We start from the raw sequence: 72,089 nt of genomic DNA on the forward strand, positions 1-72,089 counted from the left end.
AATATCTATAAAATACTTAAATTAGATCCACCTCGACCACCTGCAACAGACCATTATAATCTATAATCTTTACATGAGTACTTTTACTTTTAATACTTGTACTTCAGAACATGTTTCTCAAGAGTGAGAGCAAATATTATCTTAAAGGAGTATATATGTGTTCAAAAAAATAAGGGTGAGGATGATTTAAGTCTTTAATACAAATCAGAAATTCAAAGTAATGTTCTAAATTAAGGCAGTAAACAGTATTTTTATACTGTGGTACTGCTACATTTACTTACTGTAAGTGAAAGTGAGTGAGTACTTCCTACATAAGTGGTTTAAAGAGACACAAAAAATTAACACGTTACAATATAATGCAGTCAAAGACCTCAAAGATGAGCAAAGATTTCATTCAACCCGACAGTCTCATCAAAAACAGCATTCGCAGGGGTTTGTATTGGACTGTATTTAACTCTACATGTGTCTGTATTGTTATGGTTCTGTGTTGTTAGGGTTATCCCATTTAAGGATGCAGAAATAATATCATGTTAATATACAGTTGTACGCAAAAGTTTGGCCACACCTCGACAAATAACATATTTTGGGTATTTTTTAATTGAAAAAATGTAAACACAGTATCTCTAGGATATGGGAAAAAACAATATCTTCAGCAAACGATAATGCATGGTTACTTTTTATGTCATTAATTGAACAAAAAAGAGAAATATAAAACATCATTGTGTCATGTGCAAAGGTTTGGGGACCCTACATAGTCAGTACTTGGTAACACCCCCTCTGGCAGATATCACAGCTTGCAAATGCTTTTTGTAGCCAGATAAAAGCCTTTCACTTCTTGCATTTGGGATTTTCTCTGAATCTTCCTTGCAAAAGGCTTCTAGTTCTGCAATATTCTTGGGCCGTCTTGCATGCAAATCTCCTTTTAAGATCTACCCACAGATTTTCAGTTGTGTTTAAGTCGGAGGACTTTGATTGTGCTTCCAAAACCTTCAGCTTGCATCTCTCGCGGTAGTCCATGCTGGATTTTGAGGTATGTTAAGGATCATTTTCCTGTTGTAGAAGCCATCCTCTTCTCAGCTTCAGCTTTTTTTTTTTTTTTTTACAAATGGAGTAATGTTTGCTTCCAGAATTTGCTGGTATTTAGTTAAATCCATTCATCCCTCCACCCGTGCAATGTTTCCTGTGCCTCTGGCTGCAACACAACCCTAAAGCATGATAAATCTACCCCCATGCTTAACAGTTGGTAAGGTGTTCTTTTCATGAAATGCTGCTCCTTGTTTTCTCCAAACATACTTTTGCTGATTATGGCCAAAGAGTTCTATTTTAACTTCAACAGTCCACAGCACTTGTTTCCAAAATACCTCTGATGTTGGATTTTATGATGAGGACACAGGTAAGGTTTTCTTCTACTGACTCTTCCATGAAGGTCTTGTTTGTGTGAACATCGCTGCACAGTTGAACGGAGCACCACCTCTCCTGAGTCTGCTAAATCTTCCTGCAGGTTTTTTTGATTTGCCTTTCTGACCAGCATACAAGCAGTTCTCTATCTGAGAGTTTTCTTGGTTTTTCAGATCTCATCTTGACCTCCACGCTAACCCCTAAACCGCCATCTCTCGATAACATTTCACACTGTGGAAACTACAAGCTGACAACGCTTTGCCATCTTCTTGAAGTCTTCCTCTGCATTGTGGGCATCAATAACTTTCATTTTCAGAGTCTCACACAGCTGCTTTGAGGAACCCACGGTTGCTGAGTGTTTGGTTTGAAGAGTCAGAGTATTAGTAAAACTTTGAAACTGGCACCTACTGACATTTCCTAATGACATGCCTCAGGCCTCATGAGCTGATTAAAGTCTCAGACCTTGTTAAAAAGAATCTGAGACTTCAGAACTCTTAAGGTGCCCAAACTTGTGCACATGCCACAATGATGTTTTTATTTTTTTAAATTTATGTCATAAAAAGTAACTATGCATTAATATTTGCAGAAAATATTGTGTTTTTTTTCATATCCTAGAGGTCAAACCTTTGCATACAACTATAACTGCCCAACTACCAACAAAATGAAATGATCCTGGATTTGACCAGTTGATAATGGTGGGAAATATTAGATGGTGGCAATAGCTTTTTTTTTTTAAAAAAAACCTTATCAGTGCACCTCTGGTGTGGAGTTTCATTATCTTGGGCTGCAGACATTGGCTCTCAATGTGTTTATTTTTCCTTCAAAACCAACTCAAGCTGACTTCATATTGACGCCTTGGAGACCTATGTCCTACCTTTTCCCCAATCATAGTAATAGTTTTCCAGATGTTTTTTCACCTTTAACCCCTTAGCAGTCCTTTGGCTTTTCCATTCTACGTATTGAAATAACTGTATTGTGAGTTTAGCTGATCAGCGTGTATGATCTCACTGATAGATTACACCTGTGCAACAAGCCTCTCATCTGTAAACAAAACAGTTCTCCTTTCACACCCAGTTGTTACACTGAATTTTAAGGAGTAAACTGAAAGCGAAATTGTTATTATTTCAAGCCTCCTGGAAGTCCCCAAACTCCCCCAGTTGATGTGAAAAACTGGGTTAAATTCAGTTGTTTTTCCAACCTCTAAACTGTTTCAACGGTACTTAAAAGTCACAGTTTAACGGCTGTAAGAGTGTCTTTAGCGTCCAGAAAGTGATAAATTTTGAGTGGAACGGAATATGTGGGTGAGGTATAGTTACGAGGGGGGAAAGGATTTGATCAGACGCTCGAGTTTGATCGGATTGATGGAACACTTAAGTGGCAATGGGAGAGAAATTAATAGACTAGACGTCAAACACATTCTTTATAGATGTAAACACAGTTTTTGCCAACTGACATCCAAACACACACCTCCTGCTATGATATCACTCTGCTAGCTACTAACAACAACAAACCCAAACATTCGGTGCAGTTTTATACAACACACAGATAAGCTTGTCGCCCCAAATCGTATTTGACTGGATAAATTGATGTAAACACTCCTGAGTTCAGGATTAGTCACCAAAAATGTTAAATCATTTTACAGGAAGAGAAAAGAGGTGTTTTTTTTTCTTGGCATTTCTGACATATACCAAGAGGTGATGTAGTTTGTATAATGACACAGGATTAAAACTGTTTCTTTAAATGACTATATTTCAATGTGTAACAGATCCTAACTGCACTGAAATATAGTCACTGAAAAAAAAAAGTTCACTTTTTTTGACCACAGTTAGCCGTGTTTTAATCGAAATATCTAATGACCCGCCAATTAGCACAGTCATGCTTCCTGACTCCGTGGAAACCAACAGTGTAATATCAGAATACTATCAAAACAAAGACTAACTGCAGGTATTGTACTCTAATCTATTTTAATATCACTGGCAGATAACACTGCAGCTGGTTGGAACACAATGTTCTTGACATTCACTCTCTGAAATTGAATTACTCGTAATAAAGTGTTTACTGAGCTTACTGTATCATAAATCACTCCGCTCTGTTTGCTGTTGTACATCTCACATGTTCGGCTGCGTGCTGTACTTACAATGTAAATGATTAACATTTACACCTGCTGACCAGAGGAATGTGTTTAATCAACTTTAGGTTTTGTTTTTGCACGTGTTTGAAGCCAGCTGTGTTTTTAAAATGAGTTCAACCATTAACCTTGGCTGCTTTCTGTCTTCTAAAAAAGTATATATTGTGTTCTTGGGAAGCAGTCTTTCATTAACAGATCATTAAAAGAACTGAGAGAGCCAAGAATCCCTTTGTCTCAGTTTAAAAAGCATGTGTTCGACTAACGCACGGATTGAGACTTTTTTTATTTCCCGGATTCAGCTGTGTGGACAGAGTTCAGGACTCGGGGGGATGATTCACTGCTTGCAGGAAATAAGATCATCATTAGACCTTTCAGCCATCAGAAGTAATGTTAGAGTCCAACACAAACACAGTTTTTGAGACATCATAGTCTAACTCAGTGCGTAAATATACCCTAAACATCCCAGATGCTAAATATTACATACAGTCTTACCAGTTTTGGTAAAAGTTTAACAGATTTTAGCTAATTTACTGCTTTACCAACATTAGCTGACTGTATATCCCCAGCTGCTCTTCAGCCTTTCAGTGTTTTTCTTACTTTTATCAATTCATCATTTACTCCCCTTAAATAAATAAAAAAAGCTAGTGTGCACATCTCTATAAATAGTATCTGCTTGGTCATTCCTGTGTCTGCTGCTGCACTTTCCCCATGGGATATACACTAAGCAATGAGTGAGTGTCTCTATTCTTATGACATCTGTGATTCATGTGGATTTTTCTGTGCTGAGTTCGCACAAATGTACGTTATGGGTCACTGTGCTATGATAAGAATTACATTTCTTGACGGTATTCTGGGAGGTACAAATTTAATTGCATCAAGTCAACATAATTATTTTGATTTGATCATTTTTTTACCACTTCCTGACACTGAGCATCGACAGTAATGGCCTTTTCTCAACACGCAGGTTTCCCGGTGCAGATAATGTGATAGACAGTGTTTCCTGTGTTGAACTTGGTTTGACTTCTGAGTGGATTTGTTATTCAGTGAGTGAGTATTTACCACCTGATGATCTATATACTTTATATCACTTAACCCCACATTAGAGATGTTTTCCCCAACAGATTAAGAGGATGCAGCTTTTCACTGGATGACGTCACTTAAAGGAAAATGTGACTAATATTTAATTGTCTTCAGGCGTTATGTCTCCACAGCAAATCCAGCGATTTCAGTAATACCGAGTGAAAGGGGTTACAAAGGATGATTCATGGCATCTTTAGTTAGATCTGAAACTTGGACTGAAGTTTAGAGTTGTTGCTGGTTGCTACCTGGTTACTTGTGCAGTTGTTTAGCTAAATTAGTGATCCTGTTTTGTGTGATCGGCCCGTCAGAGTGGAAAATTTTATTGACTAAACGTTAACGTTGATAAGGGAAAATGTAGCTAAACTAGGGCTGGGCAATAACTCAATAAAACAATTTATTGGTTTTCAGTGGAACTGCATTGAGATGCTCATTTAGTTTTTAGTACAATTCTGTTAATCAAATTAATGACAAACTGTTATTTAAAAGATCAGGAACAGACATCTGTCTTAAATGACTCAGTTTTGTGACTATGAGTACGTGTGCAAGCTGCTTTCTAGTAGCCTCGCATCTACGTGATGTGTCTGTAAATATTCTCCTTCAAACTATAATTAAAAACCAATAAAATAATACGATATGGAGGCTTTTAACGTGCGGTTTTGTCTGACAAACTGTAAAACAGAGCTAAATGCATTGAACACTGATTTGTGTTTGCACTAGGCTGATTGATACGAAGGATGCAACTACCTACTATATTCATTACCGATTAATCTGTCGTTTTTCTCAATTAATACTCACAATTAATGTCAATCACAGCCTAAAAAGCAACCTAAGACGTCTTGTTTTTGTCCCAACCAACAGTCCACAACTCAAAGATCTTCAGTTTACTGTCATAGAGGACAAAAGAAACAGAAAATATTTACATTTAAGAAGCTAGAACCAGAGTTTTAGCATTTTTTCTTAAAAAAAGTGACTCAAAACGATCATCAAAACAGTTGGTGATTAATTTCCTGTTAATAAGACTATTAGATTAATCAACTAATCGCTGTAGTTCTAATTGATACCTGGAAAATATTCTTAATCATATCTTGAGGTTTGATATCAGATTTCAATCAGACATCCGAGCCCAGGTGACTGACTGACTGTCTGTTGCAACTTCTTCCAGCAAATGACAAAGTATTACTAAAGTCTTACTGGTACTACTGGTGATGTTTTCACATGATCTATTTATAATTTTTCACTTCTTTCTCAGATTAAGTTTTGTGAATATAAAAAATATAGAACATAGAAAAGGCAGCAGGGTTTTTCCAGAGAATTGTTTATATTTAAGAAGATATTTTGACAGCGAACCGCTACGACTGTAACGTTTATGTGAAGAAGACTTCTCGAACCAGTCAAGCGTCAGAAAAATGTCACAGATAATCGCAGCCAGAATGTGAAAAAACAATGAAAATGTTGTTAAATGTGCTGAAAATGACCCTAAATGACATCAGAATATTAAGACCACCATTACCTTCATATGTGTCATAATGGTTGTAGTAGTGACGCAGGAATGTGGCTCCCCAGTGTGCTCAGCTTAGTGATTACTGGTAATTTGTCCTGCAGGCTCCCATTCAGAATCCATCATTAAGTTAACAATGTAATGAAAAAAAGGAGGCGGACAAGACTTCCTTTCCATTGTGTTCCTTTATTACCATATTTGCGGAGATAACTTAATCAGGAAACAAAAAAATATACCAGACAATAAAGTACTAAAAATCTGAGATAGAAATAACCCCCCCGACACAAACCACCCAGAGCCCCCGACCCCTCCTCCTCCTCCCTCTCCTTCTCCTCCTCCTCCTCCTCCTCTTCCTCCCTCTGACGTCCTCTGTGGGTTTATGTGGCGTATCGCTTTGTCCACTGTTTGGCCGTTCGGTCATGTTCCGCTCTGTTAGTCGTGTACTGGGTGGCGATGCTTCCCACCAGGGGATCGGCTGCACGGGAGAGACAGATTGCAGGTTAAATTTAATCTGTATGTAGAAATAATAAAACATCGACTCTAAAAGGCTTATGAATGTATCTCCATTTCTCTTTATTAAACAAGAAGTCATATTAGTTGAATAGCAAAAAACAAGTGAGGATTATTCTTCTTCAGCCAGAATGTTGTTAAAACAGTTCAATACTGATTCCGCTATTAGAAAGGGGGGGTTTTTTAGTTATAAATTAGGGGGGGAATAATTGTACGTGTGCAGAATCAGACAGTTCAATTCCTGTCAATCTTTTAATAAAAGCACCAGACACAGCTGTAAAAACAAATGAAGTGTGTCTGCGGCCTCGAGCAGCCGGTAAAATGCAAAAATCCCTTTCTGCTTTAGGTTTCCTGTCAAAGCACCGGCAAAATTTACCAGCATCTGTGCGGCTTGAGTTTCCAAATGCTGTTGTTTAGTAAAAAAAACAAAAAAACAAAAAAAACAAAAAAACAAGGACATGCTCTTCAGGAGCTTGAAAGGTGGATTCAGATCATATATCTGAAAATGAACTTCAGCCACTTTAGAGTGTTTTTATCCTTTTCTCCTGTCGCGCAATATCTCATAGACTTGATGTTTCACGCTGAGAAAAGTAGCGTAGAAGAGATCCAGCAGGACGGAAAACTTAAAGAAGGCTGCCGCTGCTTTACACGGTCTCTGCCTTTAAATGAGCCAGAACAACTAGAGGGAAACATTGAACTGAACAGCATTGCTGGGTCACTCTAAACAGCGACTAACAGCCGCCGTGGACCCCGGCTCTCCGTCTTACCTGGGTTACAGTCTGTGAGCAGGGAGCAGATGGACAGCAGCACCTTGGAGATGGTGAGGGCGGGACTCCAGTTGTCCTTCAGGATGTCCAGACAGATCACGCCCTGACTGTTGATGTTGCAGTGATAGATCCTCGTACGAAACGTTACCTGCAGACACACAAACAGTCGGGATGCAACATTAACTACCGCTGTTCACTATGAATGCTGTTAAATTGATTTAAATAGTCATTTTTATGCACAATTCACAGTCAAGTAGTCACACTTTTCAACTGAGAGAGGTGTATTAATGTAGAAATGAGTCATTATTAGTGTTATATTAAGAGAATGTCTGCAGGTCAATCATGCAGAAAGCCTCCACTTGGACCTGGAGTGTTAAATGTTTTGCTCTGCAGGAGACGAAAGCCCTCTAGTGGTTAAAAAGAAGAACTTCTAAATGCCGGGAAACACTGTCACTATTAAGATCTCTGGAAAAAAAAAAAAAAATCTCTGTTATGACTTCTACTTTTACAGATATTACTAAGAAGGTGAAACTTCTCATTAAGTTATCAGTATATTGACCAACAATGAAAGCAAGTGATTTATTTACAGTAAATGATGCAAAACTGAAAATGATTTTGGAACAAGTGAGTTGTGGGAAATCTAAACTGGAATTTTGATGCGTTTCACATGTCGTGTCGGTTTATATGAAACATTTAAATGCGTAGATAGGTTTGATAAAAGAAGGTGTTCGGTTTCACATGCAGCTTTGATTCTGACATTAAAGTAGCTCGTTCGGGTGTTTTTAAAATCTTATTTTCACTTTTGCCTCCTAACGTCACGAGGCTGTTTCCTGCTCTTGTTTACACAGTGAAGCAAACATGAGCAGGTGTTAACTGAGCAGATCTATATTCATCCATCACCGTTAGTGATTTACATTCTTGCACACATTTACAGAAGAAGAAAAAATTCAGGGTTTCCCAAAGGAAACTGTTAAACAGAGGTGTTAAAACGACCAGATCCTGATGCATCTTGTCTTCAGTTAGTGGATGAAACAATATTCACACTTAAAAAGGACCAGTGTGTAAGATTTAGTGGCAGAAATGGAATATAATGTTCATAAGTATGTTTTAATTAGTGTATAATGCCATGAAAATAAGGATTGTTGTGTTTTGGTGCTACATAGGGAGCACGTCCTCTTCCACGGAGCCCGCCATGTGGACTGCCATGTTTCTACGGTAACCCAGAACTGGAGCTTTCTGTGGGTCCAGACGAATCTATCCTTATAAGCCACAGTGTGCCTAGACATGCGCCATTTTGAATTTTTTGAAAAACACATTTTTGACATCTCCTAAGTTTTTCTGTAGATCATTATTGGACCAAGTTTATCAAAAGTCGCATAAAGCTTGTTGATATTATTATTATTTAGTTGAAGATATTGACCAATGAACTTCAAAAGGACGTGGCTCAACATGTAAACAGACCTCAGTCAACAACCCATCATTACTAAACTGAGGATGTGTCCACATAACAAACCCTGAAAGCTTCATTCACATCCACCACTAGGGGGCGCCACAAATGCAAATAAAGGGTGATTTATAACACAAATCAGACTGTAAATCAGAAATTGTTTGTCCAATAATTGACAAAACTCACAGTTTGTGTTTCATTATAATGTTGAACGACGTGTGTAAAACTATTTGGAAATCTCTCGATAGGGGGCGCCACCAGTTCCAAACACCTACATGGGCCTGACGCAAAATTTAGCCATAAATCAATGACAGTTTGTCCAAACATCGTCAAACTTGGTGGATATTTTTAACGAGGCCGTTGATGCTTTCAACTTCTAACGGTCTGTTGTTGGCTTGAACCCCAGACTCACAGCTTGCGGCTGTTGTTTTTTTGTTGTTTTGTTTTGTTTTTATTCTCACTATTTTTATTACCTAATTTCTTTTATCCGACTTCAAATAAGCCTGACAAACAAAGCAATCAGGATTGGCATTTTAAGGGACACCATAATGACAGTAGTTGTTTCACAATGTAACTTAATTGGTTCAAATAATCCTGTGGGGACAAAAAAAAAAAAAGTCTAATGTGGATCCATCACATCCAGGAAACTGAACGAGAAATCTCGTTTTGTGAAAGAGAAAGTCACCGACGTCGGAAAAAGAGCACACTGATGTCTGATAAGCAGCTTCATTTGAACTTCTTCATACCCGCAGGAGAAACTAGTGTTCAAAAGAGAAGAAATGCTGAAGCAGAACAGAAATCTGGACCGACAACACTCTACGTGTTTTACTACCGTCCACATATTTATGTTTCCCACTTAAGAATGTAAATCAGGGGAAAGACTTCAAACACGGAGCAGATTTTCCAGAAAAACCACATAATGTTGTTGTGACCATCATGAGCTCTGCCTGTAAAACAGCAGGAGAAGCCGTGCCTCGCTGAAAAGATCTGACAGTGAGCACTTTGTTTCTGCTCCGACGCTTCACACAGAAGTGCTTTCTATAGTTATTAGTTATGTGCAAGCGATGTGAAGAAATCTTTAATTAGAACTTGGTGTGTTATTATATTCTGTCTGGTGATATTCGCGTATTCGTAGGATTATAACTGTCAGCAAATCCCATGAAAAAAAATCAAAACCAGTAATTCCTCTGTGCCGTAGAGCTCCACTGTTTTCCCAAAACTGTTAAAACATCAACGAGTGGAGGACATGAACACGGGTAGTGTAGTTTATTTTCAGTGAATCCCACATACGCCGTCCTGCTGCTGGAAATACTCACTAGAACGCCAAATCCGAGGCTAAAAATAGTCCCAACAAATACTCAAATACATTAAACTACACTCTTGTTTGTTTGTGTAACGCTCACTGAAAACTACAGTTCCCCGCTGGAAAATGTAATGAAATACGTCTTTAAAAAAAAAAAAAAAAATATATATATATTTGTTAAACTCTTATCAAGAAAAGACTTACGTCCTCTAGGAATGAACAGGCTTTGGGCAGGAAGTCAGACACTATTAAAGGATACAGAGACAGACCTGCACACTGTGAGTTTGGGCCTTTTCATGGAGTTTGTTGACAACAAGAACAAAACAAACAAAACACCAGACTTCACCTTTGAGTAAGATTTTTCAGAGGAAAACTTAATAATAGCAAAAAATATCAGTGACACCAGAGCAAAAACTCATCCATATCAGATCTAAACTTTCATAAACAGCCTCTACAGTAAGTGACAGGAAATGAATGAATGAATGAATGAATAGTTTCAGCTTCCCATACGTGATTATTTAATCCTTTTCTTTGTCACACATGATAGTAAACTGATTATTTTTAGGTTTTAAAAGAAATAAAGATATGAAGATATCACCTTTGACTCTGGGAAATTATAACAGGCATTATAGATTTTTTATAGACATAATAATTAATTGATATAATCAAGAAAATTAATAGATAATGAAAATAATTTTAGCCTCCTATTGGTTTTTAAGACACCACATGGTTCAGCTCCCCAGTATGTTTCTGACCTGCTCACTGACTAAACTCCTCCTAAACTTTTATTATTATTATTATTATTGTTATTATACCACTGTGTTGTATATGCTTGATGTTTTTAAATGTAAAGCAGTTAATGAAATGTTCTCTATAAATAAAGCTGCATTGCCTCAGTCAGGTTACAGGATCTGTGTGTACTATAGTTTAAATTTCTTCTGAACAGCAACCTCTGGTGTCTCTATGAAGAACAGCTTCTCTTTAGGATTTTCTATCATTTTGTTTCATTATAGTTTTTGAACCATATCAGGTTGTAAAACCCTGCAGCGGTGCTGACAGACATGCGGCGCTGATGTCGGTACCTTGGGGGGTTTGAAGGGGTAGTCGGGCGTGAAGGCGATGTCCAGGAAGAAGACGCCTCCCTCGTAGACGGAGCCTGGTGGTCCCAGGATGGTCGACCTCCACTCATAGATGTTGTCTCCTTTCGGGCCAGCACTGCAGGCACAAAAAAAAAAAAAAGACCTTCAGCTGCGCGATCATGTGAGAGAAACGCTGAAACTGAAGCAACCATCAAATCCTGTTAGATGTCGATGTAAATTTAGTACATTTCCATTTCTTTTTATCTGTTCAGGTGCTTAAAGGGACTATAGATGTATAGATTGATCTGCCACTGTACTCCCTGATGCAGATTTCAAGGAATTGATGTTTGCTCTTTTCAACCCTCATGTTTACCCTTATAGATCAAACCGTCTCATCAATAATGCTGAAGGGGGAAAAAAACAACACCAGGAAAAACAAACACACTAACGCCGTTAGTGAGTTAATCTCCTCTACAAACATACAAGACAACAAATAAAGTCAGAGGAAAAGAAACCTGCACGCTGAGGAAGATTTATCAATATATCAGACTCTGCTGTTCAAATGGACGCATCAATGGAATAATCAATGAAGTTTATACTCTAATATGAAAGTCACTTATTCATTCGTGCACTGTTTGTATGACTTAATGAATCCCTGCTTACTGGCAGCGTACTGGTGTTTGTGGGTGTTGTTTTGAATGCTTCGAACGCACCATTCAAGATCTGCCTGACTCGTGTCATTAAAGGAAACTTTCCACCAAAATAACTCTTCCTTCTGTAGAAATAGTTGCCGTGTGAAACATTTTTTACTGTTTATTAAGCTCTAAACATCAAGAGAAAAGTGTCTCTGATGGCTGAAAACAAATGTAACGATTACAATTTGGATATTTAAAAGCAGTAACATAGCAAAATTTCAACCTTTGCAGAGTACCGCTCATAAAAATGATTTTTATTTCTTCTGGAGAAAGTTCCCCCTGTGCATCATTCAGAAGATGCCTCTGTTCAAAGCGAACCCCCCCGTGACGCATCTATGCATCATGATCTGTAATCTTCATTGATTTTGCCTCAAAGCAGCCCAGCCTTTATCCGTCTAACATGCAGAACATGTGGTCTTGAACCCCTCGGGGGTCATAAATACAAGACATAATAGCATTGATCCAAAGCTCCTGGGGGGGATGGGAGGGGAGGTGGGGGGGCAGATGTTGCGTTCTGCTCTGCTTTTTTTTTTTGATCAAAGTCGACACGGATGTTTGGCCGTGTTTCAGTGACACGCTACAACGTAGGGAAAAAAAAAAAAAAATCGATCCAGAGAGCACAGTTTGGGCCAATTAACTGGGTGTTAAAAGATATGACTGTAAATGTGACAGATAAAAACATTCACCACATGTAAAGCTTTGACTTCTAAGTGGCTGATTTTCATTATATGAGCGCATTCCTCCCGACTCAGACAGCCATTCGGCCTCAAAAACATCCTTTTACTCTTATGTGCATTTATGAGTCGTTTGATCTACCTTGGATACAGTTACGAAAACTGGCATAAACAAGCTTTTTCCATAAGTTAAAGCAGTCGTGTCTGCGCTCTGAAATGCCGTCAAGATGGGAGACTTAAAAAACAGTGAAAGAGCTCGTAACGTCTGGATAATCAACTTTGGGTAAAAGCTCAGTCGACGTACGACGAGCTCTCGGAGATATCAACTCTGAAGTATTTTCAGACCGAATAAATTAACCGATTAATAAAAAAAACGATGTAAAACAGAAAATCCCTGATCTGTCTACACTTCCACGACACAAACTGTTCATGTTGATTTAAAAGAAAGAAACACGCAGAAATGCTATCAAACTCTTCAAGAACAAGTGAAGCCTCTTGAGTATTTTCAAATTCTGAATATCTTAAAGTTATTACATTAGATACGTTATTGTAATACGAGGTACTCAATTAAACATGGCTTTTAATCCATAACTCACTGAGACAGGTTGTATTTTAAGCTGTCATGCTCCACTGTTGTAATTATGTAGTCCATTATGAATTTGCCTAAATGGCGCGATCCGTCCGCTGAAACCTGCTGCTGCGTTTGTCCGTCAGTGTCAGAACTTCCTCATCCGTCCTTAATCCACGATTTCAAATTGTTAATTCGACCGGAGACGTCATCGTGCTGCAGTCATGATACAGTCACAGACACAAAGTAGGCTGCGTTCACTTTTAATCACTTTTCTGCCTTTGAAAGCTTCATTGAAGGACATTTACTACATTTCTAACAGGGCTTTAATGAGCTTTATCATACTAGTGTTTCTATTGTTTCTGTGCTTCATGCTTGTAAAATATACCAAACAATGCACACACTTTCTCCCAATGATTATATTGATGATTATAGCACCAGTGACCTTCCTCCCACTCACCACTGTCTTGGAAACATGCCTGCAGGAACATTTTCCAGGTTCAAATATCTTTTTTTTGGAGTTTATTTCATACCTGCAGTGATTCCCCTGCAGCAGAAACCATAAATGCGTCTCCCCATTGAGAGTGACGGCAGCGTAACTTCATTGATTAGTTAAATCTCCAGACATGCTGACAGGATCGGTCAGGATCTAATGTTAATTAATGTTCTCTGCCCTTCTACGCATCCAAAAAGGTCACACACACACACACACACACACACACACACACACACACACACACACACACACACACACACACACACACACACACACACACACACACACACACACACACTCAGTCCAGCTTCATACAGTGAGATTGTTTGGAGTAAATCAGTCGTCCTGCTGATAAAATCTGAGCTCCATCAGAGCTGTCTAAAGAATGTTATTTTAGAAGCTAGAAGTTTAATTCTGTTTCCCCCGGAGAGTTTCCTCTGTCCTGTCAAGTTTATAACTACAGTTGTTAGTTTTGCTGCTTAAATATCCCACGATATTTGCTGCAATGACATTACCAAACGCATGGAAACGTTTACAATCACTGAAAACTGCCTCTCTAATCTTTAAAGTAAACGGTTAAAGAAAACACTCAAACATCGATACAATACACAATAAAAAGAAATCACCTGGAAAGCTCGCACCGGTCGACATGATTTAAAAAGCAGTAGAGCCTACAGGGACCGTTAGAGGCGGAGTGTCACGTCCACAGTAAGAGATGATTCAAACCGGCACGTGTCAACCGGGTTCTTTTCTCTGCTCCACTATCATTACGTGCCGGGTCTATTTTTACTGGACCGGCTCGCATAGAACAGGAAAAAATTAATTGTTGCAACAACACAAAGGGGCCTATAGGCTGCCAGCCACCTGTAGGCAGGGGTGCAGCACCACTACTTCCTGAGAAAACATCTTCACGCACTTCAGCCTATAGATGTCCTCAAATCCTCTCCGTTTCTTTCTGACAGCTCGTTACGTGACAGCTTTGTGCTGTGACTGAATAAATACCACAGTCTTTACTTTGATTAGCAGCAAATATCCAGACGGTGTTGGTTTTTGGGATGGTCTGTGGCCTGAGGTTGCTTGTTTGATCTACTGAGCCAAGATACAAGAGATTCCTGATCTCCCTTCCTCCTCCACGGGGAGGTCAGAGGTCAGGCTCAGCTGCAGAGCAGCAGCCCGGAGCACGGAGAGCTTCAGTGATTTGCCTTAAGGCACGGCAGGAGGGAAGACGCCTGCCGAGACGGGAGCTTGAACCCAGACCATCCTGTTTTAAAGGATAATCTTTCTACTCGCAGCGCTGCAGTAAAAACCGACTGCAGAAGGGGTCTGTCCTCCTGCTAAATACCAAACGTTTCCTTTGAAAATTAAACTTCTGGCTCTAGATCCGGCTCTCTTCTTACAGCAGCCGTGGGGTTCATGTTGCCCTGATGAAAGGTTACGTTTAGATTTCAACTGAAAAAAAAAGCATGTTTGTATTTAAGAGTTCAACAGCCAAACATATTTGCCATTTTAATGTTGTATTTTTCTGACGCAGTGATTCAGCCCATCTTGCATCATAATAATTCACCAGTTCTGAAAGGAAATACTGTAATTTTACTACACTTGACAGCAGACACATGAGTACGACTCATACCGCCCTGTATGACTGATCCACATTAAACGCTGTGTCTTAGTTTCTGTTATTACAAAACACTACTTTATATGAGTTCATATTTATATGAGTAAGAAAGTTCATTCTCAACCTTTGGAACAGTAGTTTGACAAAATAATCTTCTGTTAAGATTATAAGCTCCATTCACTGAGATACGATTTGAAAGAAGATGAAAATCTGTAAGGTGGACCCTGAGTTGAAACTGTTTTGTTGAATTTCATATCTAAAATTTGCACAAGCCTGGAAATCTGGTATACAAACAGCTCTAATTATAATATGTAATGCAAGTCTTTAATGATGAAATTTAACTGATCCTTATCAAAGATGGGCTTGATCCTTCAAATGCTGTTTCATAGTCAATGTCATGATGCAATTAAATGAACCTTTAATCAACAATAATTAACAACATACCATAATTTGCACAAGTATAAAAATAATTCTGGTGTACAAACGTCTTATAGTTAAGATTTAAATGTGTAGTTACAGCCTGACAGGATGAAGAATGATCCCAATCAGTAAGAACAGTGAGATCAGTGCTTAGATGTTACAACACTTAGTATCAGGACAGACATAAGAGGATCAATGTGTTTCTAATGACAGAACAGTCACACAGTTGAAACAAAGAGTGAAACCCACCTGCAGTTTGGCGGAGGGTCCAGAGTTATGTCGGCCAGCTCTTTCTGAATCCTGCACACACAAAAGAAATATCTGAATCAGTCACTGGCAAATCATATCACTCTGTCATTAAAAAAAAAAAACCCACGATCACCACAAAGATTTCTCAAGATGTTTTGCTTCACCCACGAGCAAGAAGAGATGATGAAACTCCAAAAACTAACAACTCTGTAACTAATCAATTGGTTTGTTTGTGAGTCATGTAATTTATGCCATTGCTTTTTGTGTGTAAACAGAGCAACAGTGTTTGTGTAAGTCCGCTAGAATAAGACTGTGAGAGAAGGGGGGAAAAAGGAAGCTTTGTGTCGTTTACTGAAAAACGCAGCAGATCTTGTGACTGTGTACATTATGTTCATCTGGAGCTACTGTCAGGAGATAAATTAGCATCTCTTCCTTTATCTTTGATGGATTTATTCCTGAATGACTGTTGAACGATGATGCAAGGTGGGAGGAATATAACACGCTGCTTGATGCTACAGATATCAGAATTGCTTTTTCTGATATCAAAATCTATTTTAGCTGCACTGACAATATCTCAAAGTAGTGTCACATCGTGTGCTTTTGTCAATTTATCCAGTGTTTCCCCTATAATCGTATGGGCCAGGCCGACAAGAACCCCTGAATCAGTAGCGTTTGGGAGCCTCTGCACTGTTCCTCTATGTCATTGCCTGGGAAACTCTTTGGTAGCGTAGCTCCTTTTAAGGAATAGAGAAGTGTGTGGTTGAGTGCGAGAGCTAGTGGCAGAAAAGTGACGGTGAATTTGAGCGGAGCAGAGGAAAAAGGTTAGCAGTAAGTTGTCAATCTGGCAGGAAATGTGCAGCATAAGCTAATAAATGCTGCGGCTTCTCAAGACGAAGAAAAGTCTGGTCTGTTGTTTCCCCAAAATGAAAGGGGTTAGCCCCGAAGTTAGCGACAATGGGTTAGCCTAAACTGACCAGGCTCAGTTAAGGTGGATCAGCTGTTCTCATTTCAGCGTCACTCTCACAATCTCAGCTGCTACTAGACAGAGAAATGAGAAATGTCTGGCTGCTGAGTCTCAGTACTTAAGGAGGTTTTTTCACACACACGTCTTTTACTTGTAATGGGAGTATTTTTACATTTCCACCACTGGGCAACAGACAGATCTGACTGTTTTTAAGATATTTAATGAGCCAAGTCAGAGTCTATTAACCGATTCATCGCTATATTTACCTTTTGGCGCTGGTGGAAAGCAGCTTGGAGGTCTTGCTCATGCTGGCTTTGCTCTCCCGTTTCTTCTTGCAAGGTGTGTCCCTCTGTCTGGTTTGGCTGGAGGAAGGTGGTGATGAGGAAGAGCTGGTGCTGGCACGGGAATCCTCATCCGACATACCGGTTTGGATTGGAGAAGAGCCGGACCCTGAGGCGAGCGACGTAGAAAATAATTTAAAGGACAGGTTCACATTAAATTCCCTCTTCGTGTTTCCTCGGACAGTGAAGTGGAAGTATAGTAACAAAAAGAGGTTTGATTTGACTTATTTGAAGCTTCATATTAGCTTCAGATAGACTTTTAAATACATTTTTGCATAGAAGGAGGACTGTGGATTTTGTCCCCCATCGCTTATATTGTAAGTGCATTATGGAGGGATCTTCTAATGGTCAGTATGAACAGGAGGAATGATTATGGCAAGAAAAACCTCTTTCAATGTTCATTTGGGATCCTTTCAAACAAACTGTGTACATGTCCTTTATGTAAAAAGACACAGCTGCAAGGAGGAGGAGTGTTTCAAAATGACTTCTAACCAAAGCAGGTGTGAATTTGCCCCTCGGCCACAATAGCTGACGGGTTTCATAATTAGCAAGCAACTTTCACTATTTATAAACAATCATTTTCATGTAGTGTATAGGCAACTTCTTGTCTACTTCTATAGCTGACAACTCCTCTGGTATTTCACCCACCCTGTTCTGATAACTTACTCAGAAATCTGCTTTTATTTTATTTATTTATTTTTTTTAGGTATTAGGATGAAGGACAAGTAGTTATTAGAAAGTTGAGCAAAACATAATAATTAAGAGTAAATATTAGATGTATATTTATAGTCACCAGTGGTGGAAGAAGTGTTCAGATTTTACTTAATTTAAAGTACCAATACAGCAATGTAAAATATACACCATTACACATACAAGTCCTAAATGAAAAATCCTACTTTAGTATTATTATTATTATTATTATACTAGTATTATCAGCAAAAAAGTATTGCAGTAAAAGTAGTGGTTTGGTCCCTCTGACTGATATATTATTATATATGACATCATTAGATTATTAATACTGAATCATTAATGTTAGAGCAGCATGTTACTGTTGTAGCTGCTGGAGGTGGAGCTAGTTTAAACTACTTATATATATGTATAGTTAGCTAGTTTAGTCCAGTGGTTCCCAACCTGGGGGTCGGGCCCCTCCAAAGGGTCACCAGATAAATCTGAGGGGTCGTGAGATGATTAATGGGAGAGAAAAGAAGAAAAAAACTTTTTCTCTAATCATTGGATCATTTGAAAATTTATTGAAATGAAACCATGTGGGAAGTTTAAAGGGAAAAAAATCATTATTTGGTGGAGCTGTTAACAACTCATAGACATAATAAATGTGACCCTGACTACACGCTGCTTTTTGTAAGATGTCAAAAGCCAAAAAGGTTGGAAACCACTGATTTCATCTTTAACAATGTGTTGTATTTTAAAAGCTTGTTATATTATCCATTGTGTCAAATCATCTGAAAAGTCACTGAAGCTGTCAAATAAATGTAGTGGAGCACAAAGTATAATATTTCTCTCTGCAGGGGAGGTAGTGGAGTGGAAGACTTACAGTACCTTAACATGGGAATACTAACGTACAGCACAAGTACCTCAAAACTGTAAGTACAGTACTTGAGTAAATGTACTTAGTTACTTTCCACCACTGATAGTCTTTAGTAACTACGTAGTAAATTATCCTGACATGTTAATCATCTGTTCAGCTGGTCTTTCCAATAATGTGTGCGTGTGTGTTTTCTACATACCTGCTGTTAGCTCGCGTTTCCGTGTCGGTTAAACAAACTGCCGTTAGCCGCTGTGCTAGCTGAGTGCACAGTTCACACCCGCACGCTATGAAGTTAACCATTTAAGAACCGTCAACTCAAACTAAGACTACTGTATAGTAATTAAATACTAATAAATGTAGCTGAGACATTATATGTTATCAAGGTGGTGACCCCCTACCCCTCCCCCTTTTACACCGAGCTGTGGCTAGCCTGCTTACCGTTGCCTCCCCCCGAAAACTGGCAACGCACACTCAGGCCCAGCGACTTTAGGGATACGACTACTTCTCGGAGCGGCGTGGGGTAAACCTGCTTGCTAAGCATCCCTTTACAAGTGAGCCGACAAGCTGGTAGCTTTAATATACGTATACACTTAAATTGTACAGGTTGTTGCGAGAAACGTCGCGGCTGTGTACATTTTTAACGGATCCCACTAAGACGTATTTCAAGGTTAGTTTAAATGTGAGAATTTCAGGCAGTAGCCAGGAACAGCTCCGTTCCAGCACATAGCCGGAGCCCCTTTTCCGTGCGACCAACACCGCGGCCGTGTTGTTTGTTTGCTCGTCTTTTCAGCGGGTGTGTGTCGGTCAACACACCTCCGACTTCACATGAGAGCATACACAGGCAACAGACCGAAATGTATAGTGTGGCCACTCGGTAGAATGTCGGTCTTAAATCATCTATTTAGCTCGCTAATAAAACTTACCCAGTCTATTGTGTCTGGACCTCCGCCACAGTCTAGGCTGGCTGGTGCCTGTCGCCCTCTGCGGAACGGAAGTAGCCTACCTCGGCTGCAGTGGGCTGAACAGCACCGGTCCTACTCTGGAAACAGCACAGCCAACATGCCATCATGTGTGTTTTACATATTGACCAACCAGCAGTGGAAGGCAGTTAAGTACTTAAGTGCAATTTTGACATACTTCCATTGTATGCCACTTTAAATTTCCACTCCACTGTATTTCAGAGGGAAATATTGCACTTCTACTCCACTATTTGATAGTTTTCAGATGAGGATTTGACACTAGTGATTTGGGAATTCCGGCTCTTTTTAGTGAGCCAGATTATTTGGATCAACTCATTAATAACGGCTCTTTCGATTCCCAAACGGCTCTTCATTTAGTACCACTTCTGGCTTTTATAATTCAGCCAAATTTTGCAATATTTTGACATATGATTGATATATATGCACATATATCACTTCAGTTATTCAATGTAATTATACTAAACCTTATAACATTATGTTTGGTATAATACCTTAAATAATGTAACACATAAAACACTATTACACCTGTGTATTGAACTTTTTATTTATATCGAACTATCCAAGTGTTAAGCCAGTGTTAAAAATGCTAAATGAAATGGGTAAATCAAAGAGAAAATATTGCTTTACCTGACTTGTCATCAGGGTTAATGCAAATAAATAACTTTTCTAACTAATCTAGGTCAGTTACCACCTAATACCATATTACAAATTACATGTGAGCAAAAAATTGATATGCAATATGTGAATTAATAAAAAGTTTCTTGCCATCAACCAAACATTTATGTCCTGCATATGTGACATCAAAGTCGGCAAGTCGTGTACCAAAATTTTCACCGACTTTCTAAGTTGTTCTGACTTGAGGGGGCGTTCATGTGAATTTTCCCAGTCGGGAACTAATTTTTCCAATTATTCCGGCACCACATGAATGTAGAGTATGATCTCTGTCTGCACGCACATACACACACATCAACACAATGATTCAGTCAGTGCATGGAGAAAAGATCATCCTATTATTCTGTCTTTTATTAAATTAAAAGAAAGAAAAAAGAAATCAACTCTCAGACAGGAGCTGGCTCATAAAGTTGACTCGTTCGTGACCGACACGTCATCATTTGACACAATGGATAAGTTTAAAAATACAACACATTGTTAAAGATGAAACCAGTGGTTTCCAACCTTCCAACAGTGTGTAGTCGGGGTCACATTTCAGATGTCTATGAGTTGTTAAAGGACAGGTTCACAATTTTTCAAGTCAGTCAGGTGTCTGTATGTACGGAAGCCGAGAACGGCCGTGCTTGCAACTATTTTTTTAATTCCATTATCTCAAGATCACGAGTTAATTTATCTCACTATCTCGAGAAAACAAAAGGCTGATTTCTACATAGGTAATGAGATAATTTATCACAAACTCATTCTTATTTGTTCATTCCGGTCTCCTCTCCATGTCTCCCGTACATGGATAGCTCAAATCTGTCATATGTTGGTTCTTATTCCCTCTCTCCACCCCACTTTCCTTCCTCTCATTAAGTCTAATAAAATGAAAATGCTTGAAAGGTGTTGTTTGGTATTTTTCCAATATGAAACATCCCATCATATTATGAGCAGGAGTTAATCAACCCGCCATTTGGCTGTGACACAGAAGTCATTAATAAAGGTGCTGTTAATAATGATGGGTAATCCTTGATCAGACATATTCAGCTTAAATCATATAAATCAGTAGCTACAGTTGTTGAGATGCCATCTATGCATGTTTGCGTGGCATTCCTGATGTCTGATAAACATCGTAAGTAATAAGAGGAAACAACCTTTTGTGGTCTTGTGATAACAGGTTGGTTATCTCGTTATCTAAAGATAACAAAGCTCGGTTTCTCAAGATAACAAAATAATTAACTCGTGATCTCAAGAGAACATCTTAAAAAAATTGCAAGCATGGCCACTCTCGGCTTCCGTACATACAACACTGAAACAGGTTCTCCTCGTTGTTATCATTCCTCCTGTTCATACTGGCTTTTTTTTTCTTTCAAATGTACTTTCAATGTAAGAGATGGAGGCCAAAATCGAGTGATTTTGTGCAAAAATGTATTTAAAAGTTTATCTGAAGCTTATATGAAGCTTCAGCAGTCTGAGTTAGTCATATCAAGTGGATATCTGCCACATTTACAGTCTTTTTAGCATCAAAGTCCCTCTTTGTGTTTCCTCAGACAGTGTTTCCCTGTTGAGCTGCGGTGGAAGTATAGAAACAAAAAGAGGAACTTTGGCAATAAAAGGACTGTAATGTTGAAAGATATCTACTTGATTTGACTCATTTGGATGACTGAGGCTTCATATTAGCTTCAGATAAACTTTTAAATACATTTCTAACAGAAGGAGGACTGTGGATCTTCTAATGCTCAGTATGAACAGGAGGAATGATTACAGTAAGAAAAATCTATTTCAGTGTTCATCTGGGAACCTGACTGTTGTTTTAAGACAGACATTAAAAATCGTGAACAATTTTTACATTCCTGTGCTGGAACTTTTTCTTAAGTCAAGGATCTGAATATTTCTTCCACCACTGAAACCAACCCATATGAATCTAATTTGATTGACTTAACATTACGTCTGGGTTTCAAAGTGCTTTCTCAGGTCTGACAGGACATGTGGTCACAACATGCAACAAGGAGATGAACTTGTGAACTTGAAATTTATGGGACATTGACTAATATTAAATCAAAGACTTACCTGATAAAATTCCAACAAACAAATAACAATCTATATTATAATCACTTTATTATACAGACTGTAGCTCTACATTTGACAGACAACCATAAAAACTCAACTTAATGTATGAGGTGATTAGTAAATTTTGATCATAAATGCATAACCAGACAATTTTTATCATTTAAAGAGGATAATTTGAAAAGTATAATGTGTTATTTACAATATTCAAGGATCTTCATATAATAGAACTTCAGCTATGACTAAGCTGCTGCATCATCAGCCACAGAAACTGAAAAACCACTTAAACTGACCACATGTCTGTGGATGCATCTAAGAATTACTCATGACTAACATGGTATAATTATCGGCTTTGTGAGATGAACATATTTATTGCATGCAGGAGCCTAAGAGCATATTTTCATAGTTTCAAGTGGATACTGTGGATAGTTTGTAATTTCTGCATCTGACATTTGCAACCGACATTTCTGCTTATTTGGACTACATCTGGAGGAAATACTAATAAATTACACAGAAAACAGAGCCTTGCAGCGGTTAAATGAGCCGTGGAGTACATTATGTACTGTAACCCTCTGGTGAATAAGACTGTAAAAGGTTAATAGGGTAATTTTGTCAAATTGTGAACACGGCTGTGTCAATATTTTGACAATAACGTGCTCATTTTTAACCCGTTAAGTCTTGCTTTATATATTCCCCATTAAGATTAAAGGGAAAAAACAACTTCTAAGTAAAAATAAGTAAAAATTCAAACCCAAGTATAGAGTTGAAGCTATTGGTCAGTTAATGGATGAGACAATCAACAAAAAATTCAATCATCCACTATATTCATAATTGATTAATTGTTTCAGCTGTTATTCTAAAGTAAAAATGTCAAATGTTTGCTGCTTCAGCTTCTCAAATGTGAGAATTTTCTGTTTTTTTTGTCACATTTGATAGTGATTTGAATGTTTTTGGGTTTTGTTCGGATAAAACAAGCAATTTTAAGGAGTCGTTTAGAGAAATTGTGACTAGAACTTTACAGTTTTTTGATATTTCACAGACTTAAATGATTAATCGAGAGAAATATCAATGATTGCAATAATCTTTTGTTTAATCATTAGTTGCGGCCTTACGCCCAAGATGCCTCAAAGGAGCCAACAAACAGGAACAAACCTGATGGTAAGTGCAATTAAATTACTAGATTTATCTAAGGCACAGCTTAAAGTGTCATGGAAGAACAACTTTATATCATTTTAAGATCCAGTGAAAGCTAATTAATGCAGATGAGTTTAATACTGCAACACATCAACATAATCCTTTCCTCTAATCTTTGGCAAAAATATATCGGGTGTTGTTATTTCAGCATCCATTAACACAAGTAAAGAGACATTGACAAACAGCCTTCTGGCTACTGTCTCGCAGACTAATGGGCACCTCATTATTTATGCATATCGCTGGCCAATCAGAACATTCTTTCAAATCTAAAGTAGATGATTTTATGGTGTAATTAACACCAGGATCCTAACTGTAAAACCACATCTGTTAAAAAAAAAAAGATGAATAAAAACAGAGCAAAGGACCGAGTCAGCTGTTGTTCAGATGAAAAGACTTAAAAGCTTTCTTTTATAGCGACTAATTTGTGATGCCAAAATGGCGTATTTCCGTGGTGTGTTTTCAATAAATTCAGTATGAGCGAGTGGTACAACAAAGGCTTTTTAAAAACTTTTTATTAGACCCTTTCATCTTGTCTTGATCACCTGCTCTTTTCCCTTCCCTTGTGAAATATTAAATATCCTTGATTGCAGCAGGAGAGTTTTAAAAAAGTTTTACTCCACAACACCGATTTGGGCTAAATCCAAGCCAACCTTTTATGAAACAATATCATAAAACTTTTATTCACATTGCACTGGATCACAAATAGATTCGGAGCATCTTTTTGCTTAACTCTGATGACAAGTCTCATAGGAGAGCAAAATATTCCTTTAGAGCAGAGCAATTCTCCAACTTGTTTACAGTAAAATGTCCTTTTTCAAGCTGATGTAGTGACAAGTGAAGTAAAGCAACACCTTAGTTAAAAATCTCCAGATTGGTAACCATCACTTCTTTGTGAGAAAGCTCTCACTGATGAAGGAAGTTCAGAATCATGAATAAAACATGTTCCTGATGGTGTCATAACAGCATGCTGGTAACTGGAAATCTCGCCAATGACAGTCGAATTACCCTTTTAGGATTTCATATCAAATGAAGTTGTTGGCATCTACACAGAGAGTTATGTTTCAGTTGGGTGTGCTGGGACACATCATCACATGGTTTAGGGATGCTAAGAAGTCTCTGCATTTTGGAAAGTGGATACTGAGTCAGTGGGTATTCCTTAATTCCCAATTGTCCAATTAATAAATAATGATTCTTTGCTGAATTTCTCATGATTGCAACAGTTTACCTTACAGGTCTGACAGAAGCAAAAATAACTCCTTTCTGTTCGCTGGAAGAACTGTTATATGTTATGTCAAAGACTTTGGCTGCTTGCTATGGTTTGATATTATTTATTCAGAACAAGGTGCAGACAGAAAATGTTGAAATTTGGTCTGAAATGGCAGAAAAAGTAAAAGTTGTATTTGTTTAGTATATGACATGTCTAGACATGCATGTATGTGTATTTCTATGCTGGTTTATACTGTGTATGTTCAGGGAAGAGTTTTTCTTCTGTTTTTATGCGTATTTTTTGTTTGTCTCATGTTACTTGTTAAGAAATATCTAATAAGACTGAGACATTGATGGAAATTCTATTATTTTTTCATGTATTTGGTAATAAATAATAGACAAACTGAAATTTTGACCTCATGGTGGCGGGAGATGAAAAGTCAGAGGATCAAAGTTTTTTTATAATTCATCCTGTGGGGAACATAAATGTCTCAACCAAATTACACGGCAATCCATCCAATACGGTAGCTGTTGAGAAATTTCCCTCAAAACCACAAAACCTTGTGGAGGCTCAGGAGAAAAAGCCAAAAACAATTTTTTTTGACTGTTTTGAAATTTGAAAGGTTGAAATTTCAGTCTAGATCAAAGTGGCGAACTGACCAACCTTCAGACCAACCTTTCCATCATGTCAGCCTTGCTGTAGCATGGCTAAAAAGAAAGTGAATACTAATTTAAAATGTGCTGAAATACACTTTTTAATTAGTTATTAGTTAATTTCCTGGTTTGCAAATATAATTCCAACAGTTTACAGTTAACTTCTTGATCCTGTAAACAGAATTGTGATAAAGTCTTACATAACAGATGACAACCGAGATCTGGATTATCGCCAAAACACAATCACTTCTTTCTCTCTTGGCTCGAAAGCTTGTTTATCCACAACAGAGATCCACTCATCAGTTCCTTGATATCCCACGAAGTAGCACGCCCAACATGAAAACATCACCGCGCCTCCATACAGGTAATAAAAGCCTCCAGATAACACGGGAGCCATAATGTGCCACGCCCCGCACGCAGCACACCTCCGAGCAGCAGTTAATTTGTGCTGATGTTTACGACTGTAAAGTTTTATGATCAGGTGTGTGTGTGTGTGTGTGTGAGAGATATAAAATAAGTCTTGATATGAGAGTTGGGAAAAAGCAAATGGAAGAATCCTGAATAGGTGTACAGTGTGTAGAAGCTGTAGCTGTCGAACACAAAGCGCAGACGGAGCCGAGCAGTTTTTTTTTTTTTTTTTTCTCACAAGCCAACCACAGTGTGTTTTATTGGGTGCTTCAGTAATACAAGTGCACAACAAACCACTCTGCAATTGCAGAGGTGGCGGGTAGCCAGTAAATATACAAGTCCTGCCTCTTTCACAGGCAGACCTATACTTTTGTGGTCTGCCTCAAAAGCCTTTGAAAAAATACATACAGTACAAACAAAATCAGAGGAAGTTAAAAAGCATGACGGATCCATTGATGCTTCCTGTTCCATGCAGATAATATACTGATGACAAATACAAAAAAAAAACAAAAATAAAAACAAAAAACAAAAAAAAAAAACAAGGGAAAAAAACTAAAAGCATATATTCTGCATGTTTGTTCCAGGTGCCACTAAGAAAATGAGAATACATACTGTATAGCTGGAGGACAATGCGTATGATAATTATAATATTCTGTGTTTTTTTTTCCAATACAATACTTCCAACATTCAGACATTGGAAAATAAAAATCCCAATCTACTCTTTGTATAAAAAAGAAGCTTTCAAGTCAACAAGGAACAAAAGGACGTTTTTTTTGTTTTGTTTGAATTTTTTTTTTTTTTTTTTTTTTTTTTTTTTATACACAGAAAAGGTAGATAAAATGTTGGGGGAGGAGGAAGAGGTGGAGGTGGAGGAGGAGGAGGAGGAGGAGGGTGACAGGAGGGCAGGAATACCGTTGCACTTAGTGAGTGTGCTTTGACAGACTGACGGCTGAGATACATCAGGCACGGACGCGACGCATCACGTAGGCGGTGCGGAGCTGGTTTTTTTTGTTTTTTTTACCTGCTACACAGACTCCGTCTTCGTAGCGTGTGGTTGCGTGCCAGACGTTGAGTTTTGCCCAGTGATAATGCAGTTGGTTATGGAGACTATATTAACTGGTATTGAATTAATTAAACTGGATCATTGATTGATTTGTTTTAATGTGCAATGAAAAAAAAAAAAACCACAAGGTTGCACTGCTGCGTCGCATTGCCTCTGGTACGATGAGGTATTTATTTTAATTTAAATAGATTGTACTCATTTTTTTACAGTTATATGTAGTTTTTTTCCTGTTGGAGGGCCGTGTAGCCGCACGTACAGAAAAAAAGATTTAAAAAAAAAAAAAAAAAAAAGAGACCTGCCGCGTAAAAATGGATGAGCAGCACGATGCCCGCGTGGGTGCTCGCGGCTTCCGCGGTCAGTGTAGCAGCTTCAGATGATTATAATGGACGCGCCCTGCCGTGACAGACGTGTCGCGCCTCGTCCGTGCCTGGCGTATTTCGGCCGTAAGGGTGAGAGAGAGAGGTAGAGAGAGGTGCGATGAAGGGTCGGGGGAGATAAAGGAGGGGATGGATTGCGGCGGGGAGTCTATGTGGCGTATCTCTTCGTCCATTGTTTGGCTATTCTGTCATGCTCTGTTCTGTTGGTCAGGTACTGTGTGGCGATGCTTCCCACCAGAGGGTCGGCTGGAAGGTGCACAGAAAGAGGGAGAGAGAGAGAGAGAGAGAGAGTGTGTAAATCATGGAGTATAAGCGCTCACACTCAGCAGGTCAGGAATCACAAACACTATAAACACTGTGAACAGAGACCGGTGAAAGGTTTGACACTGCACAGTCCCAAACATTTATATCCTCACAGGCACAAATTATGTAAAAGTCTGTCCAAGGGAGGATGTGTTAAATCATATTCCCTTAAAAGGGACAATAAAGTATATCTTATATTATATTATATAGTAAATAGGGAGTGATTCTGGACACAGCCACTGCGGTTTTTATTGGCTCGTATCTTTATATCAACATTTTAAAGCCTGTGGTCAATAATAATATCCTGAAACTGTTTTATAGCAGTTAAAAAATCCTCCATCATCCACTACCTAAGATTAATAATATGGGATTTGATTTCATTCCAGGTCATTCAGCCGTTTACTGACATCCTGCTCGCTGATGCAGCAGCTGCAGGTTTCAAACTGTGAAGAGTTTTTACCTTCGGGGACAAACTGTAACATTCATTTCATTATGTAGACTTGATGACACCGTCTCGTATTCAGCTCTATTATCAATGACCAGTTAATCACATTAAAAGCAAAGACAATCCCTTCAGGAGAAACCACGTTTATCGCAGCTTAATTCCCTGTAATTTATATATATATATATCATACTGAATAAGTCAGACAGCACACAAATGGCTATCTCGAGTCTTCAAAAGGTGGATAGGGTTCTTGATCAATACCTTTAACCCAATGATTCCCTCGCAGGGTCCTGACTTTTCTTGCTTTTAATGCTCATTTTCCAGCCTGCACTCATCCCCCCTCCCACATACTCACACGTTCAATTGCTTAATGATAGAAGACGGTGCTTTAAGAGAGTGACATTTTGTTCTCCAGCCAAGAAAATAAATAAATCACTATTGTTATTGTTTTTAGTACCTTAAGTGATGGTATTTACTTTTTTCCATTAAACACTCATTGCGGATCTCCTCTGTAAGCAGCTCACTCAACTTACTCTTCTCTGCTGTGAAAATGTGGTTTTATTATTTACAACTGGAGGCCGCAGACTCTGCCAAAGATCTGTCAGTGTTAGACGGGCCTTGGGGAAACAATGAGGGTTTGAATTGCTCGTGGCTTACTTTATACTCCGTTAATAGTCTGGAAACATAATTGTGACTGCATGTCAACGTGAAATGTGGTCCTTTTTCGTAAAAAACAAACATTCAAAGCAGAGAGAGAGAGAGAATTAGTCTGTTACATGGAACAACCTGTCTCAGTTAAGCTGGAGCACCGAGTATCATTCATAAACACGTCACACGTGGAGATGCTGACGTCTTACCTGGGTTACAGTCTGTGAGCAGGGAGCAGATGGACAGCAGCACCTTGGAGATGGTGAGGGCGGGACTCCAGTTGTCCTTCAGGATGTCCAGACAGATCACGCCCTGACTGTTGATGTTGCAGTGATAGATCCTCGTACGAAATGTTACCTGCAGACACAGAAATGTAGAAGAAGAAGAGAAGATCAATATCTGTCCATAAAATAAGAGTGGTATCAATTTTGTCATCTACCTCTTAGCGACTGACACTAAAACCGATGTAAAAATCACTTAGCGATGGCCGAGCTGCTGCGGGACACTTCCATCTTTAAAAGGAAACTCATGACTACACGATGTTGTTGCAGATGAAGGTCGAATGATTTGACCTGCAGCCGGTGACATTTTGAGCCGAGGACGTGGCTCCTGATGTCGTCAAATGTACCAGATATTTGTTTGATTGACCTTCAATAAGAGAACAACTTCACAGACGCTGTGATTGTGTCCCGAGTGGACTCTCAGGAACGCAGCTATTCTAGTGTATATATTGTTTCAGTGTATTACAATCAAACAATGTATTACACTGTATGACCCTGAAAAGAAAAGAATGAAGCCATTGTATTACGCAGCCAGCGACTCATTTTTAATGGAGATTATCCACTAGAGCTGCAACAATTATTCGATTAATCAGCTGACAGAAAATGAATTATTATTTTGATAAGTGATTTATCGTTTGACTAAATTTTACGGCTCCAGCTTCTCAAATATGAATATTTATTGGTTTCTTTAGTCTTTTTGCTCATAGTGGACTGAAACACAATTGAGTTTGCATCTTTGAGAAACAGTTATCAACATTTTACACCATTTTCTGACATTTAATGGACCAAACAACTAATAGATTAATCCAGAATATAATGAACAGATTAAATGATTAAAACAATTATTAGTTGCAGCCATATTAAAACACACAAAGACACACAAAGCTTCTGCTAAATGCAGAATCATGTCTGTCTTTGATCGTCCAGGTTTCTGTTTCTGAATTAAAACTGAAATACTTTGCTACACTTTTAACAGTAATGACTTGATTTACTGTATTTTAACACCAGTAATATCTTCCTGGTGTGCAAGCAGAGCTAATTCTTACCCATTACAACCCATTACAACAAGCAAATTCACGAGATATAATTAGCAAATATAACGTAATTAAAGGTAATTAAACTCTAATCTGACACCTGATGTCTTTTACTCTCTTTAAAACATTTTATCCAGAGAATCTTTCATGTCAATGATACCAGCAGCCTCCATCAACGACCATTAAGCAGTTGAGATCTTTAAAGTATATACTTATATTTCTTTTTATAGTTTTTGGGATGAAAGATGGCTACTGGATGTTTTTTTTAAAAAAATCAGTAACACATCTGTTCTGAGGTTTATACCAGGGCAGCAACTAACAATTATTTTCATTGTCAATTAATCTGCAGGTTATTTTCTCAATTAACAGATGAATTGTTTAGCCTATAATATATAAAATAATAGTGAAATGTTAACAACTGTTCAAACCGCTTGCTTTGTTTGACCAACAATACTAAACTCAAAGATATTCAGTCATAGAAGAAATTTTGAGAATTTGAGAAACTGGAATCAATAAATTTGGGGCATTTTTGCTAAATAAATACTTAAAAAATTAGCTGATGATCAAAATTATTGCAGATTAACTTGATCATTTTAAGCTCTAGTTTATAGAGATTAACAGCAGAGTTTCAGTAAAGGGTAGAAGCAGCAGGAAAGAGTTTTGTCTTTCCACTTCATGAGGGAAACCAGCATTATTTCACCATAACATGCATCTGTTTGGCTGGTAATATGTCTTAAAAAGTGGCTTGTTGAGTAGCTACAGTTGCATTTTTGGCTGATGATCTTTTTCTGGGCTTTCTTACAATGAACACGATAATGAAACGGACTTTAATTAATCCCATAACTGCGAGCCATTTGTAATGATGTAACAGTCAGAGCTGCTGGTGTATTGATGAGACGCAACACGCCGCATCATGTACCGACAACAAAAAAACACAAGAGCTGTGAGGAAAAAAGCAAAAAAAAAGTGATCTGTTAAAAATGTTAACGATAGATGAGACAAACAAAACAAGTCAAGATAATTGTGACTCAGGGAGGAGAGAGCAGCATTAAGCGCGTCTCAAAGATGAGATGAGTTTTTAATTTGCTGTTTAGACTGCCGGGGTGAGACGCTTGTTATATCTGTAAGTAATCCTAGGTGAGACATGGAGGTCGGCTTCTCCTTCATTCACATTAACACTGATGTGTCAGCATCAGTGCCGGTATAATGGGTCTGCTTCATTCCTCCACTGAGGTCCATTTAACACCATTTGTCACTGCTGCAGGATGTGCGTGTAGCCACAAGTATACAGTATCTCTAGGAGGACGGTATTTTATTGCAGTCAGTCAACCATGTGTTATTTAGGTTTTGGTTTCTGGGTTTCCTGATGGATTGAAAACAGCTTTTTACTCCATCTTGTCACAGTGCAACACCTCTTCTCATGATATGTTAGTGAATCAGACTGACCAACAGAGGGCAGCATGGTGTAAAATCAAAAGCAGCACAAAGCAACAACAGTTTTGTTATCACCCCTGAATATTGGATTCATTTACCAAACACTTGAGTGTAAATTAATTCCTTTACTTGTCGCCGTAAACAGCCTCTCTCTCTCTCTCTCTCAGACATGTAGTCTGTCACGTTACCTGGCTTTGTGCTGAAACTGTGCTCTCCCTCAGATACCTTCTACAAGCAAACAACATCCTACCGGGCTGTTTACGTCGGCCGTCTCAGCTTGGATTGGAGCTGGACATCTGTTCGGTTCTGACACTTGACACCGCTGTTTGCCCTGCTGCTCCAATCACCCAACATCTGGCCCTCCTGACCCTGACCCCTCCAGAGGAAACCTCCTAATGAGCCTTGGCATTCCCAAAAAAAAAAAATCACACAGGGGCAGGACGTTATAAATAACCAGCCCCCTCCACCTCCACCTCCACCTCCACCTCCATCCTCAACCCCCCCTTTCCTCTGCATACACAGTAGTGCTCCTTCTCCTGGACGCCGCTCAGGAGCATGAAACGCATCCACCTGGCGAACTTGTCAGATCAAGCGAGAGAGAGAGAGAGAGGGCTCTTGTTTCCCCCCTTTTCTAGATTTTAAAAGTGAGATGGGGTTCTGGATCCAAAATTCCCAGAGTGCATTCAGCTACTGAGCTTCACTGGAGCATTTCTATAGTGAGGGAGTGTATGGCAGCTATGGGCTAAAGGGCTGGTGAATGTGTGTGTGTGTGTGTGTGTGTGAGCAAAAGGGGATGTGTGTGTGTGTGGGGGTGTGTGTGTGGGGGGGTTTGGCTGCAGATCACAGTGTGTCGGAGGGGTAGGAGGTATTGAAGGGGGCGGAAACACTCAAGCCCCTCTGGCTACAGAAAGCTGGGCCGGAGCCTGTGGATTTGTTTGAGTCTGCTGTCAAACACAGAGCTGGTAGTTACACAGGCACAAAGAACGAGAAGGAGGGAAGAGAAGAGAGAGAGCGAACAAGCATGGGCAGGGGTGTGCATAACAGAGAGAGAGAGAGAGAGAGAGAGAGAGAGAGAGAGAGAGAGAGAAAATGAAGGCCAAGTGAGAGGGTAATCGGGTGCACTGCAAACTAAAGGGAGATTGGCCCTGACAGTCTGCGAGTTCGGTAATGACATCCACTCGACATCCTTAAAAAGTACTCTGCAGACAACACTACATAAAACAAGAAAAGCAGTCCTTCAGAAGCTCGAGCGCTGAACAGGTCAGGATTTGACTAATTTGAGCTAAAATAACAATGAAAAAAAAAAAAGGTTGTAAAAGAAGCTGTCTCAAAAAGGCTGCAGTAACACCGGTGTGATGTATTGTGCTTCGCTGGCTCGATATCATGATTTCCTTCCACCGGTGTTTCATTTTTCCCCACATTACGCGCTGTGGAGATTCCCCAACCCCCCCCCCACGGACAGCCAGACCGGTACATCACCATGGAATATTTGCAACATGGCCGCGAGGAAACAATATGACCTGGCAAAAAAAAGAGCGGAATAATAATGACATAACTTGACTGGCTATTTTTTATGGTAATTACACTGAACTTGGCGCAAATCTGTCTGCTCTGCATTTTTTTCTCATCACTCCCCCCCCCCCCATCCTCCCACCCACCCCCCCACCACTACCCCAACAACCTAAAGTAGGTCATCAGTACGCGAGGTAACCAGCCTGTCATCACCAGCGTTCAGCAGTACATGAAATCTGCAAAGACACTACATGAGTGTTGCTGAGAGGCCTGTCTGCATTTTAATATTAAGTAAGTAGCCAAATAAATACAGTGAAGGTTTGTTTTTTGGGGGTTTTTTTGCAGGGGGGGGGGGCTGTGTTATGACTTGGTTGCTGTGAGCTGGAACTTAACCCATCACACACATACAACAACCGAGCTATGAGAAAAATCATACCCCACATATAATGTAAAGTCATGAAAGTCTGCTATCTTCTTCCTGTAGTTCCTCTCAGCTCATGAAGCATTTGAGCATCTTTCAGCTCTTTGTTTTCTGGCTCACAGCCTTACTGTTCTGGTTTACTCTCATCAGCATCGGGAAGATGTTTTCAGTGAAAAATCAGAGCCAGATTATCTTTCCTCAGGAGCTAAAAGGGGAGAGTGAATATTGGGCAGAAAATTCATGAAGTGGCCAGAAACGTGACTCCGAATGAACGCTAATGTTTCTCCTCATCAGCTGGATGTGTACATAAGAGGTGAATGTTTGCTAAAATGTTCTCCAAACCGAGTTAAAAGGTGATTCTAGGTCAGTGTTTGTGTTTACGGCTCATTCCTGCTGCCCACAAACGACCAAAATAATCAGTTATTGCAGGTTTATTTCAAATTAATCTTAGGTTTTATTATTTTTTAGGATTTTTTAAATGTATTTTATGTACATAAAGTACAAAGAAGCAACATGATTAACTTTCCTGCCACCAGACGCTCCAGACTTCTGAGATTTGTCTCTGCGCAGCGTTAAAAATGAAGACTTCCTGACAGCTCTGAAGTAATGACAGTCCACATGACCGTATGTAACTGCAAATTATTCTGCACAAAAAAATATAAAATATGAAGTGTCTGTGTGTCTATGGTGAAAAAAAAAAAAGTATGTGGTCATACTGTGTGTGTGTGTGTGTATATCACTACAGGCCAATTTTATTCCACGTGTACTTGATCTCTTAACTTTTCCAGATCGAGAAATCACCCAGACATATTCTCCACACTTTTCCAGACTTTCCAAAAACCCCTGTGTGGGAAGTCTACACTTATCCGGCTACTCAAAACATCCAAATATTTCCACAGTAACGTCTGCTGGCTGCTGACCTTGGGGGGTTTGAAGGGGTAGTCTGGCGTGAAGGCGATGTCCAGGAAGAAGACGCCTCCCTCGTACACGGAGCCCGGCGGTCCCAGGATGGTCGACCTCCACTCATAGATGTTGTCTCCCTTGGGGCCGGCGCTGGAAAATTGAAACAAAAAGATGTGTTAATATGTTAATCAGCGCGGTGCGTTGGAATCGACAGCCTGGTGTTCAGACTGCCAGCGGGGCTGACGGAGATTTGGAGGGGGGAGAGAGAGAGAGAGAGAAAGAGAGAGAGAGAGAGAGAGAGAGCAGCTGAGGCAGTAAATGCAAGCTTCTGACAAGTTAATGATGGAGATTTAGGGTTTGCTGCAGCCAGTTTTTTTTTTTTTTTTTTAAGAGGCTGTGCTATTTTTGTAAGACTTTAGATTATCTTTAAAATTGAGATTTTTTAGAAGATTAGATTACATGCTACTGGGAGTTGCTGACAAACTGACACACCGGTGAACCTGTGGAAGCATGTAAACGAACGTTAAGTGAAACCCGACGACTGAAAGAAATCCTTTTTACACGATGAAGAGAAGAGCTACTGTATAAAGCCGCTCCAAAATGACTTCATACTGGAGCCAGTCTCTATCATGAGATGAGTATTTATGCTGAGTGGAGGCTGAAGGTCACATCTGTTGTATAGGCCAGTAATTAATGTCATTTCCATATTAAGGGGCTCCCTCCCCTCCCCCCCCTCACTGTTGTTTGTGGTAAGACCCTGAGCTGGCGCCGCACCAGGAAGAGACCGGTACAAGGTCCAGATCACAAAGCCCGGGGACAATGAACAATCCCTCTGATTTCATGTAATTACCAGGGACGGTGTTCGACGCCAACCCTCAGCTGCTGGCAGATGTGCTTACAAACCGCTCGACGCATGCTTTCTTTCCTCAAGGCTGTGATATCGCTTTTATTTAGACATAAACCAATAATCTGAGACAGAGATTTTCCTGAAAGTGACTGTGTAACAACCTCAAACAGCAAAAAAAAAAAAAAGCAGCATCTGGCTCCAGGCATGCCCTTGACAATAGATCATTCTCCATAAATAGAAATTAGACGTTAAGACATTTCCTTCCTCTTTCGGTGTCAACACATGCAAATTTCCACTAATCTACTTTGCCACTCTTTTCACACTGGCCCTCTTTAAAGCCTTCTTTAATTAGCCAATTATGATGACTTCTTCTCTGGGGAACACGCTGTCGATAAGAAATTTGCCAATCTGTTGTTTCAGGCACAAAGAAAATCTCGGATATTTTTGTTAAGAGAGAGAGAAAAAAAAAAGCAAATAACAAAAGCAAAGTATGAAGAGGGACTGTGCTGGATGTTGCATACTGTCCGTTTGTTTGTCCAGTAAATCTATATAAAAAAAACTTCCAGTGCTTGATGTATAAAAGGACACAACTGCCAGACAAGGTGTTAAAAAGCATGTTGACATTAAACACATTAGGGAGCTTTTGTTAAATTACAGAATACCGACAACACGAGTGTCTGTTTGTTTTGGCGGGTGAGACGCAACGATAGCCGCGTATGACTAGAAATCACATCAAATAACACCAACGCGCAGGTTTTGTTTCTATTCCAAACAAACTGTGTTGCATTTCGGGTTCGGACAAAAAAGCAATATCTGAGACAACTACAGGAAATGACCTCAAAACACAAGGATTTATAGGCAGACAGAGACAGATGTTGACATCTGATAGCCAGCAGTTACTTGTGCTGGAAAAGCCTGTCATAACAATATAAACTGAGGGCAAACCACAGTATGGACTGCTGCTTATTTCAGCTGTCTCTACATTCTTTCTGTGAGGAATATTTTTCATCAAACCTTGACTAAAATTGGGTTGAGTTTTGACATCAGATAACAGGTCAGACTAAAGCTCCGTCCGATAAACGACCTACTCGAAGGTCTGTCCCGAACTTCAGACATTCTCTGCTGATGAAGTCACGGGAGTTGTTTGATTAGTTAGACTTAATGTACAAAGCTGTCCAATCGTTTCTTCACTTGTGTGTTTTTTTTTTGTCTCTGCAGATGTGATCTGGTGCTTGTTAAAAGGATATTCTACATTTTTCTTTATTGTCAACAAATCCCATGAACAGATCAAACACTGAATTGATCCTGCTGATGAGTGATATATGTTATTCCTCTCTGTGCCATGTAGTCCAAAAACTATTAAAAAACACACTTCAGTGAGCAGCAGAGTCGCTCAGGGTGTTTCCTTCATTATGATGAACATGGACAGTGTACTTTATTTGGAGTCGATCCCACATACACCATCCTGCTGTTGAGAATACGCTCCGGAGAACCGATTCTGTAGCTGAAAAAAAAAAAATGCACTATTTACTCCCTTTTGAGTAACATTTGCTAATGTGCCATCTGTTGTAGGAAATCACTTAGACTTTCTAAAAAAAAAATGTAAATATATATCCAGGACTATGTTTCCAGTATAAACCTGCGGGCTCGGGGCTGAGAGCAGCAGACAGAGTAGTGAAGTCAGGAAGTATTGTGATTATTCAACTAATTGCTGCAGCTCTACATCAAAGCATTGATGCATTAACATGACCATTCTTCATGTAACACTAATAACATATTCTGCATGCAGAAGACCATAAAAAAAGAGATTTATTAAGATTCCTTAGTCCACCGAGACTCCAACAGTTGATTAACCAATTTCCTCTGAGAGGGCTGCTTTACTGGAGAGTCTTTGTGGCTTTTGAAGTCCTGTTTGGCTTTTAAATAAGCAGTTTGGACCTGACTGATACATTTAGAGCCGCAGCAATGAATCAATTAGTTGATCTGCGACTATTTTGAGAATCGATTAATCTTTGAAATGACTGTTTAAGCAAAAAAATGCCAAACATTTGCTGTCAAGTGTGAGAATTCAGAGCTTTTTTCTGGTCTTACGTTAATGTGAATTGAATATTTTGGGATTTTGGACTGTATGATCAGACAAAAGTAGACATTTGAAGATGTCAGCTTGTAATTTTTCATTGTTTTCTGATATTTTATAGACCACACAATCACTTGATCAACAGATAGATACTTCAGATTCTTTCAGATGCTCTCCAAACATTACTCTCTATATTTCTTCTAACCTTTCTACTCGGCTTATTTTCCCTCGCTGCGGGCAATCTTCCCTCTGTGAAACTTACGCTCACATTTCTGAGCTACACACACACACACACACACACACACACCTCAAGGTAACACTTTCATTAACGCTACACTTTTAACAAAAGCTTCACTGACACCACGGTGAAAGAAAGAGAGAGAGAGAGAGAGAGAGAGAGAGAGAGCTGGCTATTCCATTTCCAAACATCCCCGATAGAAGCAGATGCTCACTTCCTTTTGAGGCTGATGAGTCTGTAGTGGCGATAATAACTTCGACATGATGGAAAGATAGAGATGAGCGGGCATGGCAGAGGTCCTCGCTCGGCGGCGAGATTGCTGTAGGGGGATCTGACAACCGCACAAGGACTGTGGATAAAGGCTAAGTCAATAGCTGAATGTGCATGCCACCGCTGGCTGTTGCTTGGAGACCTCCTCCTCCTCCTCCTCCCCACACCCCCACCCCCCCCGCCGGCTCGGGGCGTTCATGTGGTGCTTTGTTGCAGCTGGTTGTGAGCCAGCTCATTCAGGATCTGACAGTCTCTCACACCCGCCATTAGTTTTTTTTTGGGAGAGGTGAGCGGCGGTGCGGTGCGGCGGGGGGTCGTGACGAGCTCCAGCCGAAGCGCGTCGGTCGGCGGTTTTTGTATCATCAGCTCATCTTTGCGTGGAGATCCGATTCACCATGCGTTAATTAATGCGCCGTTAATGTCAGCAGTTAAGTGGCTTATGATTCCTTGACCCGGGTTAATGGCTGTGCTGAATGTTATGCTCCGCAGCTGACTATTCAATTCACAGTCGTTAGTGGCTCATCCAGACTATCGCTATGACGATTAGTCGATTAAACCATCAGTCTATCCAAAGAAGATGAATCAGCAACTATATTAATATTACATTAATTGTTGTAGGGATTCTTCAAGCAAAAATACCAAACATCTGCTGGTTAAATGTGAGGATTTTCTGCTTTTATGTCATTTATAGAGCTGCCACCATTTGTCAATTAATCATTTGGAGTCACTGAGTCTCTGATTCCAGCTCCTCAGATGTGAGTTATTAGTCTTCTATGATAGTAAACTGAATATGTTTGGGTTGTGGACTGCTGGTTGGGACAAAAGAAGACTTTTCAGGACGTCATCTTGGGTTTTGGGAAAGTGATTTTGAATTTTTCACCATTTTCTGACATTTTTTAGACCAAACAACTAATCGATTAATCAAGAAAATAACCTACCTACAATATCTTTGGGTTTTGGACTGTTACTCAGATAAAACGAGCTATGTGAAGACTTCACTTTGGTATCAGCAGGTTAATTGATGATGAAAATAATCTTAAACCTTAATCCTGTCATTCTATAAATTTCAATTCTGCAAGTGCAACTTCAAACCTTACTTTTAGAGCTGCATCAATTGGTCGATCAACAAAGTCATTTTCAAGTAAAATAGCTAAGTTTCTCTTGTTCCAGCTTCTTAAATGTGAATATTGTTTGGTTTCTTTGATGGTAAACTGAATATCTTTGGGTTGTGGACTCTTTGCTGGGACAAAACAAGACATTTTGACTTTCATCTTAAGCTTTGTGAAACAGTGATCTGCATTTTTCACCATTTTATTGACCAAACAACTAATATGAATATGAAATGATAATGAAAACAACCGTTAGTCGCAGCCCTACTTATGTCCTCATACGACAAGGCTCTGTCTTTTCAGGCATGACTGCTTAACAAAAATCGAATGTGAAGTAATTTGCAGCGTTAAGAAGAACAAACAAAAACAAAAAAATCTAACACTCAGCTCTGAATCAGAGAGTCAGATAAATATTACGTGTCACTTCTGTCTTTCTTTCTCTCTCCGGGGGGAAAAAAAAAAACAATCTTCTCTCCGAGCAGACGGATCTGCTCTGCACACAAATAACATGACGTTAACCAGTGTAACGGTGCTGCTTATGGGCTTTGTTGCAGGCTGCAATAATAACCCCTGTGTAAGTAACACTACATCTGCAGTGCACTGTCAGCCAAATGCCTTGATTCAGTGAATATTTGGGTCATTTGTTTCAAGGGTCTGGGATACATTAGTGTGCGGGTGTCTGTGAGAATCCTGCCACTGCCCTGTCCTCCGAGATTACGCTCATGTAGGAACCCACTTTGACAGCTGGGCTGCTTCCTCCGCCACACACAGCACTAAAATAGTGTTTAACCACAGATTCACACTGCTCTCTTTCTTCCTTAAATCTTTTTTTTCTTTTTTTAATAGACACAACAGTTCAAGCTTTATACTAAAAATGTGGCATCGACAGCGATCCTTCAGCACGGTTCGGTCGTAAAAAAGTAGTGCCTGTGAAGGAGCACGTAATTTCATCTCACACGGACCTTGTTCGCCGCTTCGCTCCGACAAAAGGCTCATCATAGCAGACAAGGCTGAGAAAGACTGGACACTTTCATAAAAAAAATAAAATAAAAAAAAGAGCCCTGGAGACTCCTCTGAGACAGTTTCTCCGTCAGAATACGAGGATTATGAAAACAGTTTCTTGGTGGAATATAAAGGGAACACTGTACCACAGGCCTACTTCGTCATTTTTACCTTTCGTCCTCCCTCCGTTCCTTAAAAAACTATCCAAGCTGTGCCCCATAATCACAGACAGCAGTAATAATTTCCATATAAATCGAATGACCTTTCATTCCCACGATACAGTGCAGAGTATGTGAGACCAGGGCCTTTTTGCACATTTAATCATCCACCTTGCCTTATTTCATAGACATGGTGGGCGGGAGGGGTGATCTGCAGATTGGTGCCAATGCCAAAAGATAACCTTTATCTTGCGGCATGAGAGCCAAGGGCTAATCTCTGCAAAAAAATCAGCTAACCTATCTTGCAGTTATTGCCACCCAGAGCCAATTCCCACAGACATCAAGGCTCAGGTTAAGTTGATGAAAGAGATGGAGTCGTGAGATAGGTCTGTGCCGCTCACTCACTCGCTCGCTCGCTCAGTCAGTCAGACGACGACGAAAAAGGGGGAAGCGGTGTCACTGTAGGGCGAAATAATTTATCCTCATCATATTTACACAGGAGAGAGTAAACACTTTTTTTTATCAGTTTCTTTGTTAAAACGTTAAACTATTTCTTAGATACACAGAACGTTTCATTTCAGGATACTCCGGAGTAATAACACAACAGACAAAACTTAAAAAACACTGTGAGCAACCACTATTAAAAGGAATGCAAGAGTCGAAAAAACCGCAGTTTTCAGGGAAAAAAGAGAGCGAGAACAAAACAGTCTTGTGTGCTTAAAATGACTGTGTTTGAGCAACAGAGTCTTTATAGAAAAAGATCATTTTAGACACACGACACACAGTCGCCTGTCCACCGTGGATGAAACGGCTCCACAGAGTACGCTGCTGGTGAGGCTTCAAAGACCAGTACTAACCGGACCGTCCTAAACACTGACACATTCATAGAAGCCTTTATCGTCATCATTACAAAATATTCAGGAATGTTCATTTCTAATCGCTACTTGTTATGATGTAAGTTATATAAAAGCTGGCCTTATAACTCATGTAAGAAGTTCTCCTTGTGTTGTGAAATTTCTGCCCTTATAAAAAAAAAAAAAAAGGCAACCGCACAGTAAAAATGCTGTAAAATTTTTTTTGTTCTTCCACCTCTTTTCTCAGAAAACTATCCAGAAACTTTCACACCCTTTTAAAAAAGAAAAAATGTTTTTTTCCACCTCTCACATCCGATACAGATAATGATTTCACAAAAACACAAGGATGTTTGGGTGAGTTTAGTTCCACTGACGATCTATCTTCAAAAGATGGCTGTAATGAATGTCTCCGATTGTTAGAAGTGTATTCAGTCATATTATAAAAACATACTGAGCTCATGGATGGACGGTGTGTGCTGCAGAAGTGATGTGAAAACCTCAAGCTGACCACAGCTGGCGTGATCTATGAAAGGAGAAACTAGCACCTTGCAAGTCTGAAGGTGGGGGGGAGGAGGGGGTGGCGAGGTGTTTGATAATCAAAAAGATTAGGTTACATTTAAAAAAGATCAGAGAGGTGGAATTTCACTTGAATATAACATAAAAAAAAAGGTCAGAAAACCAAACAAAACACGCTATCATATTCATCAAACACGCTGCTGTGCACGGCGGAAAACACTTAACCGATACCGCCGAGCACAAAAAAGCAGCGTGCTCGTAAAAAAAAGCAGCCTTTCACACTGCCAGCTGTTTACGGTAGCAGGTAAATAGCCGTCTGAGCCAAAAAAACTGCACCGAGGGCCTGATTAATAAAACAGGAAAGTAAACCAGTAATTGAATGTGAATCAGTATGTTTTAAAGCCTGCGAATACCGCCGTTGCCAAATAAAGCCATTATCTGCATTATTTGCCATTCCGGTTCATTCCCCATGGGCACTTTTTTTTTTTTCCTTCCCCCCCCTAATGGCACCGTCATTCAGTTAAGATCTTCTTTTCCATCGGTGTGGCTGCTGCGGTTATCAGGAAGAGGAACTTTAATGAAGCAATCTTCTTTCCCCCGGACCGTGAAAGAGCCCCAAGACCAATTACTGCGCAGCTCAACAGCTGAGGTGACACCTCCTTCCTCTGTTCTCTTGTCTTTATTGTCTCAAATGACATGGTTTGTTTTTTAATCAAGCCTTTTATTGTTCATCTGTACAATGAAAACTGCAATTACTGACCGGACGGTTTATCTAGCAAACAAGGGAAATGGTTGAGTAGGTGGATGCGTGCTTTCCAAGTCGAAGGGAATAACACATTTTTATTCCCACAGGAAAGCAGCCTAGCATGCTGGGCTCAATCAGTCTAAACAGCAGTCAGTATTAAACTGAGGAAGTATACTTAAAAAAAAAAAGAGAGAGGTTTGAAGAAGTGGCCTTTCACTCTGGAGGTTTGTCCTCACTGTGGGTTTAGAGTTAACAAAGCTGTAAGTAAAGCAGGGGATCTGTTTATTATCCTCAGCCCTCCTTTCTAATTCAGCAAGATGCTTCTGAGGTACAACAGAGATTTTTGGTGTGGTAAGCATTTTTTTTTCTTCCCCCCCCTTCTTCTTCTTCTTCTTCTTCTCCGCATCTGAGCTGCTGCATGCAGCCAGCATCTGATGCAGAGCAAATGTTTGCCTCTGGCTAAAAATGAATAATGCAGAGCATATATAGCATTACCATAATACACAGGCTTTGCATAAAGGAAACAGCACAACATCATGATGAGTCATAAAAATATCACTTAGCCAACAAAGCACTGCTGTGTACCCGGGGTGAAGGATGTCACAACAACTATAATAATAATAATAATAATTTTTTTAAAAAAAAGCTTTAGTTCAATAATGAAGATCTCATGACCCTCAAACCAGGGTTGCACAATTTGACAGGAAAAAAAAAAATATTTGAGGAATGAATTGTTCAAGATCTGAATCACGATTGATGTGCAACTTTTTTTTTTCTTTTTACAGCATAAAAGTTAAAAAAACAACATGTGTGTCTGCTGGGGGGTAATTATAAACATTTGCTTTGCTTGAATAAAAAAAAAAGTAGGTTTTCAGGCCAGAGGATTCATAAGAAAAAAAAAACAACCTAAAAAACAGATTTGCCACTGAGACAAAACTGCAGCTTCTTGCAATTTATGAACTAAATTAGTCAAGACTATGACGTTAATATTTCTAATTTCACAGCCCTGAACCACAGTCTATTCAGCCCATAATTGGAGACAGTCTCTTCAGCTTCCTTGCTCCCACCACAAAAAAAAAAAACCTCTCTGGGCAGCCGTTTGGCCTTATGGCTGAGGAAATGGGACTTTTTAAACCGAAAGGTCAGCGATCAGAACAAAACTGAGCTGCCAGATCCGCTGTGGAGCCTGATACTCTATTGGTCTATTCCCTTGTCACCGTATTAAGCTCGGAGAGGTTTGCAGGTACAGAAATGTCATGTGATTTTTTTTTTTTTTAAAAGCTCAACAAATCAGCACAGAGAAAAGGGGGGGGGAACTCCTTCGGGATGTTATTCACTTCACAATTTCTAATAGAACATTAAGTGTGTTAACATTTCATCCCCCAGACCGCAAATATGTCATTAAGACACTTCAAAATCTTCTTGGCAGGAGCTTTGATTTGTGACTTCAGAGGGAAATCCGTTCAGTTTTGATCCCAGTCGCGGCAGTAATGGGATCTCAGAGCGATTGTTTACTTGTGAGTTACTGTATTTGTTCGCTTGCCAAAAAAAAAAAAAAAAAAAAAAAGGGGGAATCTTCTGTTTGCTTTCGTGTCAGCCTCAGATTACCGTTTAGGCATTCTCAATGACCTAAACTGCTTCTGTGAAAAGTTGGGCGTAATGGCAACACTCCACCGCTAAATGTCCACACGCTGTGCTTCATGCTCGGTTTCCCCGCGAACCCATTAATAACATTCTGGACAAATGTTTGCCAGAAAACTACCTCACGAAATGAGAACATTGAGAATTCAATGACACACATGAATCAAGACGGGCTGTGTTCACTGTCAAACAAGTGCCGCAGTGGAAAACATTAAGGATAAATTAAACTCAGGGCCGATGTCAGAGAGAGAGAGAGAGAGAGAGAGAGAGAGCATATGTTACTTTCGTTTCTATAGGAGTGAATTTATTTCTTTTTTCCACTCAAAACTTTGTGTGAGGAGAAAATATGATGAAGGCAGATTGGTTTGCTCAAGAAGAAAATGAGTTTTAGCAGATGTTTCATAGGTGCACATGAAGACTGGTGGCCCTAACAAATCAGCAGAAGCCAGTCTGGCACGCTCCATCTGCATGCTGTAACATCCTTCTGCTCTTGTACCAAGCTTCATACATCATCTTTGTCTATTTTTCCAGACAACATTTTTTTTTTCCTCCCCTCCTCTGTCTTGTGGTCCTTTCTAAAGCGCTTTTTTTTTTATATTTATCTAAGATATAATACAATACATGTTAGCAAATTGAAGCAGATTTAATGTCTTTTCCATCGCTGCAAATGAAGGAAACAACCGGACCCGTCGTTCACTCCTTCCATGCTCAGTTTTATGGCGGTGATCTTGCTTGACTTGAGTGTGACTTGTGAAACTGAGTCACTACTGAATGTTGAAATTTAAATGCAACTGAAGTCGTGGCGTCGAAATATTTTTGACTTTTCGATCCATCTGTTTTAATTTATGTGGTTTGTGTTTTTTCAAAGTAGTGAAGCAATTTCAAAAACTTGATTTTTAAAGTGTTTCTCAGGGTTCAACAAACACAGGAAATTCCAATATTAAAAAAAAATCTTTGTTTACCTTTGTTACTGGAATAGGATTGGTTAAATTCAGACACCAAAAATTCAAGACCAACAACTCAAACTTCAACGTTCGAGCTACTGAGGCCGAGCGACGGAGCCAAAAAATGTTTTTATTTCCAGCTTCATTGTGAGGATTTACTCCCTTTTCTGTTTTATATCGTCGTAAACTAAATATCTTTGTGTTTCAGACTGTTTGTCAGATGGAAATTAGGTAATCAGTTGCTTTTAAAAATGATTACAGCCTGTGTTTCTTTCCATATATGTGACAACTCAACAGAAAAAATGTGACTAAATTCTATAAAATCTTGTTTCCAGTTAGTATTTGCCTCCTCGGTCTTTATTTCACAAGCATTTCATTAACTTTAAAAGGTCCATTTTGCCCCCCAAAACCCCCCTGCCTTGTGCCTGTGTAAATATTTGATATGCTTTCACACAAACATCACTGAGAAGACTTTTTATTTATTCATCATTGTGAAGAAAGCGATTCTGATTCAGAGGAGCTACCTCGATGAAGGTTCCCACATTTTGCAGTCGACGGACGAGACCTTCGCTAAAAAAGGTCAAGAACATGCCAGTGTCAGACACAGATGGGTGAATATGATTCATCAATATTTATAAAAAAAGGTAGTGATTACGGAACAAGACATCGATTAGGGACGATTCATCCAAGGTCAAGTGTAGCAGTCATCTAAAAAGCATTTCACTTGTTTTTCTGGCTTCAAATTGACATCACATCTCAAATATCCTACTCATGATCATTTATTGAAGTTGTCATGCACAATATGTTGATCAGCCTCCAACACCCTGGAGCTCACCGCCCCCCCCCCCCACCCCTTCTCCTTTCCTCCAGTCCTCGTCCCTCCGCTCTCTCATGAATATTGATAACCCTTCCTGCTGTGCTTAATGGTAACGCTGTGAAAAATGATGCTGGGTGTGTCACTCGCACATAATCCCCCAGGGGCCATGGCACAAAACTAATACGCAGCCCTCACAGACATGAAGATGATCCCATCAGCCAGAAGAGAATTAGCGGTCAGAAGCTACAATAAAAAGACAGCCTCGTTTCTTGGTGAGCCTCTATGATGATGATGATGATGATGATGATGATGATGGAGATACATATTCATGTCAAGGCTTTGAGCCAAGCAAACATGACTGACCAGCTGTGAGACTCGTGAAAAGGACTGTTCCCCTTGCAGCTTGTGTGATGTCATCAGGGAGTGACAGCTCTGTTTTTGGGCATCTTTTGGGCATTACATCACACCAGTAACATTCAGGGACAAAAGGGAGGTTGTTTGTTCCAGCGGCCAGACATGTAATACAGCTGCACCCACAAAAAAAAAAAAGAGGAGTGACATTCGAGGTGGTCAGTCTCCACGTGATGAAGCGGTGTGCATGAAGTGAGAGTGATACTCCAGATGTTTGGAGAGTGATGTCTGTCTTTTTTAGCCTTTCCGAACCCAAAAACACAACAACAAAACTGTAATGAACGGATTGAACTCTAGTTTAATCATGTTAGCATGTCTATTTAACTAACTTACTGCCTTAAAATGTAAGATATCTCACATTTATCCTCATCATACATGTAACTATCTCTACACTGCAATAGGACTGCAACTAAAGGTTATTTCTATCATTAATTAATCTGCCAATTATTCTCTTCATCAATCGATTAACCTTTGTCTATAAAATGCCAGAAAATTGTAAAAAATGCCCGTTATGATTTCTTAGAGCCCATGGTGACATCTTCAAATGTCTTGTTTTGTCTGATCAACAGTCCTAAAGCCAAAGAAACTAAGTTTACTATGATGTATGACGCAGAAAAGTTTCAAATTATCACCTTTAAAGAAGCTGCAACCAGCAAATGTTTGATATTTTTGCTTAATAAATGACTAAAATGATTATGATCATCTCATCTAGTTGTTTAGTCTTCTAGATGGATCATTAAAAGCTGAGGAGGTCGACTTTTTGCCTTGGGACAAGCAGCTTTAGTCTTTTTAGTAGAATATCATCCATGTGGCCATCAAACCACTAAGGGGGGGTTTTTTTTTTCCGGGGCAGATTCGGGTTGCGCCCGACGCAGATAAGACCCACAGTGAGGTTAAACCCGTGGGAGGACGTTCTGTGGTAAACTGAAAAAAGCTTATTTCAGCTAATCAAGAGCGGTGGTGAGTTTGTGTCCGTCGGGAAAAGGGAGGTTCTGTTTGCTTATGGCTTCAGAGACCTCGGCGCTGATTTAAAGATTGTGTACACATGGTGGAATACTTTGAGTTATCGCTTATTAATCCTCAAACTACCACCACTAAAGTACTCTCTCTATGTACTGCATTTTCACTTTATCTTATCTTATGTTTAGTAGTATTATCAAGGGGGTTTTATTTGCCGTTTTATGTACATTTACATGTTTCTATGTTCATTTTACGTCCTTTTTTTTGATGTGAAGCATTTGCTGCATGTAATTTGATAAATCCAATAGTGACAGTTGTCATTTCAGCCAAAAAACGACTGAAAGTCAAGCGGTTAGAAAAGAGAAGCTGCTTTGTCTACTTCTGTCTGAAATCAAGGACTCACTGTTGTAAAAGTGACTAAAGAAGTGTGAGCGGTAAATCTGCCGCCGTTATCATTGTAAACCATTATGTAGCAACAGTTTAAGTGCTCTCAGTTAGTCATTTTCAAAGCACTACGGGAGCTATTCAGTGATTAACTTTTGTAAATTACTTTTTTTTGCTCCATCAACTCTCCCTCGCCCTTATCTGCTTCCACTTCAGTTAGTGAGTTTCTTATATTTCCAAGAGTGACTTCTGACTACCTGACAGACAAGAGGAGGATGAACTTGTTACTCAAAAACGCTCAAAAGACTTAAGGCTGCGTTGCATTTAATCTGTTTAAGCTTCCTCCAGCAGAAACTGGTATCATTGCCTCGTCTACAATGGGTTTTTCTGCTGTGAACGTCAGCGGCTTTTGATAAAAAAATGCCTTTGCTCTTTGGATTTGGATGGTTTGCCTCTAAAAGCCTGATGTTTACTACCATGTTTCAGACAGCTGAACATTGTTCTGTTATCGCTCCGATGTAGCTGTAATGAAAAGTATACGTTCGGGCATCGGTGTGAGTAGAAACACATTAAAAACAGCACAGCGGTCCAGAAAACACAAGGTGAATCACCGCCGTCGACAATGTCAACATCGGCGGATCGACGCGGCGAGGAAGGAATAGCAACAACTCGCTCACAGCCGCCGCCGCACCGCGTCCTACGAATGCAGCTGAAACAATAAGACTCAGCTGTGATGCAAATGCAGGAGATAAAAGTGACAGGTAAGGAAATATAAACCGAGGGAGCGAGAAAGGAGTATTTTTTTTTTATGACGGGAGAATATCGGAGCAGGTGGGAGGAGGAGGAGGATGATGAGGGAGAGACGGGGTGTGAATCTAGTGGGAAAGTGAAATAGAGCAAAATGATTCTTTCACATAGTGTTTCAACGACCTTGGAGGCACATAATATTTGATCTACTTCACCTAAAGCTCAAACTTATGATGTCAGGAAGATTTGAAAATGAATCAGCGACTGTTCTGATGATTGATTTGTCATTTAAGTGATTTCTTTCAAGCAAAATAAAAGCACTCATTTGTTCCAGCTTCTCAAATGTGATGATTTTCTGCTTTTCTGTGTATTATATAACCATAAACTTAATATCTCAACAGCTTTGGCTTTAGGGAAACTGTAATGCAGAGCTGCTGTGTTTAGTCGATTGCCAACTATTTTGATAATCAATTAATGGCTTTGAGTCTTTTTCTTTTAAGAAAAAATATTAAATTCTCTGGTTCCAGCATCTTAAATGTGAATATTTTCTGGTTTGGGGTTTTTTTTGGGGAAGATTTACAAGAAAAATATTAGCAAAAAAAGCACCTAGGTGGATTTTCTAGATATTAGACAACAGTTTCAATTCACAACCGTCTTTCGATTCACAACTGATGATTGAATTTTGTGGTTTCGACAACCTCAGTCACCAAATATACTGTCAGCGGACACTTACGGATGATAACAATAAGAACTTGAATCTTTAAGGCTTTGAGGGTTTAATAATAGAAAACAAGCCTGTCATGTTTCCTCTTGTGTATCTGACTTTTATTCCCAGTTAGATCATTGTAATATTTGTGCAACTTGTAGACAGGGAAAACACTACTTCCTTTCAAATGCTGCTTCATTTGCATCAATAAGTGTAAAAAAGCACAAGCTGCCTGTACGATATACTAGACATGTATGACAGTGAGAATAATTGCTGTGTCAAATCCTCTCGGGCTTCAACATGTTCTTGTTCGTTTGATGCATGACAACTGCCGAGGTGACGGGCGAGCTGTCACAATGCTGAGAGTGAGATAAAGCTCGGAGACTAATTCAAATACTTGCTTGCATTTCTCCGAGTGGTGACACAGCACCGAGAGTGTGACAGTTTTCTTCACACAGCAATGGAAATTGATTTTTTTTACAAAAAAAAAACAACTTAAGCATTAATATAACAGACTCTTTATAGTGACAAAAAGCTAGAAAACATTATGATTTATCAACACAGACAGGTTATTGTAACATCAAATGCAGCTGCAGGTTAACACAGTAACTGTAGATGGATGTTAGAAGAGGTGGTGTGGGTGTTTTTTTTGTTTGTTTGTATGTTTTTAAGATAATTTTTAGCACTTTTTCCATTATTGGACAGTGCAACAACAGTCCCCGGCTGCACTCAACCAGGGATGTTGCTGTTATGTGGCATGTAACCGTTCAGCTACCGGGGCTCTCCTGGAGTGGGTGTTTTATTAGAGTTATCAAGTGGACACCTCTTGCCACAGATGTTTCACTGAATTACATCCGCAACACTTCCAAGGTGGTAAATTCTGGCTCTCAGCACTCATCTGTGCACATCTACACTAGAAAAAGACAAGAAGCAGGGCTCTCCATTTTGCAGAGAGAGAGAGAGAGGGAGAGAGAGACGCAGCGCGATACCTTCCACGGCCCCCCGAAGGCGATACTGTCGAGATCGTAGGTGATAAGAAGGAGACTGCGGATTTTAAACTACATAACCAGGACGGCGATCCTCTCTGACCAAGCGGCGAGGGGAGTCTGAGGGGGGGCTCCTCAGCCGACGGACGGATGAGACCACGTACACGTCAGCTTGGCCCTCCAGCGTAGCGTTTGTTGAATGTACCCAAGTGAATCTCTTTAACACAACTCTCTGTCTGCCTCCTGAAGGGGGGCCAACAGTCTGTGACTCCATTTGTCGCGGGGGAAGAATGAAATGAATAACCTTTCAGGCTAACCTGGCTGGCAGCGGGGGAGCGTGTGGCATACAAATGATGACACTAGCTCCGCCGTGTGCACTCATTCATGCGAGAATGTAAATGGTGTGCTGTGATCGTTTGCATGAGAAATTTAGTTTTTGATGCAGCTGACCCCCCCCCCTCCCCTCCCTCTCCTCGCGCCCCCCCCCCCCCTTCCTTTTACCTCATTGTTAACAGAGGGCTAATCTATTTGGGTGCATCACAGAAAACACATTATTAGATTTTGGTATCATTTTTGAGTGTACAGAGAGGGAACACACACAGAAAAAGGATTATCTTGAAGAAGCTTAATTGTTTCCCAGGCAACTAGTTCCCCCCACTAAGACGATGACTGTGAAATTTCCGCTAGCGATTATTTTACTTTCAAATGACTTACTCGTGTCCTCAAGCTAAATCCTTCATGTGAGCCAACCTAGTTTTTTTTTTTTTTTTTTTTTTTTTTGGCGAGGGGGAGTTTGAAATAGATTAGAGTCCTCGAGGAAAAACAACATCTCTTCTAGCCTCCGGTTCAATAACAAAACTGAGCTGTGAGCTGGAATGAAAAGGTTAGCTCAATGTTTATCGTTAATGATGGTGGGGTTCTGATGATACCCAGCAGGGGTGATTAATTCATGCAATAAACAAGGCTGTCTAGGGTGTAGTAATTCCAAATCGCCAGATGAGTCATACAAAGCTGTTTTCCTTAATCATTTTAAGCAGGTGCCTATGAACAAATACAGCCAATCCGAAACGGTCAGAAAACATCTCCCACAAGTGTTCCCTGATCCTGTCAAGACGGACTTGTGGAGGATTTTCTGTCTTAATTGTGCTGATTCAGAGATTAATTATGGCGGCGTATTAAACAGAGGCACAATTAATGGCAGTGTCACTTTGTGTTATTAAACTTAATAAAAAAGCTGGCTCCTGCGCTGCATCCCAAAAGGCATGCCTTTTGTCACGTCAGGAGAGACTGATGCACATGTGGTCCGCCACTCGCTCGCGACCATATCTCTTCCTCAAAGGGCTGAGAGCCGCGGCAGCAGCACACAATAACCATTGTCTGTGGTAAATCCCCAGCAGAGCGAGAGGAGGGGAGGGGGGGGGGGACCGTACGAGAATCAAAACAGGTTTTAAAGTCACACTACCGCTCGTTTTTTTCCACCAATTCAGTGCAACCGTAATAATGTGATCTAAAGGGGGGCTGCGTTTTCAACAGAGATTGTGGCGTGCGTTATGCAGCAGCAGCAGCAGCAGCGGCGGCGGCGGCGGCGACAATGCCAGAACGGGACCATCTCAAATACAAAACACAAACAATGGCATTATGGGAAAGGAGACAAAAGCGGGTGCATTACAGCGCGGCCTTTCCTTTATAGTAACAAGCTGCCTTGAAAGCAGCACATTTCTGCCATCTACATCCATTAGAGCTTCAGCATCTGTACATACAGGCTTATGAATCATTAGGGAAATCCCTTGAAAAGATAACATCTTCTTACCTGCAGTTCGGAGGTGGGTCTAGTGTTATTTCTGCGAGCTCTTTTTGAATCCTGGAAGAGAAAATTTGTATTTGTTAGATCTATTTTTGGGGGGGGTGTCAAAGATGAAATCTGCAGTAACAGTCATTTCTCTAGTACATGAACTCTGTGTTTCAAACTCGTGAATGTTGCTTTCAGTCATTTCTTCAACCACGTGGAGCCGCAGCGCACGTTAACACAACATCTAATGACATATCTCTCCAGAACATCTCATATAATCCAAATATTACCATGAGAGTTGTAAACGGTTGTCATGACGTTTGCCGTCCATACGGAAAAGGCCGGGAGAAGTTTTTGATCTCAGCTTTAACATAAAACGCTCATGTTCGTGTTTCTATGCTGCGTTATCTGTCGTCATTTGTCTGAGTTGCATAAACACAATTTGAAAAAAAAAAAAAAAAAAAAAAAAGGAACATCAAGCATGAAGATAAACACGACCGCTTTGAGAATTTACAACAGATAACTGTGCCAAATAAAGATTCATAATGTGAAGAGCACTTGAGTGCAAACGCAGCTGCTTAACACGCGTCAATATAAATACACCGCTCTCCTTTTTGTGATAATCAAATAATCGTTTTAAGTCATTTTTCAAACACATTTGCTGCTTCGACGCTTTAAAATGTGAGATTTTGCAGCTTTTCTTGGTGATAAACTGCTGTAAATGTGATTATTTGGGGGGTTTTGGACAGTTGATTGGACAAGATAAGATGTGATGGTGTGATTTTGTGCCCTAAGATACTGTGATGAGTGTTTTCCACTGTTTTGATCAAATGATTAATCGAGAAAATACCCTGCAGATGAATCTATAATGAACGAAAAGGAGCATCAAGCATGAGGATAAACGTGTCTGCTTTGAGAATTTACAAAAGGATAACCGTACAAAAATGATGATTCATACCGCGAAGGGCAACTGAGTGCAAACGCAGCTGCTAAACTCATGTTAATATAAACAGCACTTCAGACAACAGTGAAACCTCTCCATGTTACAGGCTCTCGTTGTGCTGAAGGCCACTCGTAGAGACTGCCGCTTTCAAGTAAAAAGCATAGACATACAAAAAAGGGAGATGTTCATAACATCAGTTGCTGTTATAAAAAGACTCGGCAGCGGCTGCAGCCAACCCTTTTGCTCAACTGGTTGCATAATTCTGTCATCGCTGGTCTTTTTTGGGAACAAGTGCTAAGACTGGTGGAGGTAAGTGTTGGTGGTGGTGGTGGTGGTGTTTGGCGGTGCAGGAGAGGAAGGAGTGCTGCAGAGCATGAGGCTGGAATGGGAATATCTCTTTCAAAATGACAGTAATGACACTCCAGTGCCGAGCTGTGTGAGTTACCTCCTTTCTGTGGGATTAGTGTCGCACTGAATAGCATGCATGTTTGAAATGACAATGCATGTGGGACTATAGTCTTTTTATATAACTTCACACCCCCAGGGCACAAAAGGGAGAGGCCTTTAGTTTAACAAACAACCCCTGTGTAAATGCCGCTCTCCAGAGCCAGATTCAAGCTTCTTTTTTTTTTTTTTTACCTCTTGGCACTAGTTGAAAGTTTAGCAGCAGTTTTACTCGAGATCTTGGTCTCCTTCTTTTTAGGCTGTGCTTGCTCTCGTTCCTGTTCAGGTGGTACCGATTCCCTTTGTTCAATATCTGAGCTTCCCCCGCTGGTGCTGGGGCTGTCGTCCGGTCTCTGCACTTCGCTGGACATCGTGGGCCCTGAAAAAAGTGGACGGCAAGTAATGTCACACCATCCCCGCAAGCGTGGGCAAAGCAAGTTTCCACTTGGTAGGACAATAAAGATGCTATATAATGTCAAAATTGCTTGTCTGTGCCTTTTCTCAGCAAAATGGGCAGATTTCAAAAGGGAAGCCACAGTAAGGAGGGTTTAATTCAATCAATCTACAGCTGGATGTGGCTGAGGGTTAAAACAGGGCAGGGATGTGCAGATTGAAAGCTGTTGAAAGGACATTTCAAGAAGACTAAATCAATGTGGATTAAAGATGTACAGAGCCGTTATATAGGTCTATATATTTAATTGTTTGGAAGACTTTATATGGCCTAGATTTATAAAAACAGACCCTTATGCTGCCCTCTGTCATCGCTTCCCTCCTTTCTTTAAACAAATATTGGATAATACTGTGATTTGGGGTCAATGTAAAGACAAAAAAAAGACTCAATAGATTAATAAAACGGCTCTTAAGATCCCTGCAGGGTGATTTAGCATAAAAGTAATATACATCTCATCAGTGACAGATCAGAAGAGACACTTGAAAATGAGGAGACCATCCGTGAAAACGAGCATTGCCCCGGTTTTGTTGGAACAATTCAATCCCCCCCCCCTCCTCCTCCTCCCTCTCTTATGTAGACGACAAAGACAAAGCTAAAATGGACATGTTATACAATAAATATTACATAAAAGTAAACTGATAGATAGAAGCTATTTGATAAGTAGTTAAATCAAAGACGACGAGGTGAAGTGGCGGAAAGCTCGCCTTTCCCGGGGGGGCGTTTCATGGTAATGATAGGGGCATCAACGGCTGAAATGTACCCGGTTCAATAGACGTTAAGAGATGCCAGGATCGATACGTAGATATTATAGCCCCCCCACTCACAAAAAAATAACAACAGAGACAAGTTAAGACGTCTATGTGTTGTCAGACATCACTTAATTGCTTTGTCAAACCGGGTAGGTCAACATAAGTGCGGATAAAAACACACAATAGGGGTCGACTGGGGGACTGAAACCGAGCCGTCCTACAAAAGCGATCATAAACATTATTGGGAGCTAGCTAACGTTACAAGGCCGGAAAAGTAGGGTGCGTTACAATACCGCTGAGGGGCATTTAAAAACAGAAAAAAAACAAAAACAAAACAGGGACAAGCAGAACAGGCCTCGGTGTTGTAAACTAAATGAAAAGACGCAGAGAAGAAGGCGTTTCTGCCGGACTCCTCCGAAACAGCCGACGGCGGTGGCTGATGGAGGGCGGTCAGCGGCAGGGCCAGGAGGGGAGCAACGGGGGCAAAAAAAAAAAAAAAAAAATGTGCGGATCCGTCGTCCGTTTCTGGAGTGTCCACATTGTGCGTTGAAGAGCAGTGACCCAGCCTCGGCACAAAGGGAGGCTCGTCCCACACATCCACCACCACCTCCTCCTCCTCCTCCTCCTTCTCCTCCTCCTGTTCTCTCTCTCTCTCTCTCTCTCTATTTTCCTCCACCTCCTCCTCCTCCTCCTCCTCCCCCCCTCCTCCTTCTTCACTGGAAAACGACACTTTTCACGGGACATTTACTTACTTTTCGCCTATCTACGAGCGGCGGCTGAACGCGTGTGTCGGTATTACCTGGCGGCTGGCCGTCGATGCTGCAATTCCGCGTCGTAATCCCAAGGTACCGAAGAAATTATATCCTCACACGGCCGTCTGCTCGCTCCCGTGTCCTTGCTATTTAACTGGAGGTAGCAGCAGCAGAAAAGCGATTACAGAAAACTGAGGCTGCCCCGGACCGCCTCCACACGCGCGCTCCCGACCTGCGCGCACTGCTGGTGCACGAGGGCTGCATTGGTTGAGAGAAGTAGCCTTGCGCGAGGAGGCCCTGGATAGACTTAATGAATCAATTAAAAACAATGAAAATGAAAAGACAACATTGTCGGTCCTGTCATAAGTAAATTGACATTTCATATAAAATGTCTACATCACTTCTTTCTTTTTTTTTCTTCTCCCCCTGTGTGAATGCAGGAGTGTAGCTGGAAATGATGGGTCCCATATGTGCAGGAAATGTTGGCCCCCTGCATTTCTGCACTTCCCTTGTTGCATATGGGCATTACATGTCCACCATGACGCACTCACATATTTTGACCCACACTCCCACTCACAGGGCTGTCCCACTTTGAAATCTGCAAGCGAAAGCTGGCTTTTTGAGCCTTTTAAAGGACGGGTTCACTGTCTTAAAACAACAGTCAGGTGTACAAATGAACATTGAAGTGCAAAGAATGCTTTTAAAAGTTTATCTGAAGCTAATATGAAGTCAAATCAAGTAGATTTCTTTCAATGTTAAAGTCTCTTTAGTGCCAAAGTTCCTCTTTCTGTTACTATACTCCTACCACAGCTCAACAGGGAGACACAAAGAAAGAATTTGATGCTAAAAAGACTGTAAATGTGGCAGATATCCACTTGATATGACTAACTCAGACTGCTGAAGCCTCATATAACCTTCAGATAAACTTTTAAATACATTTTTGCACAGATGACTGTGTGGGCACACTGTGGATTTTTGTCCCCATCGCTTACATAGAAATCGCATTTGAAGGGGATCTTTTAATAGCCAGTAAGAACAGGAGGAATGATTACAGCGAGGAAAACCTCTTTCAGTGTTTATATGGGCACCTGATTGTTGTTTTAAGACATACTTGGAAAACTGTGAACCTATCCTTCAATGTCCCTCTTCTGTTAAATCTGCAGACTCTGCTCAAGGGAATGTCAAATTGTGAAAAAACAAAACAAAACATGGCAAGAAGAAATTTTCCTGTCAAGTATAAACACACATGCCTCACACTGCACTGTCCACACAAATGCTTCTGTCCAGATAACAAGATGTCAAAAAGTGTTTTTCAATTCTTTAAACAGCTTTTGAAGCCCGTCTGCTCTGAACACCACATTCACATCATAAAGGATGGATGGTAGAGCATCTCTACGTCACCTCAAGTCGGTGATTGCAGTGCGAAAATAAAGCTCTATAGCCATTACGTTTGGGTTTAATCACCTATAATGACAGACTTTGGCTGACGTGTGGCATCCATGTATGTTTGGTTTTCAGGTACTTCCTTATTTAGTGCCAAGATATCAGATAGATCAGAGCTGGATGTTGAGGTAAACACTATTTAGAAGTCAGAAACAGGTCATTACGGTAACCTTGATATGACATGAACATAGAATAACAGTGACACATCGCTTAGGGCTTCATGTATTGGAAGTGGGCAACATACTGCACGTACACAGAGCCCTAAAGGTGCCTCCAGACTGAACATGAAGTGAAAACCAGAGGATTTGAGGAAGCATTCAAACAAACAATAACAGATTTGCTCTACATGGTGCCCGTTCAGGTGTAGATATGTCCACTGGAGTCAAAAATGTCTTAATAAATGAGCAATTTATCCCCCAAAATATATACTTCATGATTGTACAGAAGCAGCAGGAGCGAAAGAAAAAGAGTGTTGGAAGGAAAACAGCTCGAACTGACAAAATAATCTAAACTTCACAGACCACTTATAGACTTTCACTCACATGATTTAGTGACTATGAGAGAAAATTGATGTTTGGATCTTTGCAAATGGATTATTTGTTAAACATAAAGCTCCCAGTGGTCAATAATGAACATCCATGCTCAAAACAGGAGTTTTAAAGTCAGTCACAGTCAGATCTGTCACAGACTTACACTCATTTAATTTGTTAGCTACATGAAATGTCTGTCCTGTCACATCAACTGGCTGTCTGTGGCTAATAAACACAAACTGGAAAAGTCCTCTTAGCTGTCAAATTAATGCAAATAAAGTGAGTGAGACGAAAATTTGCTTTGTGCTAAATCTTTGAAAATCTGAACCTGCTTCCAAAGGCCTGAACAAAGGCTGATTCATGAATGGGCCTATCACAGTGTGCATGGTCTAAATTACTGCGCAACTGTGCACATTAGAGTCACATTCAACCTCAAAATTTGTGAGCGGCTCTGCCAGCGTTGCCTCAGAAAGAGGAACTGAAACTCCTTGTTCACTGAGGTGGGGTTTTTTTTTTTTTAAATTCTTTTTAAGGGGGAGAGCTTGAGGAGAGCTGTATTGAAAAGCTGGTGAAATGCTGGAATTATCAACCTCATAATTGTTACAAGAAAGAAAAAATCTACTGAAAAAGCAAAGTGAATGTGCATTGTGTCAAGCATGAAGCAGCCAGAAGGCATCATTCATATGAAGCATTCAATTTTTCTGAACCAGTCTGTGCACATTTTAATGACACACAAATTAAGTCTGGCAGTGGATTATATTTATCTGTATTTTTTTTTTTTTTAAATAGTGGTTTGTGATATTTTTACAGCACTCCAGTAATCCATGTTGTTCCTGCAGCATTGAAACACAACAATATTGTCTGTTTTGCAGTAACAAATGAGAACAGGGCCCGGGGCTCTACACCAGGCAGAACAATATTATCGACCTACATTATGGTGGCTGGTGAGCTGAACTTCCACAATCAAAGAAACAGCTGTGTGATTTTAGTGGAAAAGTCAATGCATGAATTAAATACTTTGGTTAACAATTCTCTTAGTTCAAACAACACTGCGCTACTGCGGCGCTTTCATGGAATATTTAAAGTCTTGAGTAGTTTCGCTCGCTTTGAAACGGCGCAAACACTCTCCCATCCATCCAGCCAAGCACCCACAAAACACTCAACACTTATTCCATCTCTAACAAAAATCTTCATGCAGCCACAATATTTCAGTCCACATTGGATTGTTTCAGGTTAAATATCTCCTACATAGTTACATGAAACAAAAAAAAGAGAAGTGGAGGCTTTTGCAGGTGACTTTTAATCGCCTTGAAGCTGCTGTGTGGTTTATGTGTATATAATTACAGTCTTCAGAAAATCTGTGTCTGTGTTTTCTCTATTCAAACACACCTCCACACATAAATGTACTGATGAATTACCAGACACACTTTTTATTGAAAATTACAGCTTTGTGGTGCTGCCTTCATGATGTTAACTGGCTGCAGTGGTGCCAGAGCATTTCCATTTAATGCTACTGTGTACTTTACACCACTATTACTATACAAACATATGATACACTTATAATATGATGCAGTAGTATTACTGTTAATCTACCAAAAGTATCTAAAATTGGCTCCATATTGAAGAACTACAGCATTTAAATGCTCTTACATGTATCTGTTAGTGAAGAAAACAAATAATATACTAAAATAATATAACACTCTAAAAAAAGTCAGCCAGTCTATATAATGAGTACTTTTACTTTTTATACTTTTAAGTACATTTTGCTGATAATACTTCCATATTTTTACTTGAAAAACTTTACTTGAAGTGTTTTTAGACTACAGCATTTCAACTTTTACTTAGTTGAAGGATTTTAATACTTCTTCCACCACTGACTGGCTGTCGAAGCCATATGTGACCAAATACTCCCCCTTTTAAAAGTCTGTGCTGGGAAGACAATAGTTTTTTTCTTCCCCTCTGACTCTGATGAAGACACAATGGTGTTGAAATGTTAGCCTGTTTGCGCAATTAAAGGCTGTGAATTAATCAGTGTGCTCCAGTCCCTTTTTGTTCTCTGGAAGTCTGCTGTCCTCGAACTGAGAAGCATCTGATTCAGCTGCATTTTGCTGGACGATACTACAGTTTTTTTCTATTCCATACAGAAAAAGAATCAACCAGGTTTTCATTCCTTTTTAATAATAAATAATGTAATAAACTTGCTTTTTAGACTCTTTGCCCTTTTGTAGATTTCTGCCAACCAATTTCGACAAACTCTTTCAAAACTGTCTGGCTTCTGTTTCAAAACCAGACTAAGTTAAAATAAAGTTAATAAATATTAAAAAATACAGAATCTGGTATCGGCTCTATCATGTACATGAAGCTCCATGTTATTCAATCCATGAAAACAATCTGGATTTTCATGCATGCTCACACTTTTTTCTTTGCTGATTTTTATTCTCTGTATCTATTAGTTTATTTACGGTGGCAGTGCACATTAATAAACATTACGGTTTACAGGTCGAGGTCACTCAAAACCAAAATAGATTTAAATTTGAACCAGACAGTGTGAAATGATAATCTGTGTACCTGCCATCGGAGCTGCAGGTTCTTCATTTATTTACCTGCTCTTGCACCCTGAACATGTACTCTAGTGGTGTTTACTTGTCGTTCCTGTATTTCTCTTTGATGCTCACTTCTGCTGCTGAGATGACCCAGCTCCCCCACAGGGATTGTTAACGTTTCTTCTGATCTAATCCAGTACCCATGTTTCGACTTTTACATTCCTGCCGGCCTGGCGGTTTTTACATGTAATTGTTATCGTGTCACATGTGAACGGGCCTCAGTGGAGGGTCTACAAGCGGTGTCTTGCCTTTACCAGCATTTGATGGCCCTTATTATGTTTAATACAAAACAGCTACAACAAGATAACTGCAACCATATGACTGTTACTCTGGGTAAAGTCCTCCTCATGGGGGCCTACTCTGCGCTAGTGCAGGGGACTGTAAAAGCATTTAAACTGCTCAGAAACTATGTAGCTCATAATCTGTAGTTTGGGTAACAAGACAAAAAAATAAATAAACCAGAGGAATGTGAAAGCTTTCATGACGAAGCGATTGCTGCAGGAAAATGTAAACATTATGAAATAATAACAATGATTTGGTTGAGATCACGAGATGATTACTTATGAAATGACATTTTCTTGTATTTTTGTGAATCTTTGTGTCGTAAGTGGTGCTACTAGGTATATTTACACAAGTGCGGTACATAAATACACATTTAAGGTACTTGTACTTGAATATTTTCACTCCATGCTACTTTATATTTATTCTACACTACAACTACATTGCAAAACACTTTTTACACCATTGTGTTTATTTCATAGTCATTTCACAGATTAATATTTTACATGCAAAACGTATGATGAGTTTATAAATGATTCACTGTTATAGATTTAACTATCCAACAGTTTAAAACTTTAATTTGTCTCACTTCAACCAGCTGCAACATTAAAATGCTACTGACACATTAATGCATCTGTATGATAACCCTATAATATAAAACATAAAAACTCATGAGCCATTTTTCTTAATTATGAGTATGTTTAACTTTTATAATTTCATTACATTTCTTTAATAATGCTTTTACTTGTAATGGGATATTTTTATTACAGCATTGCTACCTTTACTTAAGTAAAAGATCTGAAAACTTCCTCCACTGCTGGTTAATGAGATATACTGTATATGTAATATTAATATAGTTACCAGTGTTATCCCTCATTGTTACTCAAACTGTCCTCGAGTAAAACACTTAACCCTTTTCCCTGCATAATCGTTGTAACTCTCTAAAGCCCACACTGTAAGCTAAAGCCTTTATTATCTGGATTACTAACCCCATAGTCAGAGGTAATGGGTTACTGGAAGCACTTTTTTTCCAAGATTTCTTTCTGCCTTCTCAAGACTCAATCCTCAGAGATCTGCAGGAATGCCTGAGGTGAGGCTCAGTCGTAAACTATGAGGAATAAATTGTTCAATAACTGACTCCAAACCAGCACTCAATTCGAAAACGGACTCCTCCTGTGTTAAATTTCAGTTAATTACAGTTATGCATATTTTGTCGGAATTTTCCTCAAATAAAGCAAAAATAATAAATCACAATTACCCAATATGCTTCACTTTCTTAGCTCCCTGCGACGTGATTGCACAAAGATCAATAAAACACATCAATGCTCAGTCTGTGATTGCAGCATGCTATTCATGTTTTGTTTACATAGTGATTTATTGGGCTGAGGATGTTTGTTTTTACTGTAAAATTTATAATCTGAGGATTTGACACAAGGTCTGAGAGTGTGCAGCAGCATAGCAGGTTTTATGCAAATGTACTTTGAGGTGTGTTTGTATTTGCAATGTCTAAACAAGATATAATTTATTTAAATACTCTTTATTCCCTGTTGAACATTTAGTATAAAAATAATAATTATAGTTCTGATAAAAAATAAATGACACTATTTGAAATGAATTACAATGAGAACAACAGTACAGTGAAATTTGATTCCTAACCAGCAACAAGTACAAGAGACAAATCAACAGTTGCCAGAAATTGATGCCAGAAATATTCACTATCTATCCCAGAACAGTACTGAAAGTGTAATACTTAAAGAAACAAAAGCCTGGCAGGGTTTTAGACAAGAAAAAGTTCAGGTGCCAGCAAAACAATCATGTGTGGGTAAAGAGAAGTGAAAGGCATGTAAAAGGTTTCTTGAATAGATATGTTTTCAAGTCTTTTAAAAACCTTGAAGGAGTTTGGAGTAGTAGTCTCTCAAAGTCGAAGTCTCTGTTTGGATCTTGAACAAGAAATAAATTCATTCACACAAGTGGTTACAAAGGGAGATGGTGAACGATCATGGAGACAGCATCACGTAGACAGTCTAGCATTTAATTTAGCTAAACTTTGACTTTCCCACCACAAAACAACTCTTGATAATGAGCTCATTAGCATGGCCTAATTAATCAACTAGAAGGGCCCCCGGGGAAAATGAAATAACTACGGGCCTCCATTGACCCCCCGTTTGTCATAATTTTGTTTAACACAAATTTATTTAGAAATATACAACATGTAAATTTAAAAGACAGGTAGAGAAGATAGGTAGCAATGCAGGATCCAGTTTGAGACCCTTATCATTTGAGTTGATATCCCAACAACTTGGCAATTAATCAGATAACCACAAACCAACTGACACACAATGATTATGGGGCCTCTGGGGCCCGGAGGCAGTCGCCCACTTTACCCAGTTGGTAATCCTATCATGCCCACATTTCTCTATTGTATCTTTTATTCCCTTTTCACATTTTTCAGAGGCCAGAAAATCTCAATTTTCTGACTAAATATATGTTATCTAATAAATAAATTAAAAGTCAGATTTTTTTTTTTTCTCACAGTTTGAAAACATCACAAAAATGTGTGTATATTCTGTATTTACATATTCATATCCTTTGATGATGCTGTACTACACTTACTGTTGATTTGAGGAAATTATTATTTTGTATGGCAGTACCAGTACGTTACATGGACTCTTTTAGATGTCTGGTGCATCATTTTTTCAGCATATTCCCCTGTAATTCAGCCTAACATATGCGGTATTCTGGGAAACCTTGAGCTCTAGACTAGAATTAGAAATTATGCTCTGGGTTTGAACAATCCTTGTCTGCATATCATGAGGTTGTAATATTGGACCTAACAAATGGTCTGCTAGACTGTGGAGGTTTAATTTTGTGCAAAAGGGAAGGAATTTGAGAGGACACCAAGTTATAAAGTGCAAACCTCTCACTATTAATTAAACAAGACTAAGAGTCTACAGCCATGCTTGCTGCTCTGTGAGGCTGTACTTGGGCACAACTGTGTTTCGAGTTAAATGCTCACATCAGCAGGCTAAAATGCTCTCAATGACAACGCTAGCATGTTGATGTTTAGCAGGTATAATGTTAACCATGTTAGTTGCTAATTAGCGGTAAACACAAAGTGCAGTCTGAAGGGAATGTCATTGCTTTTGGAAGTATTTGATCATAAAACAAAGAATCCGACAGAATGATATTGTGACCTCATGATGGTGCTAGATGTTATTATAATGTTATTATAATTCATCCTCTGGGGACCAAACTGTAAATATTTGTACTAAATGTCATAGCAATCCATCTAATAGGCCTAGTTGTCAAGATGTTTCAATAAAATACAAAAATGTCAACCTCATGGTGGCGCTAGATGAAAAATCAGGGGATTAAAGTCATTAGGATTCATCATCTGGGGACCATGAATGTCAGTGGTAATCCATGCCTCAATTAGCTGTCGAGATATTTCAGTCTTGACCAAATGGTGGACCAACCGAATGACTGCTATCTATAAGACCACGCTGCTAGCACGGCTAAAAAATAGCAATGTAACTATATTTATCTAGATTAGCTAGTTAGCAACAATCCAATAATTTGACAATCCAAGTTAAAGGTGCCCATCATAACCTATGTGGACTTGAGGGTTCAGTACTGTTGAAACAAAATTGTACAACATATGATCTGATCACGTCTTAAGGCAGAAATGTTTATATCTGTTCTGAATGGCTGCACCTGATGACTGTACATCTGCACTGCGCTAATTGTACAAACAGGAATCACAGCAAACACTTTTGGGCAATCTCTCCTTGAGGGTTTTCATAGTGTTGCGCTTGGTTATACAGGAGAAGCGTGTACTTTCACACTTTTGCACGCCTGGCCAAATGTTGCACAAAAGGGACAGTATGCTTCACATGAAGTGCTTTTCAGACCATCAGACAGCATCCAAAACCCCAGTTTCTCCTACAGCCTTACACCTTTCAGACTATTTTTGTAACTTTGTGAGACAATCTGACAATCTGACACTTTTGCCTTCAGACTGGTTGGATGACATGTTGTATCAACTTGTATGTTTCAAGCAAACCCCGGCCTTAAAGTGAGATAAACTCTTCCTTCCTAATGTCAGAAAGGACGTTTCAGATGTGAGATGATCAAGCACTTTGTTAGAAGCATACTGATGCCCCCTTACTCAACTAGCAGAACATCTAAGATCACAAATACAACGGTTGTGAATGACTATATGTTAAAAAAGTGCCATCTAATTTACTGTTGCTCTTACTGAGATGTTTATCTTCTCTGTCAGCAATATTACCCAACCTAACTATACATACTTATCAGACAAGACATCTTCTGTAAAACAGCCCTCCAGCAACGTGTTATCTCTGTGTGTCGCATGTTTCCTGTGCATCTGCTGCCTTCTGTCCGTGTTTGCATTGTATCGATTGCCCTTTGTACCTCTGAGGGTGTTTTGGTGATAGAGGAAATTTCCCACTGTGAGATCAATAAAATAAAACACAAAATAAATTATATGTTGAATTAAAAAAAAAAAAAAAGGTAGTAGGGCAAACTCCTCCTCCTACTACTACTACGGCTGCCTTTCAAGCTCACCCAAGTTGGCAGGTATAGCACCCAGTGTCAGTTCAGATCTGGCTGAGTACATTACACGCCACCCTCATTCTAATGAAGGTCTTTTGGATTACCCTCCACAGTCATTAGATCAGCATAATAAAGGGACTCTGGCCAGTGTAAGGGGAAGAGGAGGTGGGGCGAGGGTCGGGTGCTCTGTGTGATAGACAGCGACCTATTAGGCCTACACGTGAATGGGGGACGCTTCAGCGAATTCACTTCCTCAGTTTGTCCCTGGCAGGCCCCAAGGTCACGTCTGCTCACTGCTGAGGAGGCTTTTGTGATGGAAATCCTGTGGATAAAGTTTAACCCCTAGAACAATCCAAAACCTGGTCCTCCGTGTTTGCTAGTCCCCCCCCCCCCCTCCCCTCCCCTGGTCACCTCACACCAGTCCAGAAGCAATAGGCTGCAAGTCCTGTGGCAGATCCTTGTTATTGGGCCTGACTGCAGATTGGATGGATAAGTGTTAAGTGTGCTTGAGTGGAGTGACATTGTATTCTTTAGATTTGACACAGATGTTGCAGTGAGAGAGGAGGGGGGTGGGGTGGGGATGGGGGGGGGGGGGGTGGGGGATGCAACGGAGAAACAAAGAAAAAAGAATGAAATCCATCTGTAATAATGTGCGTGAGTGATCGGTTCATGTGCAACATATGCTGAAATGAAGCCAACAATTATAAAAAAAAACCAAAAAAAAAACAAGCATGTAATTTGGAAAAATCTGAAATCTTGTTAGTGCCAAGATGACTCACATGGGAGTACAACTTGGGAACTTGGAAACAGGCTACAGTCAAAGTTATGCAGCAGTCAGACTCATGCTGGCTCACAGCGATACATGCAAAGTAAAGGACCAACCAGACTTAAACTCCCTTGTGAGGGGAACGTTTATTATCGTCACTCCCCAGTCGTCTGAGCTCAGCTTGTGATGCTTGCAGGAAGCAAAAAAATCAGAGTGTAGACAACAAATATAACACTGTATATACTCTATACATACTCACTCTTCATATAATAATGAATCATGTCAGCTGGATGACTGTGATGTATTTCATGCCAAGAGCATGATTCATCTGTTCGGCTGTTCTGCTGATTCACAATGATCTCACCCTGTGTTGTGCACAGCAGCGTGCAATGAGATATCCAGGCTGTAATCTGTAAAACTGGCTGTTTACTGTTTAATGGCACATTTAAACATGGAAGTCATGAGCTGATTTAGAGGCACGTGGTAATAGTAATCATAAAAAAGCAAACTAATCAACAGCAACGATGGAGAAAGATACAATGAAACAAAACCATAAAATGAGAAGAGTATAAAAAGGGTTGCTGTTGCTACACCAGTCAAGCTTTCTGTTCTTGCGTGGCACATATGTAGTTTACAAGGGTAACGGTGGCAGATTTGCTACTCAAAATTCTTTGTAGTTTTTTAAACAATGGCTCCTTGATTTCAGATAGAAGCAGATAAAAGCAGGCTTCTTATTTCTAGTGTTTGATGGGCGATTCTGCCGGCTAAAATGACAACTAACATAGCTAATTAAGCTGCTTTTAGTTCCATAAGTTGGTTGAAAATGCTGTTTCTAGCTGACTGTTAAATGTTTCCAGCTAACCCGTAAAAGGGGTCTAAAATATGCACTTGACAAGGCTAAAGCTAACAGGTCTTGTGCAAAAACTCAACATCCTTACCTGTTGGTGATGACAGCATTATTCTTGTATCATGGTGTAGCTAGTTAGTCCCAGTATTAGGTTTCATCAGGAAAAGAGTAAGATCAGATCAGGTTTCTTCAACCCAGTTTGGCTGATTAACTTACATATTTTGTATTTACAAACAGGTTGTCTTCACTTTATAAAGTTACAAGACAAAAGGCTTTTTAGGATGAAGACTAACTGATATGTGTTGCAAACATAACATTATCTCAGATAATGCTTGCCCAAACAGACAGAGCTGCTAACGTTCCCTAAAATCTGATAGCATCCAGGACTGGCTTCCACAAAGGGAAGAAATATTAGACAGCGCAACTTGTCAACAGTGCTCAAATTATTGTGGTTAGTTAAAGATGTGGTTAAGCTAGTTAGCTGGACACGTTGAAGATTGTCTACTTATGTTGGAGCAGATAAACACGCAATTCAAAACATGGAGGGAAAAAAAACAATGTGTGCTCTCAAATTAATGATTTGTGTGCACTAATTATTACTTCATGCTCTCATTTGAATATGTATATTTTTGCCTCCTCCCCTTTAGGGCAGCAAACGTCTTTGGCACTGCACGTCGAGTCTGCTAAAAGTTTGGAGAAGACGACGACAGAGACATTATGAAGCAGTTTTTTATTAACTGTAGATGACATTCGCAGGAATGAGGGATCTCAAAGATAACTCATCATTGTGTTTAACAGCTAAATATATCCACATGTTCAATTCAATTCAACTTTATTGCCATCATACTAATAAGCAGGTTTACAGCATAATGAAAAGGTTATATGCTGATCTTTCAGTAACAGAACAACATACATGGGACATGCAATACATACAATAGTGCAACACAACAGTGCAGAGCAACAGAAAACAACTGTAGCATTGTATAGTGAGGTAGTATGTATGCAGTAGCTTTAAGTATACCAGATGAATAAAATAGGATGTAATAATATCATATAATAAATAACAATGTGAGCAGATCAGGGATGACAGGATGGCTACGGAGAAGTAGACAGCTTAATTTCCAGTGTTTGGTTGCGTAGCAGTTTGACAGCTCTGGGACAGAAGCTGTTTCTCAGTCTGGATGTGTATGTCTGGATAGTCCAGAACCTCCTGCCAGATGGTAGGGGGGGACAAACAGGTGGTGACTCGGGCATGTGGGTCACTGATGATGCTGTGGGCTCGACACAGGCATCTCTTGATGAAGATGTCCTTTATCAGTGGTAGAGCAGTTCCTGTGATTCCAAGATTGAAATAAAACCATTTTTTAAATCCAAGCAATCCATAGCGAGAGCGTGAAGACAAGACTAATGACATGATGGTGATAAATTATGCTAAATTGAGACCACAAATGATGAAATCATGCACATTAACTTGTTTTTTTTCCCCTCCCCGACACCTCCTGGCTCCTTTGTTTTTGTTTTTGGAAAAGTAAAAGAAAAGCGCTACCCTTCAAACTCTTGAAAAACAGAGTATCGCTCTCTCCATGCTCACTGCTTCAACATGTGGAGAAAATCCAAAGCTTGACTGGACTGCTGTGTGTAGTTCTGGTTGCTAAGCTATGATCTGACAATCACTTATTATTACTTTACGCACTCAAACCTTCAGTTCAGTTCATTTCATTACAGTGTGCTTCACTGGCATGACTGCTAGATGAAAAATAGGGCCAGAAAATAAAATTTAAAGCATAAAAAAACATCTTAACAATAAGCATTTGTTCCAGTTTTATGACTGTATGTCTGAGTGCATGTGCGTACCTGTATGTGTGAGTGTTAGTCTGCTTTACTAGCTTGTAAATGAGGAATCCGTGCTGCTGTGTATTCACGTCTGAACAATCAGTTTTTCTGGCTCTATGGGGATAACATTACTCTCCAGATGTGTGTACATATGTGTGTGTGTGTTTGTGTGTCACTTCCTGCCTTTGAACACAAGGTGGGGCTGTGAGACCTGTGCTAATCAACAGGGGCCTTTTCCTTTCTCATGTTTCTCATCTGTGTGTGTGAGTGTGTACATTTTCACCGCCATGGTGATGTTGGTGCTGTCATCTTAATGTCACGGCAGTGGAGTGAAGAAGGCGTGACGGTGGTGGGAAAGGGTGTGTGTGTATGTGTATGTGTGTGTTTATTCTGGTGGGTCTTGTTTTCCCTTTCCCACTCACTTGAGACTGGGAGACATTGATTTGGACACGGCTGCGGCTCTGTGAGGAGACAGACCACAGCACGCCAAGGCCACTCAAACCCATCATCTTTCTATTCAGAGTGGGACGGGTTCTGCAGCGGAGCACGGGGAGGACGGGCTGTTTAAAAGCTTCCCTTATAGTCCCTTAAGCATGGAAAAATGAACTCCCGGCTCAGAATCGTTTGATGCTCAATGATCCTTCAAGGCTTTAAATTGTTTTACCAGGTGTAATCGCCCTCTTGAAATGTCACAGAAAGGCATTTGGTCTTTAGGGACTTGTATAGCTTTACTTTGATAGCACTGAGTCCTCAAAAATTAGCTATTAGCTGGTATGAAAGTGGATTTTGGCTGGGAGAGAAGAGAGGTCACACTTCTCAGGTAACGGCCGATGCAAGGAGCACGTCTCTGATGTCAGATGAAAAATAAAATAAAATCCCAACTTTGCTGGAGGTTAGAAAATAGAGTCTGTGGTCGACTCTGCCTGTTTCACTTTTTAACCTCGATTCTGACATTTTTAGGCCCAAAAGGGACGTAAATGTTCAGTTTTCCCTTTAATAATAAAACATTCAAATCATCAACATTTGAGACAAAAGGCTTTTCTGCAACAGCAGTGAAACAGACCTCATCCAAGAATGCAGCAGAGCACTTTATAGCTGTCTTGTTCTATTTCAGGGTCAATCACGTGAAACTCACTTTTCAAGTGGAGTTGGACGCGTTCCAGTTCACTCTGGATCACAGCTGAGGAGGACTTTCTTTGCGGTGAAAAAACTGAGCAAATACCTCCTTTATTGGAATAAAGGGGTTTTTGTTGCCATTATCGCAACAGAGACATATGGTTTTTAACTTTTCCTCTTTTCCCTGCAGCTCTATTAGTAGAATAAATGATTTTTTTTTTTCTGTGTTTCTTCACCTTTATGCATCCGTGGAGCAGGTTTATGGAGCATACTCGCTGTTCTTTCATCCTGATTTTATTCATGCCCTTAACATGCAACCACGACTGGGAGTTTCAGGCCCGGTGCCAGGACGAAGTGACTGAGGAGGCTGTTATTAATTGCGAGGGGGCAATTTTAAAATAAAATACATACATAAAATACACAATAAGATAAAGGCAACAACGTAGCACTAGAAGAGAGCTAAATATTTTTTGAATTTATGAACAATTTTCTGGCAAAAATCAGCACAGGGAGGCTCATAGGAACAGCTGGCTGTGGCTCGCAGCTCTCTTTCTCTCTCTCTCTCTCTCGCTTACTGTCCCTTCACTTCCCTGTTGTTTCCCTTCTGTCTGTGGATTGCTACAATGTGGGGAAAATGGGATAAGGGCCGAAAGTCCTATTTACAACCACGAAAAGCGAGCAGGCTAAGAAACCGAACTAAGTGATGCGTTCTATCCGTCTGTCTATGGATCTCTTCTGCTCCGTTTCAGTACTATGGACAGCATGGCCCTATCATACACCAATGCATATAGCCTTACATTATACTGGCTATTTTTCTATAGATAGTACATAAAGCATAAAAAGATGGGCCAAAAAATACAACTAAGGGGGCTAAACCCCTTCAAGCCCCCTCGTGGAGCTGGGCCCGGGGAGTTTCCCAGCGCTGGTGGTCACTGGTGTAGCTCTACTGCCGCAGCTGGGTGTTGGATGGAAACCAGTGACCCTGTCCATGATGTCTCAGTCCAGCAAAAACATCTGTTATTGCCACGTCACTGAAGTCTCATATTTCACATTCAAAATGTATTTTATTCCCACAAACAAGTAGAACTTTATTATAAACGCTACCTGCTTTGTCAGCTCGCTGTCAGCTGACTTTGAGTGTTGCCAATATTCACTTTTTTCTGGGCTCTGATCAGAATCAGATGTGATTTAAAAGACCGTACCAGTGTTTTTACAAGTTTTAGCTCATTTACCTCAATTTCACTCATTTCCGTACGGTATGAAAATGAAGTAGCAGATTCCTTAAACTTGCTTTTTTGTTTTATAACAGGTCTGCATCAGTTTTATTCAATGTTACATTCTTGTTGTGTGGTAATGCGGTTTTAAAAAAAAGACTTGAAGGGGACATATTGTGATTTTTGTGATTTTCTGTTATATTTATACTGTTGGTCATGGTCAGAGTTCCAAAACTTGAGGTTAACGTATGTAAAAAAAACTGTTTCCTGAAAGGGCTTTAGCTTCTACTGAATGCCCTGTTTGCAAAGTGACCTCCTCCTCGTGATGACATCAGATTTTTCACATAAACAGCCGTCCATTTCATAGACTTTGTTGCTAAGGTTGTTCCATGTGTTGTTCACGTTGTTCACTCACATATTTCAGATCTGATTTTGGCTCAAACATGTGTTATTGTATTTGAGATGGTGACCTTTCGAGTTAAGAAAGAGAAAAAGAAGTGAAGGAGGAACTGGAGGAAGGTTCCTAAAGCTGGCCAATCAGAGCATAGTGGGCTCATAGGGAGAGGACTCCCGAAAAACCTGGTATTTCACCCGGATGGGTGTGGTTTTGTAGGACGTAGCAGTACATGCTGCGGCGAACTCTGTGACCATTTCATCCCGTGCTCTGAGTGTATGTTCATGACTGAGTTACGTTTGTTTTGTACAAATAAAGTAGGTTACTACTTTTAATTTGCACTTTCCAGCCATGCTAACAATAGAATCATAACATGTGCCCCATATCATGTGCCAAAATATTGGAGGAAATTTATTGGCTAGCTAATGTTAGCTAACTGTTAAAAGCTAACTTTATGCTACACAGATGTTTCCTCTTTTGTCTTCCAAGGATGTGAACCTAATCCTCTCCAAAATGTGCCAAAATCTATTTCAAGTAGACTGTACATCTGTCAACACACTGGTAAAGTCATTAAGTAATTGTGCCAAAAAAAAAAAGAGAAAAGACAATGCCTATAAGAATGTGAATTAACCTTTATGTATGCAGACATCCCACCTGCCTTTTTGCCTTCTGGTTTTATTTATTCAATTAATGGATTGTAGTTTTGTTTCATCTCACAGATGGGTGAAATGCTGCAGCAGCATGAGAGAGACATGCACACGCTTACACACACACACACACACACACACACACACACACACACACACACACACACACACACAGTGAAATCTTCATACAGGCTGGGTGTGAAATACGGGGGGTCTTGGGGGAGTATCAGACAAACTATGCAGGTTATTTGTGCAGATGCATGTGATATATGTACATTATATTCTGATATTGTATTCCTATAATAATAATAATAATTATGATAATATCTTTATTTATATAGCACCTTTAAAAACAGAGTTTACAAAGTGCTTTGACAGACAAAACAAAGGCAGTACAATAGAAAAGCAAAGACATATGACACAGAGAGCAATAACAAGACAACATAAAGAAGACAACAGTAGAAAACAATGAAAAACAACAGAGAGATGATATAAAGATTAAAGGAAGATAGAAAGACGATAAAAAAAGACAACATCACATAAAAGCAAGTCTGCAGAAACGGGTTTTAAGAAGTGATTTAAAAGAAGTTATTCTGCCAACCTTATCTCCTCAGGCAGGTCGTTCCAAAGCCGAGGGGCCCTGATGGCAGGAGCAAGGTCACCTTTAGATTTAAGCCTCGGCTTTGGAACAGCCAGAAGGGCCCCACCTGAGGATCTAAGGCTGCGGGCTGACTCGCACAGGGTCAGCATTTCTGTTATGTAGCTTGAAGTCAGACCCAGACGTGCTTTAAAAAGTGATCAGTAAAATCTTAGAATCAATTCTATAAAAAAACAGGGAGCTAGTTGAAAGAGGCCAGGATCGGGGTGATGTGATGTCGTCTGTTACAACCAGAAAGAAGTCGAGCTGCTGCGTTCTGAACTAGTTGGAGGCGTGAAAAGGTTT

General features: G+C 39.8%; 2 protein-coding genes across 4 annotated transcripts; both read right to left on the bottom strand.

The window, feature by feature from the left end:
• Nucleotides 1-6,270: 6,270 nt before the first annotated feature.
• Nucleotides 6,271-19,861, bottom strand: LOC137190925 (ubiquitin-conjugating enzyme E2 E1-like). Of its 2 annotated transcripts, none has more exons than XM_067600661.1 (6): nt 19,702-19,861; nt 17,158-17,341; nt 15,928-15,978; nt 11,214-11,346; nt 7,382-7,529; nt 6,271-6,579 (listed from the first exon to the last, which is right to left on the bottom strand). In XM_067600661.1, exons 2-6 carry the CDS (start codon nt 17,310-17,312, stop codon nt 6,482-6,484), a joined length of 585 nt encoding a protein of 194 aa, XP_067456762.1. In that variant the 5' UTR covers nt 17,313-17,341; nt 19,702-19,861; the 3' UTR covers nt 6,271-6,481. The 2 variants fall into 2 exon arrangements, with proteins under 2 accessions (XP_067456762.1, XP_067456763.1); XM_067600662.1 differs by lacking the exon at nt 19,702-19,861 and adding an exon at nt 18,978-19,111.
• A 6,372-nt stretch (nt 19,862-26,233) lies between these two features.
• On the bottom strand, nt 26,234-55,123 carry LOC137190924 (ubiquitin-conjugating enzyme E2 E2). Of its 2 annotated transcripts, none has more exons than XM_067600660.1 (6): nt 54,900-55,123; nt 53,143-53,326; nt 51,582-51,632; nt 34,377-34,509; nt 28,984-29,131; nt 26,234-27,624 (listed from the first exon to the last, which is right to left on the bottom strand). In XM_067600660.1, the coding sequence occupies exons 2-6, from the start codon at nt 53,316-53,318 to the stop codon at nt 27,527-27,529; spliced, it is 606 nt and encodes a 201-aa protein (XP_067456761.1). In that variant the 5' UTR covers nt 53,319-53,326; nt 54,900-55,123; the 3' UTR covers nt 26,234-27,526. The 2 variants fall into 2 exon arrangements, with proteins under 2 accessions (XP_067456761.1, XP_067456759.1); XM_067600658.1 differs by having other exon boundaries at nt 54,947-55,121.
• Nucleotides 55,124-72,089: the final 16,966 nt, after the last annotated feature.

Source organism: Thunnus thynnus, chromosome 10 (assembly GCF_963924715.1).
Source record: "Thunnus thynnus chromosome 10, fThuThy2.1, whole genome shotgun sequence".
Classification (NCBI taxonomy): domain Eukaryota; kingdom Metazoa; phylum Chordata; class Actinopteri; order Scombriformes; family Scombridae; genus Thunnus; species Thunnus thynnus.

What these genes read in the sequence shown, in the direction of transcription:
- LOC137190925 (XM_067600661.1), bottom strand. Translation starts at nt 17,312, where the DNA reads ATGTCGGATGAGGATTCCCGTGCCAGCACCAGCTCTTCCTCATCACCA. An exon ending in CTTTCCACCAGCGCCAAAAG is followed by an intron (nt 15,979 to 17,157) that starts GTAAATATAGCG and finishes TTGTGTGTGCAG; the next exon opens with GATTCAGAAAGAGCTGGCCG. An exon ending in GACCCTCCGCCAAACTGCAG is followed by an intron (nt 11,347 to 15,927) that starts GTGGGTTTCACT and finishes TTGTGCCTGCAG; the next exon opens with TGCTGGCCCGAAAGGAGACA.
- LOC137190924 (XM_067600660.1), bottom strand. Translation starts at nt 53,318, where the DNA reads ATGTCCAGCGAAGTGCAGAGACCGGACGACAGCCCCAGCACCAGCGGG. An exon ending in CTTTCAACTAGTGCCAAGAG is followed by an intron (nt 51,633 to 53,142) that starts GTAAAAAAAAAA and finishes TTTCTCTTCCAG; the next exon opens with GATTCAAAAAGAGCTCGCAG. An exon ending in GACCCACCTCCGAACTGCAG is followed by an intron (nt 34,510 to 51,581) that starts GTAAGAAGATGT and finishes TCAATTTTCCAG; the next exon opens with CGCCGGCCCCAAGGGAGACA.